The 63,480-nt window shown below is 35.0% G+C and overlaps 1 protein-coding gene across 2 annotated transcripts; it reads left to right on the top strand.

Moving 5' to 3' along the window:
* The first annotated feature begins 38,229 nt into the window (after positions 1 to 38,229).
* IFI44L (interferon induced protein 44 like) lies at positions 38,230 to 60,469 on the top strand. 2 transcript variants are annotated; one of them, XM_073007188.1, is made up of 9 exons: positions 38,230 to 38,361; positions 45,413 to 45,900; positions 46,470 to 46,518; positions 47,235 to 47,430; positions 52,910 to 53,062; positions 54,601 to 54,772; positions 58,700 to 58,800; positions 59,120 to 59,294; positions 59,459 to 60,469. In XM_073007188.1, exons 2-9 carry the CDS (start codon positions 45,423 to 45,425, stop codon positions 59,491 to 59,493), a joined length of 1,359 nt encoding a protein of 452 aa, XP_072863289.1. In that variant the 5' UTR covers positions 38,230 to 38,361; positions 45,413 to 45,422; the 3' UTR covers positions 59,494 to 60,469. The 2 variants fall into 2 exon arrangements, with proteins under 2 accessions (XP_072863289.1, XP_072863291.1); XM_073007190.1 differs by lacking the exon at positions 45,413 to 45,900 and having other exon boundaries at positions 38,259 to 38,361.
* Positions 60,470 to 63,480: the final 3,011 nt, after the last annotated feature.

Below are 63,480 nucleotides of genomic sequence, written 5' to 3'. Positions count from 1 at the left end.
ACTTCAAAATCTAGGGAAGCTCAAAAGAAGGAAATGAACCAATAAAACACCTAATTGGTTTTATTGTTTGATGACATAACCAATTACTGTCTTGTCTTCCTCTGTTTTCATTTTACATAACATCCAGCAGCTTGTAAATGTGACAGATTACATGCTACTTTGTTGACATGTAAGCCTCAGGAAAGGCCTGTGGTACATCTCAACAGGATTGAGAAATTTCTATGTTACATTTTATCCTCAGCCTTGCCATTTATATTAGTGAGTTAAAACAAAACATTCCCTTAGTGAAATGTTATCCTAACACGATTGTTACATCAAGATTAATAGATATGTTACATATACGATATATACTGCAAAGAATAGAAGGAAGCCAACTTTTTCTGCAGACACTTCATTCTTCAGGGATGTTTGTGCATTCCCTTTCTTAGCCACTTGAGAATAAAATTCCCCCGTTAAAAAAATGCAAAATGCAATTTGCCATCCTTTACAGCTTGAAACCAGAAAGAACATTTAGAAACATGCATACTGGATGTTTTATTAAAGCATACTTAAAGGGAATTTCACCTGTTGTGAAAATAGCTTTTGAAGTATTTATTTTGTTTAAAATCTTAAGCTCCAAAGACAAATACTAAACAACAAATATAAAGATATTTTAAGCTAAGCTTTGTACTGTAATATAATTTCACATCATTATAGACAGCAAAAATTTTGGAGACCAACGTAAAAAGTATATAAAAATGTAATTTTAGGAGTGACTTTACATGTTTCTTAATGTTAACTAATTCATAGGATAAGCTGTTCCAGACAAGAGATTAAATCTGTGTGAATGGACTTTGTTTCAAGTCAAATTGTGAATATTACTAAAAGAGTTAATATAAACTTTAATAATGAAAGAAAAAAGCTAAGGTTTACTTGGTTGGAAATTTTTTTTCAAAAAAAAAAGCCTTTTATATGATTTTGATGTCTGTCTCAAGAGAAGAATAGCAATGAAGAAAAATTCTACAGCATTGAGTTCTCAATTATGTTCAATTCTAACTTAAAATACTTTTCAGGTAAAATTGGATAATCTGTTATTAGAGTACTGGAAAATAAATGAATGTGAATCTTATAACTGTTAGTTTTATCTTTGCCTTTGTAAATAAAAATCTTAATATATCAGGCAAAAATTTATTTTTATTTAAAAAATAATGCCATGGCTGTTTGTGTTAAAATTACTCAAATAGTTATTAAACTTCAATAGTTTATTTTTATTATATATACTTAAGTTATACAACATGATGTTTATATATGTGTAAATGATTACTACAGTCAAACAAAAGAACATGTCTGTCATCACAGTTTCCATTTTTTTGTGTGGTAGAGACCTAAAATCACTCTTCTAGCAAATTTTCGTTATGCAATAAAATACTATTGACTATATCGTGCTGTATATTAGCTCTCTAGACTTATTCATTCTTCATCACTGCCACTTTGTACTGTTTTACCTATATTTCTTTATTCTCACCCTACCCTGCCCCTAGTAACTAATTCATGTTGCCGCAAATGGCAGGGTCTCCTTCTGCTTTAGAGTCGAATAATGTGTCTAACACACATAACACAATTTCTTTGTCCATTCATCTGTTTAGGGACAGTTGGGTTGTTTACGTATCTCAGGTACTGTGAATAATGCTGCACTGAGCACAGGAGTTCAGCTATCTCCACAAGGGGATGATTTCATCCCCTTTGGGTATATACCTAGAAGAGAGATTTCTGGGTCATATGGTAGTTCTATTTTTAATTTTTTTTGAGGAGTCTTCATACTGTTTTTCATCTAGTTGTACCAATTTACATTCTCACCAACAGTGTACAAGGATTCACTTTTTTCAACATGCTTGCCAATAGTTGTTATCTCTTGTCTTTTTGATAATAGCTATTCTAACAGGTATGAAGTATGGTTTTGATTTGCGTTTCCCTGATTATTAGTGATGTTGAACACCTTTTCATATACCTGTTGGCTATTTGTATGTCTTCTTCGGAAAATATTCTAGTGCCTTCCTACTTTTAAATTAGGCTGTGTAATTTTTTTTTTTTGCTATTGAGTTGAGCTCCTTATATATTTTGGTTATTAACCCTTTATTAGATATATGATTTTGCAATATTTTCTCCCAATCAATATGCTACTTTTTCATTTTCTTGGTTGTTTCCTTTACTGTTGAAAATCTTTTGAGTTTAAGGTAGTTTAACTTATTTATTTTGTATTTTGTTACTTGAGTTTTTGGTGTTGTATTAAAAAAATTGCCATGGCTTATGTCAATAACCTTTTCCCTATGTTTCCTTCTAGGGGTTTTATGATTTCAGGCCTTATGCTTAGGACTTTAATCCATTCTGAGTTGATTTATTATATGGTGAAAGAAAAGGGTCCAATTTTATTTTTTCGTATATGGATATAAGGTTTTCCCAACATCAGTTATGGAAGAGGCTGTCCTTTCCCTGTTAGGTCTTCTTGGTGTCCTTGTCAAATATTTGTTGACTGTATATGTCTGGGTTTATTTCTGGGCTATTTTGTTTACTCTGTAGATGTTTTATATGTTCATGGAAAATGCTTACATAATTCTGGAATATATATATTTTAAAATATTCCTAGAATTGAATTTCATAAACTTTTAAAAGTAATTTTAAAATTAAAAGTAATTTAAACCAATGTTTAAATTCCTTTAGTGTCAATAATTGCTTCCTTTTAACTAATGGAAATTGATTATGTGTGTATTAAGCTGTTTATCAGTCTCTATACATTAACTCTTCATCTAAAAATAGAGAATGTCTCCAGGAAGTCCAAACTGTCATATTCAATTACCTAGTCAACATTTCCACCTGAATGTCTAGCATTTTAATTATGTCCAGGCCTTAAGTAATGATTCCCCCTATGTCCCACAAACCTGCCCATCTCAGATTTCTGTATCTCAATTAATGATACCTTCAGATTTTTAGTTGTTCAGGTTAAATCATCTTTGATCTGTATTCTCCATTAAGTCCATCAGAAAATCCTGTTGGCTTTTCAAAATATATGCTTTAGAATGGTGAAAAATAAATGTTTTGTTGCATAAGCCACCCTTTCTATGGTAATTTGTTATAGCAATACAGACTGACTAAAACAAGCACTTATGAAAACAAGGAATTAGTACAGGTCTAAGATTGTGAAGGAAAGGTGGGTGATTCCCTGGGGAAGCAAGTGAAATGGAGAACTGAGGGTTTCTTGACAATTTAGGCTAAGAAAACCACTTCTATTTTAATTATATGAATAGTTCAATTGAAAGTGGCTTGTTGAGGAGGAAAGGTAATAATCTAGATAGTTTCCTCTTAAATTCTCTATAATTTATACCTGTAGTATAATCTAAGTAGAGTTTTTCCATTCTTGAATAAGTTAAGGAAGGCCAAGTCTAGAAAATATTGATAACCAATTACCTGGCGAATTGGGTCATATAGTCAACCTAGAAGAAATAGTCATATTTCTTGTATCATCAAATAAAATGATAATTAAACTGGACATCTGGATAACTGGATTTTTATAAGTTTACATTTTATTAACAAATGCAGAAAAATCCCAGACTATTCAGTTAGCATATACAACAGAAAGTCTCCATAGCAAATTATGGTGGATTATTACAAAGATACCTGGTTTCATCAAAGATTTTGGGGGATAATTTAAATGTCCAGTTGGAAATACAGCTTATAATTTTTAAAAATTTAATTAAACAAAAATGTGGATATAAGTGTAGGCACAAAGATTGAAAATTGCTGTCTAATATGTAAATATGCATGTCTAAAAGAGAGATGAATTGCTGCTGTATTGAATTGGAGGTAAGAACTAGATGGCAGGGATGTAGATATCTGTTTATTAAATTTGATTTACTTTAATATCATTGCTAATTTTCTTAAGAGGAACAAAATCACATGGATTACAATTCTGAATGACAGTACATTGGACAAAATCTCTACTTCAATAACGCTTGAAAAAATCACAGAGTTAGAGATCTGCAGAGGATAGTGAGGATATACTTGTAAGTAGAAAATAGGAAATGAAATAAAACTGTGTTTATTTTCAGATGACATGAATGTCTATGTAAAAAACCTTAAAATTCTACAGAAAATCTTAGAATTTATGAGTTTAGCAATGACACAAAATACAAGGTCTACACACAAAAATCAATTGTATTCCCATAGCCAACAACACACAATTAGAGTTTGAAATAAAAACATAGCATTACAGTGGCACCAACAAAAATGAAATCCTTATGTAGAAATCTAACAAAATATGGACAACATCTGTATGTTAAAAACTACAAAAATTAACGCAAGAAAATATAAGAACTCAAAATCAAAGGGGAGACAGCTTGTGTTTATGGGTTTTGAAGACTCAGGTAGTTAAGATGTCAGTTCTTTCCAATTTGATCTGTAAATTCAACATAATTCTGATCAAAATTCTAGCAAGCTGTTTTATAGATATTAACAAGTTGATTCTTAAATTGTATGAAATTATATGAATTGGAAACAGCAAAACAATTTTGAAGCCGAGCAAAGTTGAAGTACTCACATTATCTTATTTCAGGACTTACTTAATATGAAGCTGCAGTAATGAGCACAGGCAGGCCTGTGAGACCAGCTTCCTGGGTGTCTGATCTGTCCAGTCACACAGGGCCATGTGCTCAGAATCACTCCATACTTGGCTTAATGCTCTACTGTCACAGTCTTGGGATTCTTAAAAGTTTTGAACACGGAGCATTACATTTTTATTTTGAATTGGGTCCCACAAATAATCTAGGTGGTCTTGCATAAAGTAGACCATTATGAATATAATTAAATGATTTCTGACAAAGATATGAAGACAAAACTTTATACTTTTGGTAAATAATTGTGTTGGAAAAATTGGATGTCTACATACAAGAAAATGATCTTTGACAACATACCTCCAATCCTATATAAAACTTAACTCAAAATGGATGATAGACCTAAATGTGTAATGCAAACCTATAGGCTTTCTAGAAGAAAGCATAGGAGAAAATTGATGAGATCTTTGCTTGGGCAGTTAGTTTTAGATACAATACCAAAAACATGACTCATAAAAGAAAAAAAAAAGTGAAATTGGTCTTTTCAAAATTAAAGAAGACTGATAAGAAAATAAAAAGAAAACCCACAGATTGGGAGAAAATATTTATAAATCACAGATCTGATTAAAGACTAGTGTCCAGGATATACATGAGGAACTCTTCAAACTGAACATTAAGAAAACAAACAACCCAATTTTAAAATGGTGGTGTAGACACCTAGCATTCAATTCGTTTTTCAAGTATAGATCTTATTTCTCCTTTTTGATAAAACTTATTAGGCAAATGCTGCAGCCCAGCTCACTGTTTGTCTTACTTTATTGCAGTTTGTAAACTTTAGTTTTTTCTTCAATATATTTGCTTTCCACCTCTATCACTTTTACTCAATTAATTTAAATAATATTTATTTCTTCCTGTTGCAAGAGCAACATGAGTATATTAGTTTGCTAGGGGTGACATAAGAAAATACCACAGATTGGGTGATTTAAACAGAAAGGTATTTTCTCACGATTCTGAAGACTAGAAGCACAAGATCATGGTGCTGGTAGGGTTGATTTCTTCTGAGGCCTCTCTCTTTGGCTAGCAGGAGGCAGTCTTCTGCCTATGTCTTCACATGGTCTTCCCTCTGTGTTTGCCTGTGTTCAAATTTCTTCTTTTTAGAAGGACACCAGTCATGTTGGATTAGGGCCCACCATAATGACCTAATTTTAACTTAAATACCTCTTTCCAAATGCAGTCACATTCTGGAACCTCTTTCCAAATGCAGTCACATTCTGAGGTACTGTGAGGTAAGACTTCAACATAAGAATGGCGGGGCACAGTTCAGACATTAACTGTAAGCTTATTATGTCTTGAGATGGCACTTAGGAAATGACGGTGGCATTTTCCTCCATCCAGGTTTCCTCACAGTCGTGTCAAAATACAGATCATAACACCATATCTGTATAACAGGGGCCCTGGGAAGAGACAGTGGAGGAAACAGTGTGATACATTCCTTAAATTCATTTCATTTTGTGCTAGGCATGAAGAATACTACATTCTAAAACCTACTCCTAATACTACTAGTAATAGTACTCCTAAAACCTCATGCATGATTCGGTATGTCCTCTTTTCCTAAATGTTAGAGGGATGTCATTGCCCAGGGCAATCCCCGAAACCATGTGCTGAAGACAGTGGAGCCCTCTTCAACTTGAGTCTCTAAATGACTGTATGAAGCAGAGGCCTGCCCTCCTTCTAACCACCGGCCAGTTTGTGTCGTACTGTGTCATGAGCTAAGAATACACTTCTCTTGGTTTAACCATTGAGATACAAGGAGAGGTTTCTGTAGCAGTCATCTGCCAGGACTACTTAGATTAACTGAAGATTTTAATGAACAAATTGACAATGAATGAAACAACCTCAAGTCATTATCAAGGGAAGAAATCATTTCAAGGGTATACAACATTTAGATGATTTTATGAACTAGGAGTCCACATTTTTAAAATAGAAAAATTTCTGTAAAACTGAGCCCTGATATTCAAAAAATGACTTGGCAGCATAGGTTCTCATGGGGGACGACAGCGTGCACTATTATTATTTACATTTTAGAGACTAGGAGACTGAGGCATGGAGAGCCTCATACAACTTTACACTGCTGGTAAAAAGCTAGTGCAACTGCAGAGGCTGGGCCTGCAAATCCCACACTGCACGCTGCTTATTGCTACAAGGCACTGCCAGACACTTGGTGAAATCTTGGATCTACTGACAAATCAACAACTACACTCTCATGGTTATTAAGACACTCAGGCATCCTTGAAAGAAGAGCAAGTGATAATAACTTGAATTTTGTGATTAATAATTTTGTACAAGCCATTCCATCTTGAAATTGCTTTTCAATGATTCATTATCCATGAAGAACTGTGGTATATAGTTTGTTTCCACAGTTAAAGAAACTCTTCTCCAGATTCGTCTGGAGAAGCTGGGTCTTCTTTTCCTGCAAATTGCTTCAGTGCTGCTAGCTCAGCATCACTTTCTATCCTTACTGCACATTCAAAACAAATAAGAATTTTAGAATTGCCATACAAAGACAGATTAGCAAAACGTAGTAATTCAAATGCAGTGCAAAGTCCCAGAGATATGTCAATCATAAACATTTTTAAGTTATATTCAAATCTTGAATGAAGATTTATCTCTTACTAATTTGAATAAAATAATGAATCTAATATAATTCAGATAGAAACAATCCTTAGTAGCAAAGTACTCTGTCAACTTTCATATATTCATCAAAAATTTATTGCACACTCATTCTATGGTAGGCACTGCTCTGGGTAATTGCAATATATTCTTGGCAAAGGAAAGAGTCCAGATCTTATGGAACAAACTGCAAATGTTTTCCAGTGAATGATGCATTATAATGTCCCTGGAAGAATGTGGATTCCACTGGTCTTACTTTTTTTTGCAAGAATGCCATGCATAGGCTATGCACATCTAATGGCATGTCTAGGGAACATTACATTAGTGTAGGCCAATTTGGGCCAACCAGCAACACGCCTGGTAACCTGCATACTGTCTTCAGGAAGATAAATTACCTCTAAGGCACAAAATATATTTTCTTTCTGGGGAGTGGAAGTATCAAAGGTCTGTGCCTTCCTTGGAGATAATCAGAAAGTTAAACTCTTCAGAAAGTTGAAGCAGTGGTGTGGGTAAAAATGAGAACACTGGGAGGTTGTTCTGCTACCAACCAAACCTAGAAATAGATCTACTGGTTTCTAAGATCTGGACTGTATCAGAGGCAGTCTTTTATCTAGGAGGGAAAATGGAATAAGCTTGTGTGTTTCTCCAGATGGAAAAATCACGTAGTCTAACTGGTTTCTCTGGGACTCAAAAGAGAGATAGAGGCCAGGGACCACCCAAGGCTCAGATACCTGCACCAATTGATTTCTGTGGCTCTGGGATAGCAGGGACCTTGAAAGGCAGTATATGCCTGAAGGCCTTTGACATCAAGATTCAATCTTGGGCCCAACATAGGCCCTTTTACCTCCCTCTGAAGATCATGTACCGGATCACACTTCTTCAAAGGACCATGCCTGCCCATGCCAGAGCTGTTGAAGAAAACCTGTGAATTTGCAACAGGAGCCAGAATAACAGCTGATAATAGATACCAGCGGAGGGAAATAAGAGGAACTTTGTGTTTAGATTGTATGTGTCCCTCGGGTTCTTTAAAAAAGCAGGGGAGGAAGGGGTGGTATAGAGGGGTGGGAGATGTAGCTCAAAAAGCTATTGCTGAACTACCTATCAATCCATAAAAGGGAACTGAGCTGCTTTTAATTTATTTGGGGAATAATTTTTTTAAAAAGTAACATCTAGGAATCTCCAATATTGAGTACAATATTATTGAGTATTGTACTCAATTTTATCTCCATAAATTTTTATTGAATTGATAATTCTTGAGTGCCAATGTTTAATTTATTTTATATTTGCCCTCATTCATTTTAAGACCCTGAGCCAGTATTTATCTATTCATCCATCCATCCATCCATCCATCCATCCATCCATCCCTCCATCCATCCATCTTCCTGTCTGTCTACATATGTATTTTTGCTTTCTATTTGCTCAATAGAATTCTCATAATCCAAATCTTAAAGAAGATATTCATAGGGCCAAAAATATGTTAAAATGTTCTTCTAATTAATAAATAGTTACAGAAGGCTTTACTTTCCTAATATTATTTAAACTCTACAACAATCCTGAGAGTTAGGCCTTCCTAAAAAGCTAGGAAGTAATTTAGGTGACTTTGAACCCTATCCTGTATGGTTACAGTCATTACTGCCAGATAAGGACTTATGAAAGAGATGACATTAAATCTTAATTCTTTTAAAAAGGATAACTACATTCACAGACAAGGTCCTCTTGAGGTTCCTCCTGTATCTTTTGACCTTTGCTCACCATGCTGAGCTGCTCTGATTTTCTTTCTGTTTCTCAAATAAGCCAGTCTTGTTACCTCAAAGGCTCATTTATCTTCTGGGACTGTCCTTTCCTCAGATATTTAAGTAGTAGTTGGCCCAGTGTTTTCAACCAGATGTTCAATTAAATGCCCTCTTCTCAGAGAGGCCTTCCTTGAACACTGTCTTGGGCCATTCAGGCTGCTATAACATTATCATAGACAGAGTGGCTGATAAACAATGGTGAGAAATTTGTTTCTCACAGTTCTGGAAGCTGGGAAGTTCAAGATTTGATGTCTGGTAAGGGATTGGTTCATGGTTCATAGAGGGCTGCCTTCGTTCTGTGTCCTCACATGGTTGAGGGGTAAGGAGCTCTTTGGGGCTTTTTCATAAGGGCACTAATTCCATTCATGAGGTCTCTTCCTTCAAGACTAATCATCTCCCAAAAACCCCACCTCAAAATATCATCGCACTGGGGATTAGGTTCCAACATGTGAATTTTAGAGAGGCATAAAGGTTCAGTATATAGCAATCACTGTGACTAGAACGATGTATCCTCCCCAATCTCATGGCCCTACTCACAAAACACAGCATTCTGTAAATGTTTATTCATTAGCTTATTCAAAAAGATTGTGTTTGATATCATTTGAAAGCTAACATAAGCAACTTAGAAATACTCCATTCTGTAGCATTCAATGACCTTACTGATTCTGATTTTTCAACTAATCTCTGTTGGGTAATCGCTCCAGAACAGTCACTGTGTGTGTATGCATGTGTGTACATGCACACACATTTTCTGGTGTGAACTGAGGAGTATGGTGAGGGGTAGAGTGAGAGACAGGAATAAAATAGGTTATGATAAGATAAAATGCAAGGAAACTGATTTTCAGTTTTGCTTTAGAAGTACCAAATGAATATGTGGAATTATTATTGCCTAGAAGTTATGCAGCAGTTTGTTCTACTACCTGACATTCTTAAAACTTGTGAATCTGTATGATTTAGGGCACTTGACCGTTGGAAAACCAAAGTAAATATTCTGGGGATATGTTTACTTAGCTTTTGTATGTTTCATAAATAATATTGTGATAAAAGCCATTCAAACTTTAATATTCTGGTAAAATAAAATATATTAAACAGAGTCTTATTCTAAAAGCTCTTATAAATAATATTTATCTTAATGCTATAGTGACATGTATAAGTAGTTCCATTAAACTGGCCTAGACGTTATTTTATAAATGCCTATTAAAAACTAATGACTATCATGAAATATTAATATAGTATCTAGATACTTTTGAGTTATCAAGCCTTTTTCATATATTTGAGAAGAAATTAAACCTTAAAACCTACGTCTGGAGAAATATTTTGTTCTGTTTAAAATTATAGAAAGGTAATATAATAGCCCTCAATCATAACAGCTATTATTAGTAGCTGTGTACTTTGTGCTAAGGTACTTTAGTAAGCAATTTGCACCCATCATTTTTAATTTTCCTGTAACATTGATTCTTGGTGGAAAATAGAATTTCACTCAGATGGTTCTACAAAATAGACTTTGTTGATGGGGACAGGGTTAAGGAAACCAACAAATGATACTGAGGCCCCCAGAGCCTAGCAACAGTCGCAAACCACTATGATTTGAGGGTTCTTATAAAAGGAAATCTCGCCAGAATCCAGTGAAAGTGGGAGCCCTACTGGAGGGTGTGCCTGACAAGAGCTGAAGTCCTAGACATATTTAGCCACTGTCTGAACTTCATGGTACAAGAGCAGTGGTTTAGCAGGGAGGAGTAAAGGAGATAAATAACCCAGTTTCTCTCTTTTCCTACCTTCTGATCTTCTATCGCTGCCTCAAAATAGGCTATACTAGCAAGGGACTCTATGGATGCAGTCCATCGGTGTCAGCCTACTGGGAAACAGATTAGGGCAGAGAAAGTGGAAACTGATCAGTCATCTCAAGGAATAAAAACTATGTCATAAACATGAAGACACTGGGTTCAGAAAAGTTAAGAAGTCTGCCATAGATGGATTATAAATGGTAAGGTTAGGATCTGACCACATACCTCTATTCTTTCTATGATATCATTAGGATTAATTAACTCTGGATGAGGAAGAATAGATCTAGACTTTCATGCAATCAAGATGGACAATGGTGGATAGATTGAAAGAGGGGGTGAAGCTGAATTTCAGAAAAGAGACCAGTTAAAAGATTGAGAAAAAGTCAGATCGATGGTAACCCACTATGGCTCACTGAAAGAGTGGTAAATGTTATTAATAAGCAACTAACATTATGCAATAAATATGATGTTAAGTGAATGGAGAGAGGCTGAAGATAGCCTTTACTCAGCAGGCTTCAAGATAGCCTTTCATAAACTGTTTGTCTGTGTTCAGTACAATCTATCCTTTTCTTTCCATAAGTCTCTTCTCTGGCAGTGAGAAAATGGGTCTATCTATCCATAATGTATTTGCTTACATACTCAGTCTCCACTCTGTAACTCAACTCTCTGTCAAGCCAGGTAGAAACTTGGCTTAGGACTCCTTGCTGTGCCTTACCTCCTGTTGAACAGGCTGGCTGAGCCAATAGGAGGATTGAAGGAAGGAGACTGAAAGAGAAGTTTCAAGAATGCTTGGCTTGGGATATGCTATTCTGCTCCTTGAGAGTGGCAGTGCCATCAAAAAATTTTATCTGGAACAAAAACCCTGCTTCACCCTCATCCTGCCCCATGTGGAAAGGTTTAATCCACAATAATTTGATAGTGAGTGAAGGGTATGTTTCCAATTAGCTAGGACTGGTCCCTTGAAATCTATCAGGTATTGTACCAACTTCTCCTTCCCTTAATTATCTCAGACTTTTTGGTTGAAAATCTTTCAGTAACCAGCATTGCTGTTGCTGATTTAAACTAAATTTAGCTTTCGAAGCTATTAATGTGTGTTTGCAAAGCTGGTTTATCAATTGGGATTTAATACTGTAAATATTTAGGTATTAATTTAGGTTTAATACTGTAACCAAAAAAAACTCTAAAAGTAATAGTGGCTCATATAAGATGAAAATTATTTTACTTTCATATAAAAGAAAGCTGGAAATACATAAACTCATGGTAGTACTGCAGCACCACAGTATTAGCCAAATTCTCTTCCTTCTATTTTACCATCCAAGGGTGTGGTTTCCTTCCTCTGGGACGTCACGTGATCCATAACAACTGGTAGAACTTCGGTCATCATGTCATCTGCAGAAGAAGGAATGGCATAAGGGAAAATAATTGGCTTCAACTAACTGTGGTGACTGCTGTCAAGCAAATTTCCTCAAGTTCTGCAAAACTTCTACTGATATCCATTGACCAGAATGTAGTCATAGTTCCCCCACAGCTGCAAGGAATGTCAGGCAGTATCCTCTTTTATTTCAGGTGACAAGGTGCTCAGCTAAGAATCTATTGCTGAGGAAAAAAGGTTAGGACAGGACTTTTCTAGTTTCTGCAAAAACTAATACTGGTCAAGCAATGTTGGGGAGCTTGGAAGTCACTGAACGAAAATAAAGCACACTCAGTAGGTGAGAATATTAAATAAGGAGAATACAGTCACGTGTTGCACAATAACGTTTCAGCTAAAAACAGACAGCATGTATGACAGCAGTCCCATAAAAATATAATGGAGCTGCCCTTTCCAGTTGTACCATATTAAAATCTTTTATACCATATCTTTATTATACATTTTCTATATTTAGATACACAAATACCATTGTGTTACAGTTGCTTATCGTGTGCAGCACAGTAGCATGCTATACAGGTTTGTAGCCTAGGAGCAATAGGCTACACCACATAGCTCAGGTGTGTAGCAGGCTATACCATCTAGGTTTGTGTAAGTATGCTCCATAATGTTTGCACAATGATGAAATCGCCTAAAGATGCCATTTCTTAGAATGTATCCCTGTTGCTAAGCAGCTCATGACTGTAATACAAACTCCTAATTTGATAGACAACTCTATTAAATTTTGAAGTCTGTTCTTGGTGTCAACATGTATTAAAAAATACATACACTCTCCTCTTTGGTGGTTATGAGTTTATATGTAAATGGTCCTCCAGGAACTGACTGAGAAAGTAGTCTTCTCTCAAGAACAATAATACTCAGAGTAACAACTACAAATGTCTACTGAGTACCTATTAAGTAATAATCCAATTCACTATTAAAATAATTGTTATAAATTGGTTTTAGTAAGTGTTGCCCCACTGATTTCGGAGTAATTTAATTCATTCTTAATCAATCTGATAGCATATTACCCTATTGTACTTAGACTCTCTATAATATAACTAATGACAGGTTTCACATTCCATTTAACATGGAACTTTAACAGCAGAAGAGAGAAAAAGAGAATAAGGTAATCATAGAGCTGAATAAGGAGACCTATTTTAAATGTTTTAACACAATGCTGTTAAAAACCGTGTATGGGATTTGGCAATGAGCACTCTTAAAGGGTTGAAGTGCTGATATGTTCTCATTAAAAGCTGAATGGGATAGACAACATGATAAGGATATTCTTTTAGAGGGTCTGCTCACTCTGTCTTCATCAGTATTCCAAATGCCTCTCAGCTGAGTTACGTAGAGGTTTATAGGTAGATTGAAGAAGCAGTTCATGGATGTAAAAAAGTAAAGGTACAGTGGTCCCCCTTACTTTTGGGGTGGATACATTCCAAGACCCTCAGCATATTCTGTAATTTTCTCTCTATCTCTTTCTCTCTGTCTATTTCACTGTTTTCCTAAGATCCTTTCCAAAATAAACTGTCTGCTTTCAAGCCCTGCCTCAGGCTGTGATTTAAAGGAAACCAAACTAAGACATATATTTACAAGAAACTTTCTGCTTTTCTAAGTGTTATTAGACAATAACAATATCAAAATATCAGCAATAGCACAAAGACAATGTTCTTTGTCCCTTCTTACTGAGCCTTAGTTTTGGAATAAAACAAGGAGTAGTGGAGCTTAAAATGGAGAGATTAATTCCTACCTAAAGGAGGTAGTGCAACCTTACTGTCATCAGTTGTTAATTTGTGGGAACAGGCCAGATCTTCTAATTTTTCAAAAGAAGCTTGAAATAGTGACAATTAAAGTGTTTAAAATTAAAAACAATCAGAATACAGTACTTTGCTTTCAGCCTGGATTCAGCCTTTGGATTACCAGTTATGGTATAAAAGCACAATGTCATTAGCTGGCTTTGCTGTATGATAGCCAAATCACTTAATTACCAAGTACCTAGGAATAAATCTAACAAAAATGTGAAGGATCTAAATGAAAAACAAATCAAAACTCCAAAACCACAGCCAAAACTTTATTGAGGAACATAAAATAATATTTAAAAATTATAAAGATGTAAATTGTTCCTAAATTAATTGTTAAAATTAGCACAATAGTAATGAAAATTACATTGGTATATATTGGGGAACCTCAAAAATTATTCTAAAGTTAATCTGGAAAGACAGGTAAACAAAAATAGCCAATGTTTTCAAAGAAAATCAGAAGGGGACATTTGCCACAGCAGATGGTAAATTTATTACAATAATACCGTAATTAAAATCTTGTGGCACTGAGGCAGGAGAATAGGGCTTGGGGGCAGGGAACCTAAGACAAATTCACACTGACTTCCTCGAACTAAATCAAAGGAAAACCCAACTTTCCACTCCCAAGTAACAAAAGGATCAGAGTCTACTCCCTTTGCAACACTCTCCCTTCTGTCATGCAGAAGAAAATGGAAAGTACCTCTGATTGGCCCCCTCCTGCCACCAATCAGACTGGTCACAGGCCTAGTCTTCATTTGCATAGAGGTATAATTTTGTAACTTCACTCCAGCCACTTAGACTGGTCTCTGGTCACTACTTCATTTACATAGGGTGTAACCAAGTAACCAATGGGAAATCTCTAATGGGTATTTAAACCCTAATTTTGTAACCTGTGGTTTTGAGCCGCTTGCTCAAGCCCACTCCCACTCTGTGGAGTGTACTTTCATTTCAATAAATTTGTGCTTTTGTTGATTCATTATTTCGTTGCTTTGCTTGTGCATTGTGTCCAATTCTTTGTTTAAAATGCCAAGAACCAGGACAACTCATAATCAAGACTCTCCACTGGTAACAGAACCACAGTGAGATACCACTTCACACAAACTAGGTTGAAAATAATAATAATAGTAATAATAATAATAAAACAAAATAACGAGTGGTAGTGAGGATGTGAAGAAATTAGAGCCTTTGTACATTGCTGGTGAGAACGTAAAAATAACCATATAAAACTGAATCTACTTTGGGAAACTGTGTGGAAGTTCCTCAAAAGGTTAAACATGTAGTTAGCATATGATTCTGCAATTTCACCTTTAGGTATATACGAAAGGAATTGAAACAGGTATTCAGACAAAAACGTGTACACAAATGCTTATAGCAGCACTATTCACAGTCACCATAAGGCCGAAGCAACTCAAATGTTCATTAACTGATGAATAGATTAATAAATGTGGCATATCCATACAACGGAATATTATTCAGACATAAAACGAAATAAAGCACAGATACATGCTACAACATGGACAAACTTCAGAAACACACTGAGTGAATGAAGCCATACACAGAAAGTCACATATTGTTGAATCTGATTTATGTGACATATCCATAGATTAATAGTTGCCAGTGGCTGGGAGGTGTGAGGAGTGATTGCCTAATGGATACAGGGTTTCCCTCTGGGGTGATGAAAACTAGGTTGGTGTGATGGTTGGACTACATTGCTGATGCATTAAATGCCACTGAATTGTATCCTTGAAATGGTTAGTTTAATGTTATATAAAGTTAGTCTCAAGGTTAAAAAAAAGGCTCCATATACAGTGCAGGAATAACCAGGTAGAAGAATGGAATAAAATCAAATTTCCAGAAATTTATCATATATACATATAAATACTATTTGTTGGATTTAGTGCATCAAGTCAGTGAGGAAAATGATGGATATTTAAATAAATATATTGAGAACAATTTCATATGAAAAATAAAAATTAGGTTTTTACTTATCAAAATAGATTATAGGACAAGGTTATATGTAAGTAAGAAAACTGACCAAAAGAACCAGAAGAAAATACAATAAAAAATATAATGGAATACCTGCATCTAAGCAGAATAAAAAATGGGAAGAATTAGCAAGAAATAAGACTGATGGATTTAATGACATAAAAATAATTTTCAAGTATTTCCAAGCAATTTTAAAATTGTATTCACTTTTGTCCCCCAAGAAGGGGGGAGTATTTCAGTACTGTCAGCATACATTTTATCATCTTTTATTTTAAAATACTCAGTAGTTCTATTTTGCCTACAGGAAAAATTCTACATTCCTTTGAATGTTGTGAAAGTAATTTTATAATAAGATCACCCTTACCTCACAGGCACCCCCTCTTCCCACTCTGCCTCCTGCTCATGTTCACCATGGCAGTTCTGTTGCATAGGGCCAGGTGGCAAATACAACCTAATAATGAAAGTTACAAAGGAAATTTAATTCTTTTAAAATTGTGGGAGTCAAAATAAAATACAGAGACAAATCTCTAAATTTAACTTTTTATTTTGGGAAGCAAGAACTGAAATTCAGGGCATACGTAGAATGGGTGTTCTTTGATATGTCTGAAGAACAAAGAGAAGCTTGGGAATCTTATTAGAAAGAGAAATGTTACGTATTGTTTTGAAAGAGAGCTCATTAGCACTAGAGAAGTGTTTGGGAGCTGGCAAGCTGTGATGGTAGGCAAAACTAGTAAGCGTCATGGCAGGTTGTTTCGGCAGCTACTAGGTAAAACTGGTCTTAGGGTTAGAGTAGGCCATTAAATCTATCAGTCACTCTGCACTAATGACAGCCAGACAGGTTTGATTATTACATAAGATTCAGGACCCCAAATGAAAATGAAGGTACAATATAGCAACAGCATTAAAGTAAGGACAAGCATCACTGTGAAAAGTGTTTCACAGGCCAGGCATGGTGGCTCACACCTATAATCCCAGCACTTTGGGAGGCCGAGGTGGGCGGATCACTTGAGGTCAAGAGTTCAAGATCAGCCTGGCTAACATGGTGAAACCCTAACTCTACTAAAAATACAAAAATTAGCTGGACGTGGTAGTGTATGCCTGTGATTCCAGCTACTCAGGAGGTGGAGGCAGGAGAATTGCTTGAACTCCAGAGGTGGAGGTTGCAGTGAGCCGAGATAGGGCCACTGCACTCCAGCCTGGGCGACAGAGCAGAAGTGCCTCATTGCAAGATATGCAAGTATGTCTTTACAAATATGTAAATATTTCTTAATAAATGTAAGTATTATATTTGAAAGTGAGCAAAGATTTCTGTCTAAAGATTAGCCCTTCATCTGTGGGAGGAGATTTGACCAGGAGGTGGGGGAACAGTGAGGAAGGCTGAGGACAATTCAAGTTTCTTTCAGTTGACAAACACCAGTCTACCCAGGCTTAAGGAGAAGAGTTAGAAAACAAAACTGCATGTATCTATCTAAAAAAATTTGGGAATGAAAAAATACTATCATTCCAAAACCTCAGAGGCAGAGTCTACCTCTGGAAATTAGATATACCACCAAAAATATAGAAAACACTGGCATTCTGGAAATGATGAATTAATATAAAGTACAATGAAAGAAGAGGCTAAGACAAATAGAAGCTGAATAAAATAAACAAAAAAAATTGGAAATGGAATAGAAAGATTAAAATCCACATTAGGGGTAGTAAACAGCAAAACTTATATTGGGGACAATTTTATTAGAAATAATGGAGGTCAGATTTGATAAAATCTCCTAGAGTGAAAAGGAAAATGAATTAAGAGATTAAAGTGATGAAATAGATAGTAATAGAAATAGAAAAAAGAAAATAGGACTCCGACTGAAGAATTAATTGCAATCCTTAGGAAGTATTTTATAAAATAACAAAAGAAGTCCCTATGTAGTAAAATAAAAGGTCTCATTAAAAGAACTCATTATTTTCTAAGTAAAATTAATTTAAAATCCATAGAAAGATACTCTGAATTTTTTAAATTGTATGTGAAAAAGAAATAAGCTTGTATGATAAAGGAAACATGTTAAGCATCCAAACAGAGAGAAAGAAAGGAATAAGAAGGAAACCAGCTTATTTACCTAAAAAGAGTACACATTTATGCTGGAGTAAGCTTTTTTCTCCCTCTGAGGTGAAATTGCTAGGAGACCTTGGACCAATATTTTCAGAATTTTGAAAAGAAAGGATGTACTCAGATACACCATACTACAGAGAATATTCTCCCAAAACAGGCTTCTTGGGAAAGAAATACTTCAAGACATGCACAAGTCAATAGAGAAATAAATAAGTGTTTATAACCCAAGAACGAGGAATTTGTGGTACTAAAGGAGTGGGATAAGCATAGAAAACATTTTAATAAAAGTAAGATATAAGCAATTATTTTATCTTATTTAATTTTATTTATTTTTATTTTTTTGAGACAAGGTCTCACTCTGTCACCCAGCTTAAAGTGCAGTGGTGCAGTCACAGCTCACTGCAGCCTCTACATCCTGATCTCAAGTGATCCTCAAACTTCAGCCTCCTGGGTAGCTGGGACAACAGGTGTGTGCTACCACGCCTGGCTATTTTCATTTTTTATTTTTGTAGCAATGGGGGTCTCACCATATTGCCTGGGCTGGTCCCAAATTTCTTGGCTCAAGTAAATTTCAAAAGTAGTTCTTAAATGAAAACACATGTAATATTGGAAATAATAATTTGATGTTAATAACATATTGAACTGCTTAGATTATATTTACAAATGTAGAAGAGAGAGAACAAAAACTAAATAAATTTTCATTTTATAAGGAGTGAGGTGAGGCAAATCATCCTTTGATAATCAGATAAATTATAATCTTTTTGTTTTTTTAATCTTAATGTAATTAGCAGCATTTAAAAGCAGGATATATCTCTCCTAAATAACCGACTAGATAGTGCTAAGAATATATAGTCTGTAATAAAATGCAAAAAAGTTGGGAGCATTTTTTAACAAAAGGAAATTCTAAATAAGAGGAGTTACATCAGTTAAAAAAATAAACACAAATGGGTTAAATCCTCCCTAATGAATAATGATATTCTCATATTGATTTAAAAAGGATGTTTCCACAGTATGCTTCTTATAAAAGGCACACCTAATAAACTGACATGATTAACTGTGTCACTATACGTTGGTGCAAAAGTAATTGCGGTTTTTGACATTAAAAGTAACTGCAAAAACCACAATTATGTTTGCACCAAACTATAGTCACACAGCTGATTAAAATAAAGGAACAATGAAAGATTATAAGGCAAGTAGAAAAAAATCAAAGGGAGCAGTATTAGCTTTCAATGAAAGGATAATCCAAGGCAAATAATTAAGCAGGATAATACTGTATCACAAGTATGGTTTACAATGACAATGTTAGTCATTAATTATTTTAGTAGAATATATACACTTGAAATATTTTTTGTAAAAATGTGCTAGAAGTATACAGACAACTAGAGAGAAACAATATTTGTAGAACATTATAAAGCACTCAACTAATGAAACAAATTATATCTAAAGGACAGCTATTTCAACTAAGAAATTAATAATTTATATACATTTGAAAAATAAATTATTAAGTAAACTCACCTAAATAACTATTGGATAGAAAATAAAATGCAAACTCAATTTCACACTATTTAGAGAAAACTAACATGAGGCTATGCTGTAATAATATGTTTTCATATTATGAAAACATAATATGAGGCTATGCTCTTGAAAACAAGAGCACATTCACGGACTTAAATATTTCAATGGTTCAAACAGATAAAATTTAAAATGATTGATTTCAGCATTTAACTGCTGAAATTTGAAAACGAACAACAACAAAAGGTCTTGAAAATATATGGACTAATGGAAAAATTCTACAGGAAAGATAAAAGTAATCTCATTTCAAAAGGTCAGAGGAAAAGTATAATGACAAAAGCTATACACTCAGGAACCTGACAATAATTAATTGTTTGGTTTCCTATCACACATGAAGAATGACTTTTATGTCAAAAGAGTATAGGAAAAAAAAGAGTATAGGGCAAATAAAAAATTAAAAACCTAGAAAATAGATGAAACAAAAATATTGATAAATTTAAAAACTGACTGTTTTAGGGAAACCCAATAATCTAATGATATGGAAAAGCATGACAAACATAATTGGGATAAAAAGATGAAAATTAATAAAATAAGTAATGAGAAATCAAATATACAAACACATGTCTAACTTTGTTTTTAATTAAGAACATACTGCACACAATTCCATCCTGACAATATTACAAACTGGGCAAAATTGATTATTTTCCTTTATCTCAATTTCTCCTATCTTACCGTACATTGTATAAATAGAATTTAACTAGTCTTTTATAATGGCACAGGCTGAATTAGACTTCAGAATCTAGACTCTATTACTGTTTTACTGTCAAAACATTGTTTGTACTATCATTTAGTTGTTTTCATCTCCATTTCCTTTCTTTAATAATAATTTTATATTCTATCTGATTATCTACCAGTTATCTTTAACCTCGTCTTTCAAAGAATGTTATACACACAAGCATGCCAATATTTGTAAAGCTCTGTTAAGGTTCCTGGAAGTGGTTCACTAGCTCTTAAGGTAGAAATAACTTGGAGTTTCATTGTAAACACTCAAGTGTACACCTATTTTTGTAAGGTATCAAACCATCGGCATAAATGTATCTGGCCTTATAGTTTTCCTAAAATGCATTATGCTTCAGCCATCTCAGCTGGGTATCTGGGTTAAAATTTAGCTCCTCAGTGAGACACCCAAGCTTCATTTGAGCTCAGCTTTCCAAAGGCCATACATTATGAGAGGCAAATAATAACTTCTTAATATTTCCAAAGAAGTCATCAGGTACAAAAATATAGCGATGGAATAGGGCATAGGAAATGAGCAGACTCTTTGTACGTTAATAGAAACAACATCTGTTGGCTCCTGATCCCTGCACTCTGTGTTCCTCAAAACAGGTGCTTAATTTTCCTGCGCTAATCACCATGTGTAAATTGTAACACAATATCATCTCCATGAGAAATACTGATCCTTCCTTCCTTTTAACAAATATTTGCTAAACTCCTTTCAATATCTCCTAATTTTAGAAGCTACATACTAAAACTACACATTAATCATTAAACTCATGACAACAGGGTGGCCAATATTACTTTCATAAGAGTAGAAAACACAATGGAAATTTGAAGCCTATATGAGGTATTATCAATTTAATAACACCTGGCAGTTTTAAGCATACATTAATTTTTCCTCGTTCTTTTATAAAACTAAAAATCATTGATTAACACAATATGAATACATCTTTCTTTGATTTATTTTGGCTAAGGCGTATCATTTAGACTCTTTGGAACCATTTTGTCTCACATATAAAATGAGAACAACATTATTTACCTCCTGTACTGCTCAATATTTTAATAAATAATAATGATAAGTAATATATAAATATGTGACCATTATTTCCATTGGTGAATTCTGCACTGCTTCTTGTGGTGGTCTGACAGTTAGTCTAGGATAAGATCAGAATTGAAACAATAGGGGAATTCTTGGTCTGGGTGTAGGGAAGAGTCTATTCAAAGATGCATGTGTAAAAACATGGTGTGTTAGAAATACCATATCATTGGAGCCTAGGGTGGAATGTAGTCAAAGATTAGTCTGACGATTCTTGGAGAACCTGGGCCTTACTGAATTTATATCATTCTGAAAACTATGAAGAGTCACCAAACTATTTTAGAGAGGAAAATCATGTAAGATTTGCATTTTAGAAAGATGCCATGCCTCTCACAGTAGTGAGTAGAATGTATTGGAGGGACTGTTACCCTTGCCTAGTTGAGGACATTGGCCTGAGTCCTGATGAGTCCATCGATGATCACAACAGGGATCGTGTCAATCAGTACAGAGAGGGAAGGACAGAACAGAGAGCTAATTCTTAGGAGACAGATTGCCAGGACTTGGTGACAATTATATTTAAGGTGCAAGGAAGAGGGAGGAATAAAATTTAATTCCAATGACATTGATTTAGGTAAACTAGGTGGAAGCCTATACTACTCAAGCTAGAGAACAGGAAGATCAGGTTTAGGGAGGAAAATGGTGAGTTTTAAATGCTTGATGTCATTAGAGATAAAGTTCGTATTTCCAGTTGTCAGCTAAACACAACAGTCTGGAGTTTAGTTGAGAGGTCTGTACGAGTGTAACATAGCAGCTTTGAACATATAGGCTTCATATGGCTTCAGTTAAGCCATGGAAATGAATGGGGTTTCTTAAGTCCAAGGAACATGCTCTTTGGGACATTATTAGTACTAGTTAGGCAGAAGATAAAATACTGATGTCAATGATTCATTTTAAAATAATGGAGGTGTATAATTTTTCAAAGGTAGTACAGAGACATTAGGTGTCAGATGAATGCTGGATCTTATTATTTTATGGAGATGTTTCATTCTAGCAGTGTCAATTGGGAATTGTATTCTGCTGCATAAGGTAAACTAAATTACCAGTGATAAACTTAAAAAAGTCATAAAGTAGAATCAAACATTTATAAAACCATGCGAGAAAGACCTCTAAATTTAAGATAAATAATGAAATGGAAACTATTCCAAGAGTTAGTGAATTGGGCTACTTTTACCAAGGTTAATTACTTTATATAGAAGGAAAAAAAGTAATATTTCTATTTTGAGAAGCAATAGTAAGAACTGTGGAGTATAAAAAACTAATTTCTAGATACTTTGAAATTTGAAGCAAGGTATCAAGTATAGTCAAATGAATATTATATGACAAAAATATTAAGAAGTTGGAGAGTGTCAGTGCCAATAAAATGGAATTATAAAGGATCTTTAGCTTTCATAAATTGATCTTTTTTGTCGGGAAAAGAATAAACATTTTGACACAATGTTGTATACACGACCTATATGCAAAACTGAATTTTTCTGAATAAGTTCTATGTCAGACTATACTTCATCAATCCTAGCTATAGGATTGTATGATAAGCCAGAAATAATATTAGTGACTAGGATTTAAAGAATTTAGAGAATGACTGCAAAAGATACTTAGATGTAATATTTTTACTGCACGTATCTTTAAAGTTCCAGAGATTTTTGAGGATACCAAAAACTAGATTTTTGGCTCATATTTCAATGCTATTGGCTAGTATGTGATCTGAAATTACTACAATCCAATGGTTATAATGATATTGTTCCTCCCTTTCCTTTGTCAATATGTGTGATCTTATCCCAGTGTGTCTGAGCATGCATATTTTGCATACAACTGGATTCAATCATAGCTGGATGCAAACATTAAAAAAAAGTTGCATAATGAAAAACTCTCTAGAGATTTAAATACTTATGTCTATCTTCACACTTATCAGATTCTATAATTTAAAAATATTTGTATAAATGTATTTTCAAGATCTGTGTCTTGCATTAGATGGAAGCTCTGTGATTACAGGGACTATATATATATATATTCAGCACTCTCTCTTCAATGCTTAGCTCAGTCGTAACAAAGCACGTAACAGATGGTCCATAAAAACTTTGTAAATGAATAATAATGAAAAGATAGTTTTGAACTTTCTCTCTTCATCCCTGCCACTCATTATCATCTGCTACTTCTTTATTTCTTGACTTTCAAGGGTATAGCTTGGATTTACTGAGATCTAATGCCAGATATTGAGAACTATATGAATAAAACAGAGAGGTGCTGTAAAATGTGATTTTCTAAGAACACAGTAAGAAGTCATGCTTGATCAATATTATTCTCTTAATATTATATTTAATTTTTTAGAAGGTTTTGAAGAGATTTAAAAGCTAGAACTTCAATGATTTACTGCAGTGAACATGCAAGATGGGATTTACATTTGTTGATTAGAAGTAAATGGCACCGTATGGAACTAAAGAGTCTAATGTGAGTCCTACTGACCCTAAAGAATTATTTTCAACACACCTGGTGTTTCCTACAACATGCTATTTATCACTAAATTGAAAATCAGACTTCAAGTAATGGGAGAAACTTTTATTTTTATACATATGTCTTTATCATTCTATATCTTTCCATTTTTGTCCACTTATAGGGAATATTGTTTTCTGATCTGGTAGAATCTGAATTCTTTTCTTTAATTTCAAGAACTAAATGATTTCATGACCATTTTAAAGAAAGAAAAGAGAATTTTATTTATAATTCTTCTAAGGTTTGTTATTTAGTAGGGTTTATGTCCTCCCCAAATTTTTATGTTGAAATTCTCACCACTAAAATGATATAAGGAGGTGGGACTTTTGGGAGTTAACTAGGCCATGGAAGCAGAGCCCTTATGAATGAGATCAATTCCCCTATAAACAAGGCCCAAGAGAGACCCCTTGCCCCTTCTACCATGTGAGGTTAGAGTGAGAACACATCCGTCTATGAGGAAGTGGGCCCTCACCAAACATTGAATCTCCCAGCGCCTTGATCCTAGACTTCCCAGCCTCTAGAACTATGAGAAATAAATTTCTGTTGTTTATAGGCCACCCAGTCTATGGTATTTTGTTACAGCAGCCTGCAAGGACTGAAGGGACAAAGACCAACCTAAATGTAAACATGGCAACATATTTTTCTGAAATCTGTCTTTGTCTTCTTGTCTCTGTCTTTCTTTCTCTCTGTCTCTCTCTCTTCTCCCCTTCTCATTATTTCACATTCTGACTAAAATTAAAATGTGATATTATTTATTTATTTATTTATTTTTAGACAGTGTCTTGCTCTGTTGCTTAGGCTGCCATGCAGGGGTATGATGAAAGCTCACTGCAGCCTCAGTCTCCCAGGCTCAAACTATTCATCTGCCTCAGCCTCCTGAGTAGCTGGGATTACAGTCATGAGCCACCATGCCTAGCTGTTTTTATTTTTATTTTTATTTTTAGTAGAGATGAGCGCTTGATATGTTGCCTAGACTGGTCTCAAACTCCTGAGTTTAAGTGAATCTCCCACTTCAGCCTCCTGAAAGTGTTGGAATTACTGGTGTGAACCACTGTGTATGGCCTAAAATGTGGATTTTAAGACGTATTTTTCTTTAAATCAGAAAGTGAAGTTATCTGGTAAGAATGATATTTAAGTGGTCTCCAATTCCAGTTTAGAGAAATCTTCATTTATTTCACCAAACTGGTCTGTTACCAGGATTGACTTGCTTTATCAGATTAGTGGAGAAAACAAATCTAATTTGGGCAAACAACGAGTATCTGCCTCATTTAAAAAAAAAAAAAAATTCAAAGTTTTGGTATTTGAGCTGGCTTCAAAAGTGTTTTCAGGCGTGCTGGCCCACAGCTGTAATCCCAGCACTTTGGGAGGCTGAGGCAGGTGGATCACCAGACATCAGGAGTTCGTGACCAGCTTGGCCAACATGGTGAAACTCCGTCTTTACTAAAAAACTACAAAAATTAGCCAGTTGTGGTGGTGGTGGGCACCTGCAATCCCAGAGACTCAGGAGGCTGAGGCAGGAGAATTGCTGGAACCTGGGAGGCGGAGGTTGCAGTGAGCCGAGATCATGCCACTGCACTCCAGCCTGGGTGACTCTGTCAAAAAAAAAAAAAAAAAAAGAAAAAATTGATAACAGGCTGGGTGCAGTGGCTCATGCCCGTAATCCTAGCACTTTGGGAGGCCAAGGAGGCTGACAGATAACTCGAACCCAGGAGTTCAAGAACAGCCTGGGCAACATGGTGAGACCCCATCTCTACAAAATATAAAAAAATCTTAGCTGAGTGTGATAGTGAATGCCTGTAGTCCCAGATACTTAGGAGGTTAAGGTAGAAGAATCAATTAATCCCAGGAGGTAGAGGATGCAGTGAGCCAAGATCAGGCGACTGCACTCCAGCCTGGGCAACAGAGTGAGACCCTATCTTAAAAACAGATAAATAAGTAAAACAATTAAAACATAATCTCTTTTCAGGTAATCCGTTTTACATAAATATTAGCATTGGGTCAGGTAATCTAAAAACGGACAAAAAATAGTTTCTTATCCCTTACATCTTACTACTCTCTGGGGAGAGAAAAGAGACAAATATTCTGTCTACAAGGCAGAAGTTAAACTGGTTAAACTGTAATCTATTTTTTAAGCAATCGTTATTTCGGAGTATGTTAGGTTGTGGGGGTAGAGGAGTGACACACTGCACATTATCTAACTGCTGGAGTTCTCAAACAGCAGCTCAAGGGTAGAGAGAGGGAAGGAGAAGATAAATGGGATGAACAAATCATGCACTGAAAGGCACTCTTAAGGAACTCTTGAACTCTCCCGTGTCCAACAGCCAACTGAAAAATGTCACATGGTTGTTCAACATCTAACTTTGTATGTCCGAAATGGAACTTTCGGGTTCCTGTGCCAAATTGGATCTTTTCTGAGTTTCTCTTTGGTTCAGAAAATGACACCTCCATACAAATAGTTGCTTAAGTCAAATAGTTAGGAGTTGTTCTTTGTTTCTTTCTTTTTGCCAGTCCCATACATAAACAACCTGCATGTTTTCCTGGCTTTCCCTCCAAAACATTAATTTTACAATTATTTGGATTCAAATTTGTTTGTTCTTGAATATATTCTTTTACCAAATGAAATGAAATGAAATGAATATCACTGAGTTTCTACTATACGTTTACTTTATGAGGCATTCAGTACATTTGTGTATAACAAAAGATTTGTGGAATCTAGTTTAATAACAGTCAGATAAAAATATTGTGATTGATTAAAATGATTTTCTAAATTTAACAGAAAGTTAATAGGGATGAACGAAGACCTGCAATGCAGACCGTACAGACGGTTTAAATATAACATCCAGAAACAAATCATCTGTGTGTATTAACCAACTGCCAGTTTAAGCAAAGTCTGTGAGAGAATATAGCTGATAAAAACACCTTAGTTGACTTAATAGGAGTGTATACTCTGTACAAAACAAAGGAATTTGGTCCTGAGAGAGCAATAACAAAGGCTAGAAATTACAAAAGGTAGATTTAAATATTACGTTAGAATGTACTTTCTAGCAATCAGATAGAGTTTTTGGAGAAACATTCCAGTACTCACTGGATGACCATTTTCAGGATAATTGTAATGAAGCTTCATGCTTTATACTATATTCTATAAATTTATAGACAAAGATTTTCAGAAAAGTGTGCCTTGCTGAGCCTTTTAAAGATAAATTAGTAAAATGCATCAGCAGAACACCAACAAGAGAATCTAGAAAATAGTCATTGTAAATAAAGGAATGTAGCAAGAGAACCCCCTTGTGGCCAGAAGACATTTTTTTCAAATGACTTTAGAGTTTTAAAAATCTCAGACCCAGTACACTTGAATTGTGAGTTAATTATACCATATTCACTAATTTGATTTGATCATATTTGTTTGTTTTTGTTTGCTTTTCTCTCTTCTCTTTTTAAAAACAATTTATTAGTCACTTCCAAGATGGCCAAATAGGAAAAGCTCTGGTCTGCAGCTACCAGTGAGATCAACACAGAAGACTGGTGATTTCTGCATTTCCAACTGAGGTACCTGGTTCATCTCAATGGGACTGACTGAACAGTGGGTGCAGCCCACAGAGGGTGAGCTGAGAAGTGGGGAGGGGGGGCATCGCCTCACTAGGGAAGTTCAAGGTGTTGGGGAATTTCCCTTTCCTAGCTGAGGGAAGCCATGACAGACTGTACCTGGAGAAACAGGACACTCTGACCAAATACTGCACAAAGATCAAAAGAGAGAAACAAGGCCACTATATAAGTAAAGGCCACTACAAAATGGTAAAGGGTAAAAAAAAAAAATTCACCAAGAAGAGCTAACTATCCTAAATATATATGCACCCAATACTAGAGTACCCAGATTCATAAAGCAAATCCTTAGAGATTGACAGAGACTTACACTTCCACACAATAATAATGGGAGACTTTAACACCCCACTGTCAATATTAGACAGATCAACAAGACAGAGGTTAACAAAGATATCCAGGACTTGAACTCAGCTCTGGACCAAGCATACCTAATAGACATCTACAGAACTCTGCACCCCAAATCAACAGAATATACATTCTTCTTGGCACCACATTTCACTTACTCTAAAATTGACCAAATAATTGGTAGTAAAACACTCCTCAGCAAATATAAAAGAATAGAAATCATGATAAAGTGTCTCTCAGACCACAGTGCAATCAAATTAGAACTCAGGATTAATAAACTCACTCAAAATCACACAACTACATGGAAACTGTACAATGTGCTCCTGAATGACTACTGAGTAAAAAACGAAATGAAGGCAGAAATTAAGATGTTCTTTGAAACCAATGAGAACAAAGATACAACATACTAGAATCTCTGGGACACATTTAAAGCAGTGTGTAGAGGGAAATTTATAGCACTAAATGCCCACAAGAGAAAGCAGGAAAGATCTAAAATCGACACCCTCACATCACAATGAAAAGAACTGGAGAAGCAAAAGCAAACAAATTCAAAAGCTAGCAGAAGGCAAGAAATAACTAAGATCAGAGCAGAACTGAAGGAGATAGAGACACAAAAAACCCTTCAAGAAATCAATGAATCCAGAAGCAGGTTTTTCAAAAAGATCAACAAAATTGATTGACTGCTAGCAAGACGAATAAAGAAGAAAAGAGAGAAGAATCAAATAGACGCAATGAAAAATGATAAAGGGGATATCACCACCAATCCCACAGAAATACACACTATCATCAGAAAATACTATAAACACTTCTACACAAATAAACTAGAAAACCTAGAAGAAATGGATAAATTCCTGGACACATACACCCTCCCAAGACTAAACCAGGAAGAAACTGAATCTCTGAATAGACTGATAATAGGTTCTGAAATTGAGGCAATAATTAATAGCCTGCCAACCGAAAAAAGTCCAGGACCAGATGGATTCACAGCCAAATTCTACCACAGGTACAAAGAGGAACTGGTACCATTCCTTCTGAAACTATTCCAATCAATAGAAAAAGAGGGAATCCTCCCTAACTCATTTTATGAGGCCAACATCATCCTGATACCAAAGCCTGGTAAAGACACAACAAAAAAAGGAGAATTTTAGGCCAATATCCCTGATGAACATCAATGCAGAAGTCCTCAGTAAAGTACTGGCAAATCGAATCCAGCAGCACATCAAAAAGCTTATTCACCATGATCAGGTCAACTTCATCCCTGGGATGCAATCCTGGTTCCACATACGCAAATCAATAAATGTAATCCATCACATAAACAGAACCAATGACAAAACCACATGGTTATCTCAATAGATGCAGAAAAGGCCTTCAACAAAATTCAGCAGCCCTTCATGCTAAAAACTCTCAATAAACTAAGTATTGATAGAACTTATCTCAAAATAATAAGAGCTATTTATGACAAACCGACAACCAATATCTCATTGAATGGGCAAAAGCTGGAAGGATTCCCTTTGAAAACTGGCACAAGACAAGGATCCCTTCTCTCACCGCTCCTACTCAACATAGTGTTGGAAGTCCTGACTAGGGTAATCAGGAAGAGAAAGAAATAAACGGTATTCAATTAGGAAAAGCAGAAGACAAATTGTCTCTGTTTGCAGATGACATGATTGTACATTTAGAAAACCCCATTGTCTCAGCCCAAAATCTCCTTAAGCTGATAATCAACTTCGGCAAAGCCTCAAAATACAAAATCAATGTGCAAAAATCACAAGCATTCCTATACGCCAATAATAGACAAACGGAGAGCCAAATCATGAGTGAACTCCCATTCACAATTACTACAAAGAGAATAAAATACCTAGGAATCCAACTTACAGGGGATGTGAAGGATCTCTTCAAGGAGTACTACAAACCACTGCTCAGCGAAACAAAAGAGGACACAAACAAATGGAAGAACATTCCATGCTCATGCATAAGAAGAATTAATATTGTGAAAATAGTCATACTGCTCAAAGTAATTTATAGATTCAATGCTATCCCCATCAAGCTACCACAGACTTTCTTCACAAAATTGGAAAAAAAAAACTACTTTAAAGTTCATATGGAGCCAAAAAAGATCCTGCATAGCCAAGACAATCCTAAGCAAAAAGAACAAAACTGGCGGTATCGTGCTACCTGACTTCAAACTATACTACAAGGCTACAGTAACCAAAATCGCATGGTGCTGCTACCAAAAACAGATATATAGGCCAATGGAGCAGAACAGAGGCCTCAGAAATAACACCACATATCTACACCCATTTGATCTTTGACAAACCTGACAAAAGCCCGCAATGGGGAAAGGATTCCCTATTTAATAAATGGTGCTAGGAAAATTGGCTAGCCATATGTAGAAAGCTGAAACTGGAACCCTTCCTTACACCTTATACAAAAATTAATTCAAGATGGATTAAAGACTTAAACGTAAGACCTTACACCATAAAAACCCCAGAAGAAAACCAAGGTAATACCATACAGGACATAGCCATGGGCAAAGACTTCATGACTAAAACAGCAAAGCAATGGCAACAAAAGCCAAAATAGACATATGGGATCTAATTAAACTAAGGAGCTTCTGCACAGCAAAAGAAACTATCATCAGAGTGAACAGGCAACCTACAGAATGGGAGACAATCTTTGTAATCGACCCATCTGACAAAGGGCTAATATTCCAGAGTCTACAAAGAACTTAAACAGATTTACAAGAAAACAAACAAACAATCTCATCAAAAAGGGGACAAAGGATATGAACAGACACTTCTCAAAAGAAGACATTCATGTGACCAACATACATATGAAAAAGTGCTCATCATCACTGGCCATCAGAGAAATGCAAATCAAAACCACAATGAGATACCATCTCACGCCAGTTAGAATGGCGATCATTAAAAAGTCAGGAACCAACAGATGTTGGAGAGGATGTGGAGAAATAGGAACTCCTTTACAATGTTGGCGGGAGTGTAAATTAGTTCAACCATTGTGGAAGACAGTGTAGTGATTCCTCGAACTAGAAATACCATTTGACCCAGCGATCCCATTACTGGGTATACAGCCAAAGGATTATAAATGTGGTACTATAAAGACACATGCACATGTATGTTTATTGTAGCACTATTCACAATAGCAAAGACTTGGAACCAACCCAAATGTCCATCAGTGACAGACTGGATTAAGAAAATGTGGCACATATACACCATGGAATGTTATGCAGCCATAAAAAAGAATGAGTTCATGTCCTTTTGCAGGGACATGGATAAGCTGGAAACCATCATTCTAAGCAAACTATCACAAGGACATAAAACCAAACACTGTGTGTTCCCACTCATAGGTGGGAGTTGAACAATGAGAACACATGGACACAGAACGGGGACTATCACACACTGGGGCCTGTTGGGGAGTGGGGGCTGCGGGAGGGATAGCATTAGGAGAAATACCTAATGTAAATGATGAGTTGATGGGTGCAGCAAATCAACATGGCACATGTATACCTATGTAATGTGCATGTTGTGCACATATACCCTAGAGCTTAAAGTGTAATAAAAAAGAAAAAACCAATTTATTAAAATATAACACCTATACAGAAAGCAATACAAATCATAAGCCTACAGCTCCACAAATTACCACAAATTGAAACACCAGTGCAATCAGCACACAGATAAAGGATAAGAATATTATTAGCATTCAGAATGTTCTCCTTGTTTACATTTCTAGTCACTATCCCTGCAAAATAGCCACTATTCTAATTTTTAACACCATAAATAGGTTTTGAATATGCTTGAACTTTGATAAATGGGGTCATATGTTACGTATTCTTTTTTTCATCTGGTTTCTTTCACTTAACATTACGTTGGTGGGATTCATCTATACCGATTGTGTGTATATATGGTTCATTTATTCTCACTGCTCTACAAGTATTTCGGTTGTGAATATACCATATTTATTAGTTCCATTGTGCATTTGAGTAATTTTTACTATAAAAATGAGGCTGCTATGAACATTTTTGTATATATCCTATGATAAATTTGCATATGATTATGCATAAATGGAAGTAGAATTGCTGGATCATGAGGTACACAGATGTTCAGCTTTTGTTGATATTGTTTTCCAGTTTGTAAAGTAATTGTACCAACTTACATTTCTACAGCCAGAATTTGCACTGTGCCACATTCTAGCTAAAACTTGGTTGGCCTTTGTGAGTTTAGTCAATATTGTAGGTGAGTAGTGGTATCTCATTGCAGTTTTTATTGTCCTTTTCTTGATTACTGATGACGTTGAATACCTTTGTATATGTGTATCGACCATTTCTGAAGTACCTAATTTTTCTATTATTTGTTTATGTTGATTTGCAGTTGTACTTTAAGTAGTCTGAATATGAGTTCTATGTTGAATATAGGAATGGGAAGTATCTCTTTAACTTTGTAGGACATATTTTATTTTAAGTAGTGTGTCTTTGATAAGAAGTTCTTACTTTTCAAATTTTAATTTTATCATTTTAAGGGGTTAGCGCCTTTTTGCCTTTAAGAATGCTTTGCCTACTCCAAGGCCTGGAAATATTCTCATATTTTTTTCTTCTAAAAGTATGATTGTTTAACCTTTCACATACAAGTTTCCAATCCATTTGGAATTTATTTTTAGGTATGGTATGACGTATGGGTCAAAATTAATTTGTCTTCTGTGCCTATCAACTGACCTAGAACCATTTATTGAATGATTTCTCCATTTTCTCGATTGTATTCCCATGTCTTGTTTATTATTAATCAGGTGATAGTCTATGTGTGAGTCTGTCTCTGAGCTCTATTCTGTTCAATTGGTCAATTTGTCTCTCTTTGCATTAATAACATACCATCTTATTGTCTTAATCTCTCCAGGCTGCTATAACAGAATATCATAAACTAGCTAGCTTTTAAACAAAACAAACTTATTTCTCACAATTCTGTAGGCTGAGAAGTCCAAGATCGAGGAGCCAATAAGTTCAGTGTCTGATGAGGGCTGCTTTTTGGTTTACAGATAGTACTGTATTGCTGTGTCCTCACATAGAGTAAGAGGAAGGCAGCTCTCTGAGGCCTTTTCTATAAAAGCCCTAAGTCCATTTATAAAAGCCCTGCCCCCATGACCAAATCACCACCCAGAGGGCCCATGTCCTCATAGCATCACATTGGTGATTAGGTTTTAACACATGAATTTAGGGCATTGTTGGTGTATAGAAATGCAGCTGATTTTTGTGCATTAAATTTATTTCCCGAGACTTTACTGAATCCGTTTATCAGGTCTAGGAGTCTTTTGGAGGAATTTTTAGGGTTTTCTAGGTATAAGATTATGTTGTCAGCAAATGGAGATAATTTGACTTCCTCTTTTCCATTTTGGATGCCTTTTATTTCTTTCTCCTGCCTGATTGCTCTGGCTAGGTCTTCCAGTACTGTGTTGAATGGGAGTGGTGAGAGTAGGCATCCTTGTCTTTTTTCCAGTTCTTAGGGGGAATGCTTCCAAACTTTGTCCATTTTGTATGGTGTTGGCTGTGGGTTTGTCAGAGATGGCTCTTATTATTTTGAGGTATGTTCCTTTGAGGTCTAGTTTGTTGAGGGTTTTCTAAAAAAAAATCATAATGAGAGGTTGTATTTCCTCAAATGCTTTTTCTGTGTGCACACAAAAAATTACCTAGGAATACATTAAACTGAGGAAGTGAAAGATCTCTACAATAGGAATTATGAAACACTGAGGAAAGAAATCGTAGTTGACACAAACAAATGGAAAAACTTCTAATACTCATGAATAGGAAAAATAAATATCATTGAAATGACCACACTTCTCAAAGCAGTTTACAGATTCAATTACTGTAGTCATTTTTCACACAATTAGAAAAAACAATTCTAAAATTCATATGGAACCAAAAATGAGCCCAAACAGTCAAAATTGTCCTAAGCAAAAAAGAATAAAGCCAGAGGCATCACATTACCTGACTTTATACTATGTGACTGTAGTAACCAAAACAGCATGGTACTGGTACAAAAATGGATACATAGTTCAATGGAACAGAATAGAGAACTCAGAAATAAAGCCCCATACCTACAACAAACTGATATTTTACAAAGCTGACAAAAATAAACAATAAGGAAGGGATACCCTATTCAGTAAATGGTGCTGGGAAAACTGATTTGCCACGTAGAAGAATGAAACTGGACCCAATATATCACCATACACAAAAATTAACTAAAGATGGATTGAAACACTAAGTGTAAAGCCTGAGAGTATAAAAATAATAGAAGAAAATGTAGGAAAAAATTCTTCTGGACATTGGCCTAACCAAATAATTTATGACTAAGACTTCAAAAGCAAATGCAACAAAAATAAAAATAGAGAAATGGGACTCAATTAAACTAAAGAGCTTTTGCATAGGAAAAGAAACAACAGAGTTAACAACCTACAAAATGAGAGAAAATATTTGCAAACTATGCATCTGACAAAGAACTAATATCCAGAATCTATAAGGAATACAAACAAATCAACAGAAAAATAACCCCTTTAAAAAGTGGGCAAAGGACATGAACAGACATTACTCAAAAGAAGACATAAAAGAGGCCAACAAACATATGAAAACATGTTCAACATCACTAATTGTCAGGGAAATGCAAATTAAAACTACAGTGAGATATCATCTCATACCAGTCAGAATGGCTATTACTAAAAAGTCAAGAAATAACAGATGTTGGTGAGGATGTGCAGAAAAGAGAATGTCATACACTTCTGGTGCGAATGTAAATTAGTACAACTCCTATGGAAAACAGTATGGAGATTTCTCAAAGAACTAAAAATAGAACTACTCTTTGACCCAGCAATCCCACTATCAGAACCTACTCAAAGGAAAGGAAATCATTTGACCAAAAAGACACCTACACTTTTATGTTTATCACAGCATTATTTACAGTCGCAAAGTCATGGAATCAATCTAAGTGTTCATCAATAGTTGACTGGATAAAGAAAATGTAGTACATATTCCATATGATGGAATACTATGTAGCCACAAAAAGAAAAAATATTCATGTCCTTTGTAGCAACATGGGTGGAGCTGGAGGCCATTTTTCTATGTGAAATAACTCTGAATCAAAAAATCAAATATCAGATATTCCCACTTACAGTGGGAGCTAAACAATGGGTACACATGGATATAAATATGGAAACAGTAGATGTTGAGGACTCCAAAAGAGAGGTGGGTGGAAGGGGGTCAAGAGTTCAAAAACTACCTATTGGGTACCATGTTCGCTATTTGAGTAATGCTTTCACTAGAAGCCCAAACTTCAGCATTACATGATATACCTATGTAACAACCCTGCACCAGTAACCCTGAATGTAATGTTTTAAAAAAAATGAATTTGGAGGGCTGATGCAAACATCCAGACCATTGCACATGTTTATGATGGTTTCATAATACTTTTATAATATTATGTCTTCTAGTTTCATTTTCTTTTGTTCCAGTTATCAATTTATTCCCTCCGCTCCAAACTCATGCATTGCCCAGTCTCTGAAAACGTAAACAGTCTCTTTAAATGTTTATTTTCTTTTGTCAGCCGGCATAAACTTAACTTTGTCAGTAGAGGGCGCTGAAGAGACATTGCAAGAGAAAGTTCTGCTCTGGGGTTCCGCAGATTTTGAAGCACGTGTTACTTCTCAGGGCCCAGCTTCTGCAGCAGGCACAGCTATTCCAGTGCCAAGCTCCTGCAGTGAGTCCATGGTGGCCAGCAGCACCTAGCAGCTTTCAGCTTTCCTCAGTATCCCCCTAAGGTGGTTTTGAAGCATGGTGACTCGGGTGAGACATTTCCCTGCCACCAGCTTTCCCCAGTAGCACAGAGTGTGAATTTCCAGCAGTTGTTACCAGTGCAGCGCCATAAGCACTTTTCTGGCGTTTTGCGAGCCACAGTCACGCCCATGGTCTGGCTATCAGCCTGCCAGGACCTCTTCATTGTCTAATATTTAAAAGATTTCACTAGCAAAGTCTTGGGGGTTGGGGATTTTCTTTGTAGGAAAGTTGTCCTTTAATTTTTGTGGTTTTTTTTTTTTTTTTTTTTTTTTGCAATAATTTCACACGTACAGAAAAGTTGAAATATAGTACAGAAAGTTTTCATATACCCTTGATTCAGCTTTCCTTAAAATTAACATTCCTCGTAACCAGAGTAAAATTATCAACACCAAGAAATTAACATTGGTATGATATTATTAACTAAATCACAGACCTCATTCAAATTTCATTAGTTTTTCTATTAGTGGCCTTTGTCCCAAGATCCATTTAAGATCTCACAATGTATTTAGCTGTCTCTTTAGTCTCCTCCAGTCTGTGACAGTTCCTTAGTCTTTCCTTGTCTTTCAGGATCTTGACACTTCAAGAATTCTGGGAAGGTATTTTATAATATGTCCTTCAGTTTGAGTCTGTCTGATGTTTTCTCATGATTAGATGAAAGTTATGCAAAAATACCACACAAACGATGCACTCTTCTCTGTGAATGATAACTGGCGTGCCTGGCATCAACAGGCCCATCCTGGCAATGTTATCCTTGATCATTTAGTTAAGGTGGTATCTGCAGGATTTATCCACTTTAAAGTGACTATTTTTTTCTTTTGAAATTAATAAATATACCAGGGGAGAGTCTTTGAGGCTATAGAAATATTCTATTTCTCTCTAAATTTATACTCATTAATTTTAGCATACATTGCTGGATCATCCTGTAAAAATTTATTACTATAGAATTTACCTAATACTGATTTTCTACTTCCCTCATTTTTCCTGCATTAATTGGAATTTAGAGTTGTGATTTCTCACTCATTTATTTACTTACTCAGTTATTTGTTTATTTATATCAGTATAGATATTTATTTTATTCTATGGGTGATAATCCAATACTCTTATTTTTTTTTCTCTCAAATTGTTCCCCTTTTGGTCATTTCTCTGCCTTCTGACATGTCCCATTTGTTTTTGAGCATCTTCTTACTTTCTGGCATGAGAAGATATTCTACGTTCATTTTGTAGTTTTGTGATCCCAGACCTGTAGTCAAACATTTCTCCAAGTAGCCTTGATTCCTTTTATTGGAGATTGATATGACAAGATAGCTGGCTAACACCTTGAGTGACAGACCCTGAGCAGAGTATCTAGCTGAGTCATGCTAGTCTCCTAATCCATGGAAGCTGTGCAATAATATATTTGAATTGTTTTAAAGCCTGTGGATGGTAATAACTTGTTACAAAGCAAGAGAAAACTGATACACCCTTTTTTTCCCGAAGACATTCAATTTTGATATGCCATTCCTCTGCTTTTAGAGCTTTAATAACTTCTCATTGTCTTAATGATAAAATCCAACTTAATTAAAAACTTGCAAGGCCCTCTTCAGCCCTAGTCACCTCCCTAGCCCCATTGCTTATGAATCCAATGCTCTCACTCCATTCCAGACAGACTGAAATACTTGGATGGCCCTGATGATACCATGTTCTCCTGCCTTCCTTGCTTTCACTTCATGTCTCAGTTTAAACTTTAATTTGCTAGGAAGTCTTTTACAAGTGCCCCAAGACTGGATGAGGCTACTGTTCTCCTGGCTTTCAGAGAATCTTGTTTAGTACTTCGCACGGTAATTCAGATGTCTGTGCCTGACTGTCTTCCTGAGTATACAGCACTCTCTTTGAGGGCATGTTTTTTATTTTAATTTTTATTTTTTAAATCTTACCCACCATTATCCTTCCCCAGGGTCTATGCCAGTGTGGACTGAGTGAAGGGGTAAATGAGAAAATGAACAGCGTAATGCCTTATGAATTCAGGAAAAGCTGAATCTTCATCTGTTTGTTCCAGTGCAGACAGGCTTGGCTTTGAATACCATCCAGCTCCATGATTCTCTCAGCTGAATTATCATTTTTTTGTACTTTAACAAATAGGGATAGTCATAGTGTTTATGGTATGCAGTTGTTCTGAGGAGAAATTAGGAGAAGGTATGCAGTTACACAGTGCCACGCACAACTCTAAATTCCAATTAAAAAATGTAGGAAAAATGAGGGAAGTAGAAAAATGCACATGAAATGTTCACTATTAGCTTTACTGCAGTTTTTTCTTGGTAGTGATCATTTCATGCATGCCTACATGTGGGCTACAAGGGGACCAGTTATCGTTTTTATGTGCTCAGCAGGATTTGTTTTTTCTTTCGCTCTCTTCCTAGTGAGGAAAAAGAAACTTAGTGGCAGTTGGCATGCTGCCAGCTGAGCATTTGCTGCTTTGAGTTTCAGTTTCTTTTCTTTCCTAGAGTCTCTGAAGTCAGGGATCTTTTAAGAAACTTCTGTCTCCAAACCGTGGCTGCTTGATAAATCAGACAGAACAGTTAATCCTCAATTTAAGCCTGATCCAACTCTTAGAAACAGGTAAGCGATTTTTAATTGAAACATTTGTACATATTTATGGGGTATGTGTGATATTTTGATACAAGCATACAATGTGTAATGATCAAATCAGGATCATTGGGAAATCCATCGCCTCAATAATTTATCATTTCTTTGTGTTGGGAACATTCCAAATGTTCTCTTCTAGCTGTTTCAAAATAGACAATAAATTATTGTTAACTATAGTTACCCTATTGTACTATGAACACGAGAACTTATTCCTTCTATGTAGCTGTATTTTTGTACCTATTAACCAACCTCTTTTCATCATCCCCTTCCTCTGACTTTCCCAACCTCTGGTAACCTCCAGTCTACTCTCTGCCTCCATGAAATCAACTTTTTTTTAAAGCTTCCATGTATAAGTGAGAATATCACAGGTAAGTGACTTCTTGCCATCCAGTGTTTCCTAGCTGTGTGTGAAGAAAAAGCTTGCTTTCTTTTTTTCTAAAAACGAGCTTCAGAGTGGAATTGCTGCTAATGATCATACTTTGCTCTTTCATTTGTCTTTTATTTTAATGAAAATTTCACACACAGATAACTCAGAGTATAAATGATCCATCCTGTAATCTGATATAGTTTTACCCGATTTTAAAAATGATTTGCTTTTTAAATTAGAATAGTTTTCTTTTACTTAAAAACAAAAACATTACAAATAAAGTTGAAGAAATCTATGACTCTCTACTATACATTGTTTTCTTTTGAGACAGAGTCTCACTCTGTTGCCCAGGCTGCAGAGCAGTGTTGCGATGTCGGCTCACTGCAACCTCAGCCTCCCGGGTCCAAGGGATTCTTGTGCCTCAGCCTGCCAAGTACCTGGGATTACAGGTGTGAACCACCATGCCTGGCTAATTTTTGTATATTTAGTAGAGACGGGGTTTCACCATGTTAGCCAGGCTGGTCTTGAACTCCTGTCCTCAAGTGATCTGCCATCCTCGGGCTCCCAAAGTGCTGGGATTACAGGTGTGAGTCACCGCACCCAGCCTCTCCTATATTTTTTACTCTTCTTTTTATTTCCAGAGGGCAACATTATCTAGACTTTGGTATAAATTATTGTCATAATTGTTTTTATGGTTTTCTGTATGTATGTGTATATGTATCTAAATATGATCTCTAGTATTACTGTGTTAAAATTACTTCTGTTTTTCCATCCTGGCTAACCCGGTGAAACCCCGTCTCTACTAAAAAAATACAAAAAACTAGCCGGGCGAGGTGGCGGGCGCCTGTAGTCCCAGCTACTCGGGAGGCTGAGGCAGGAGAATGGCGTGAACCCGGGAGGTGGAGCTTGCAGTGAGCTGAGATCCGGCCACTGCACTCCAGCCTGGGCGACAGAGCCAGACTCCGTCTCAAAAAAAAAAAAAAAAAAAAAAACTACTTCTGTTTTTATATACCAGCAAAAATGGTTTTATACAATAATTTAAAAAATTAATAGACATATTAATTTTATTTTTCTTGATACATGATACATTACATATTTATGGGGTACAGGTATTATTTGGTGATGCACTTAGAATGTGTAATGATCAAGTCAGGGTATTTGTGGTTTCCATCACTTTGAGTATTTATTATTGCCACGTTGGGAACAAGCCAAGTCCTCTAGCTACTGAAATACACAATACATTGTTTTTGACTATAGTCACTCTGTTGTCGACTAATAGAACTTCTACCTTTTATTTAACTGTATATTTGTACTCATTAACCAACATCTCTTCATCTGTTCTTCCTAGACACCCACCCACCCTTCCTAGCCTCCAGTATTTATCATTATACTCTCCACATTTATAATATCAACATTTTTAGCTTCCGCATATGAGTGAGAACGTGTGATATTTCCTGTGCCTAGGTTATTTCACTTAATATTCTCCAGTTCCACCCATGTTGCTGCAAATGACATGATTTTACTGTTTTTATAGCTAAATAGTATTCCATTGTGTAATATACCACATTTTCTTTATCCATCGACTTATGGACAATTAGGTTGATTCCATATCTTTTCTATCATTAATAGAAATTCACAACAGAAAAGTTGCTGTGATAAACCCGAAAGATACTAGAAGGAATTTTAACATATTGACCATATTAAACAATATTTAACATATTGATTGTATTCAGCTATCTTTTACAATGTGGTGTACAGACCCTAAAATAGCTCCTAATTGTCCCTGTTCTATTTTTTTTTTAATACTCATGTCCATGTATAATCCCCCCTTGCCTGTGGATGGAACCTGTGACTTAACTGTAACATATAGAATTTGGCAAATGTGATATGTTAAGATTATAATGTCCGCTATGCCGGGAGATTCTCTCCCTTGCTAGTTTCAATGAAGTAAGTGGTCACGTTGGGGAGGCCCATTTGGCAAGGAATTAAGGGTGACTTCAGGCCAATAACCAACTGAGAACTGAGGACAGCCTCTGATCATCGGCTAGCAAGAAATAGAGTTCTCATATCTACAACTATAAGGAACTGAATTCTGCTAACAACCATAGGATCTTGGAAGCATGGCCTTCTCCCATTAAACATAAACATTCTGCAGCTGTGGCTAGCACTTTGCTACAGTTTCGTGGAAGACTCTGAAGCAGAGAACCAAACTAAGTAATGGCTGGATTTCTGACCCAGAGAAACTGTGAGACTATAAATGTGTTTGGTTTTAAGCCTCTAAATGAATGGGAAATTGCTATGCAGTAATCGATAAATAGCACAATAAATTAGTCAATACTATTACTTTATCTGTAGATGCTTTAGGGTTTTCCACATATAAGGTAATATCATCTGTGAGTAGAGATGATTTTACTTCCTTTATCATTCAGGTATCTTTTTCACTTTTTTTTTTTTTTTTTTTGGCCTACTTGTTCTGGCTAGGACATTCAGTATTATGTTGAATAGAAGTAGTAAAAGTGGATGATCTTGTCTTGTACCTGATCTTAGAGGCAAAGCTGTCAGTTTTTCACTGCTGAATAGGATGTTAACTGTGGACTATTTATACATGGATTTACTATGTTGAGGTAATTTCCTTCTGCTCCTGGTTTTTTAAGTGGTTTTTTTTGTTGTTGTTGTTGTTGTTTTTTTTTTTTAGTCATGGAAGGGTTTGAGTTTTGTCAAATGTCTTTTCTGTATCTATTGTGATGACCCATTTGTATTAGTCAACGTTCTTCAGAGAAACTGAACCAACATTAAAAAAAAAAAAAGACTAAGGAAATTTGTTATGGGAGTTGGATCACATGACTTTGGAGGTGGAGCAGTCTCACTATCTGCCACCCCCGGATGTAAAACCAGGAAAGCTGGTGGTGTAATTCAGTCTGAATCCAAATGTCTGAGAACTAGTGGAGCCAGTGGTGGAACTCCCAATCTGAACCCAAAGTCCTGGGAACTGGGAAAGCTGGTGGTGTAAGTCCCAGAATCCGAATGTCTGAGAACCGTGGTGGCCTCAAGATATTTTTAAATTCCTGTTCGGATTACTTTTTGATCCACTGCTTATTCCAGAGGGTGTAGTTTAATTCTCACATCCTTGTTAATTTTCTAGATTTTCTGCTATTGATTTCTAGTTTCATTACATGGTTATGAGGAAAGATACTTGATATGGTTTCAATCTTCTTAGATTTGTTAAGACTTGTTTTTTGACCTAACATGTAATCTATCCTGGAGAACTCTCCTACAATACATATGAGAAGAATGTGTATTTTGTTGTTGCTGGGTGGAATGCCCTGTATATGCCTTATTAGGTCCATTGGGACTATGGTGTTCAAGTTCTCTGTTTTCCTATTGATCTTCTATTTGGATATTTTATAATGGATAAATTATTGTAACTGGGCTATTGAAATCTCCTTCTCTTATTGTGTTGCTGTTTCTCCCTTCAATTCTTTCAGTGTTTGCTTCATTTATTTAGGTGCTCTGATGTTGGATGAACATATATTTATAACTGTTGTATCTTTCTGGCGAATTGACCTTTTTATTATTATATGACGTCCTTCATAGCCTCTTATGACAGGTTTTGATTTACTGTCTATTTTGTGTGGGATAAGGACACACACCCGTTGCGGGTTACTTTGCAGTTCTTGCAGTTACTATTTGCAAAGATGCCCTTGTTATCACTTGATTTTCATCCTATGTGTGTTCTTAAGTCTAAGTGAGTTCTTGGAGACAGCATATTGTTGTATTTTGTCATGACGTGCTTTGACTCAGTATTACCCTTCTTTCTTTCTTTCCTTTTTTTTTTTTTTTTGGTTTGCTAATATTTTGCTGAGGATCATTCCATCTATATTTATAAAAGAGTGGCCTGTAATTCTTATTGCTTATAACACCATTAACAGGTTTTGGTATGTAAGTTATTCTCTGGAAGAACATGTGTAAGATTGTGTATTATATATTCTTCAAAATTTGGTGGAATTCAGCAGCTAGACTCTGATCCTTGAGTTTTCTTGGGGAAGTCTTAAATTAATTATGAATTTAGTTTTATAAAATAGCTATGAGACAGTCAAATTTTGTATTTACTTTTATGTCAGCTTTGGTAGGTTGTATTTTTCTAGAAATTTGTCCACTTAATTAATTCATTCTTAAGTTTATTTTTACAAAGTTGTTTATCTTCAGACCATTTTATAGTTTATCATTTATTGCATCTGTACTGATATTTTCTCTTATGTTTTTGATTTTAGGACATTCCTTCCCTTTTTTCCCTTTGTCAATGTCAGCAGTGTTTTACAAATTTTGTTAATCCTTTTGAAAACTGGGTTTTGGTTTTGTTAATCTTCTCTATTGTATACTTGATTTGTCCATTAATATTTCTGTCCATTATTTTTGCTTTTATTTTTATTATTTCTTTCTACTTACTTTGAGTTTAATTGGAATTTTTTCTGATTTTTTGAAGTGAAGGTTTATTTAATTAATTTTCAGCCTTTCTTCATTTCTAATATACATGTTTAAGCTTATGTGATGTTTGTAATATTTTGTCTTCATTCTATAAGTTTTAACAAGAATATTTTATCATTTAATTAAATTTCATTATAATTTCTTATTTGAATAATGGATTATTTCAAAATATGTTTTTTATTTTCCAACGTATGAGGGGATCTACTCGTTATCTTCTTGTTAAAAAAATGCTGGCTTATACTGTTTGTTCAATATTATAGTACTTTGAAATGTTTTGAGACTTGTTTACTTTTTAAGGTTTGTAGAATATCTCTTCTATACTCTTTTTCTTTTATTCTTGTTTTCTGGTTTCATATATCTCAACTAATTTTACTATATCCTTTAATCCCTTTTGCCCTTTTCTCTTTTGATTCTCTTTTTGTCTCAATACTTCAGTTGGTAAGTTTTCTTCTAATTCTTTATGCCTACTTGCAGTTAAATGTTTTCACTTAATTATTAATTTCAGATATATATTTTTACATATAGAATCTCTTTTTGACTTTTTATTGTATTCATTTTACTGTAAATCATTCAATCTTACCTTTTAGCTGTTTGAACATATTAAACATAGTAATTTAAACATCTCTATGGGTAACTCCAGTATAAGTAAGGGTTTGTTTCTCGTGTGTGCTCTTTCCTCTTGGTTTTCTATCATGTTGTTTCATTTACTTCGAAACATGAATGTGTTTATGATGAATGAGAGTCACTGAATAGTTAAAAAATCATAGAGATATTTTGAAGCTGGAAGAATGTTCTTTTCATCCAGACAAGATTTATTTTGTTTCTGCCGTGCAGCTGTGGACACTAGCAACTCTCATTTACTTTAATTCAATTCAGGATTGAGAATACTGAAGTATGAAATTAACTCTGTCTGCCTCCAGTTCATACTTACTTCTTCTCTGTAGCTCTTTTCTTAAATTTTTTTAAAAAATTTATTTCAATAGCACTTGGAGTATAAATGGTTTTTTGTTACATGGATGAATTATATAGTGGTGAATTCTGAGATTTTAGCGCGTCCATTATGCAAGTAGTGTACATTGTATCTAATATGTAGTTTTTTAAATCCCTAGCTCCTCTTCCTCTCCTTTCTGAGTCTCTAAAGTCTATTATATCAGTTGTATGCCTTTGTGTACTCATAGCTTAGCTCCCACTTATAAGTGAGTGCATATGGTTTTTGGTTTTCCCTGTAGCTCTTTAGAATCCCAAACTGTAGCCTAAGGGAAAGGTTTCCCAGGTACTCTCCTTATTGCACTCCAAAGTATGATTTTTATCTCCCTAACTCTATGAGTCTAGCAAATGCTTTGCTTAACTTTACAGCACCACAAATGCCTTTTCTGCATCTGACAGATGCACGTCAGAAATGTGCTCCCAAATGCCTAGCTTATCTCCCTTTATATAACTTCTCCAAATCTTTGCCAATAGCTATATATCTTAACTGCCTTGTTTGCTCTTTAGAGCTTTGTGACACATATTTTTTTATAGTTTATCTTGCTTTTCCAGTTTTTTTTATTGAAATAATTGCTGTGATGACCAATAGTCTATTATGCTGCTGTAAGACTTCTATAGCTGTTATCTTCTTTCATATTTCAGTTTCTTTATGTGCTTTTTTTTTGCATGAATTCCTAGGCTCCATTTTCTAATTCATACATTGGCACATGATGAATGTGATATGATGATGATGGCCTCTGTTCCAGCCATATGCTTTTTTAAAGAAAATTTTATTGGAACATAATCATGCTTTCTTGTTTACATATTATCTATGACTTCTTTTGTATTACAGTGGCAAAGTTGAGTAATTGTGGAAGAGACCTTATGGCCTACAAAGGCTAAAATATTTACTATCTTGTTCAGTATGAAAAAGTTTGCTGACATTTATTCAGTTTTATTTTTTCTTTATTCTTTAACTTTCTGAAGTTTGTCAATTGATTTAAAAATTTTAATGACTTTTCCTTTCTAAATTATATATTTTTATATCTAACATTATTGTGCCATTTCTGTATTTTTTGCCTTAACCAAATAATATGTTTTAATTGAGTCAGTGAAAAAAGAACTCACTGAAAGTAGAAGTGGAAAGCTAAGCTATAAGCTACTATATTATATAAGCTTCTCAGCCTATAATTGTTTTTCCATTAGATCTAGAACAATGGAAGTGACAACAAGATTGACATGGAATGATGAAAATCATCTGCGCAAGCTGCTTGGAAATGTTTCTTTGAGTCTTCTCTATAAGTCTAGTGTTCATGGAGGTAGCATTGAAGATATGGTTCAAAGATGCAGCCATCAGGGATATACTATAACAATGACTTACATTAATGAAAATATGATTGTAGCTTTTGTGCTTGGAAATTATATTAATTTACGTGAAAGTTCGACAGAGCCAAATGATTCCCTGTGGTTTTCACTTCAAAAGAAAAATGACACCACTGAAATAGAAACATTATTCTTAAATACAGCACCAAAAATTATTGATAAACAACTGGTGTGTCGTTTATCAAAAAATGATATTTTCATTATACATCCAGATAATAAAATTTATCTAGATAGAATGATGATGAAAAACTTGAAACTAAAGTTTTATGGCCACCTTCAATTTTTGGAGTGCGAAGTTTTTCGAGTTGAAGGTACGTAAAATTAGAGAGTCCTACATCTCACATTATGATTCTAATCTTTGTGTTTGGTAGATAATAATTGATCTACAAGAGCAAGGAAAGTGAGAGGAACAGTTAGATTCATGCCAATTTATACTCTTTGATAAATTCTGAAATTAAATGTGAGGAACATAAAGATTATGAGGTTTTTATCCAGAACGTATACGCTGCTTTGAGAAGAGCAAGTTGAGAAATATATGTGCAGAGACAGAGATGACAAAGGAGTTGGAGATGTGGAGAGAGAGAGATCTTATCATCAGAGCTGGTCTGTTTTGATGTATGACCCAAAAATCAGACCCTTATAACATATGACCCTTAGAACTTCTAGGTATAATTATGTGAGAGCTTCCAGAGCAAGTTAATGTGCAGAGAGGATAATTTTTCTCCTCTTCCTCTCATTATGTTGCCAACCCTGACTCCTAATTGAGCAGCTCAGCCCTGGGTTATACAAGCAAACTCAATGTCTTATTTCAAAAGTAGACTTGGCCATATTTAACCAGACAAGTTTTAAAAACTTATTATGCTATGTTTATTTCCTATAGGAACTAAGTATAACCTAGACTACACAAAGAGGATAATGAAAGCCAGAGAGTAAGTTGGATTCTTGGGCTATCTATTAATGATTTTATTTAGACCAATTGTATAAAGAATGCTGACAAATTAGTAGTAAAGATAAAACTCATGCCACTGGAATGATTAAAAAAAAAAGTTATAATGTTATTGGCATAAAATAACAAAACCACTACCAACTATGAAACTTTAAATATCCGCCTGATGACATTGACCAATTTGACTTCATTTCCACTTCAGACCAAAATTTTTCAAATAGAGTCTGGATAACCATTTTAGATAATTTTTCTGAATCCTTTCCTTGAGAAACAGCTTTTGAGAATCCTCAGTAAATGTCAAAAGCAAACTCTCTTTTTAAATTTATAGATAGCTACATTGCATATATTTTATTTTGATTTCTCCTTAATGTATTTTTAGTGAAAATAATAATTTATCTTCAATGTTACTGATATTTCTTATTACATTCATGTGATCTAAGACTAATAGTTGAAAAATTGTTTGGTTGCTGGTTACTATTTAACTTTAGTCAGACATAAAATAATGCATTTTCTTTAAGCACAAAATGTATAACTTTAGATATTTCCAATCATAGAAGATCCCATTATCAATATAATAATTAAGTATTGAAAAAATACCCTTCTCAGGAAGAGAAGGAAGCTCTAGATGACTTGTAGTGTTCTTTATGGTATTCTTTATTGGCTGTTCTTATGCTGTATTTAACCACTATATTTTAACAGGCACAGAAATAGGCTTCTAGCAGACATCAGAGCCTACAAGCCCTATGCAGACTTGGTTTCAGAAATTCATATTCTTCTGGTGGGTCCAGTTGGGTCTGGAAAGTCCAGTTTTTTCAATTCAGTCAAGTCTGTTTTTCATGGCCATGTGACCGGCCAAGCCATAGTGGGGTCTGATACCACCAGCATTACTGAACGGGTAAGTTATTTCCCTGAGGATTTTATTTTATAGATTACAATTAATATATTGTTTATGTCTTTGCCTTTTTCTCTCAGGGCAATCCTAATATACAATTAAATGCTAAATCAAATGGAAAATAGAAGTAAAATTTTAATCAGAATCACCTCCATTGTGCTATATTATAGAGAGAAGCTTTCAAATTTTATGAAAGGAAGAAGCAGTTACATAAAGAATACTTTTTAGTATTTGTGTAAAAAACAACACAAATTAAAAAACCCTATGGAAATATTTGGCCATTATATTTGATGTTCATTTTACTCATGTACCACATGATTTTACCTGGTTTAAAATGTTTTTCTTTTTTGTAGTAAAATAATGAGAATTATGCAAGATAATTTTTTTTTTTTTTATTACATAAGACCATTTTCTAAGACATGGTCATGAAAAGCAAAATAGGATTTCACTTTGGTGGGTCAACTTTGAAGGAGAACTTGAAGTGTAAATCTATGCTCTTACAAAAACTATCTTATTTACAGAAAGATATACATAAGGAAATAAATAGTAATATAGATTTCTTACTTGTCGCTCTAAAGAACTACAAATTATGATGCAACACTTGTCTAGAAAATTCTTTCTGGTTTATGCTTTTCAATGTTATCATGCACATGCTATCAAACAAAAAAATAAGAAAGGGAAAGAATAGAAAATTTTAGAATCAGGCTTTTTAAATGATTACTACAAATTAATATTGTCACTTGTTAGGCGACAATATTATGCTGTGTATTATCAATATGCTGTGTATTATCAATGCAAAATTTAGCATAATATGAGACTGCATAATAAGACAGTAATGGTTCATTTTAGCTTTTGTGTTACATCAATAACTGAAAGAATTTTCTAGGACTTTCAAGAATTACATCTTATTTCTTGATGTTGGCCAGATACTATGCTCTGGAATGGCTTTATTTTAATCTATCAGTGTAGTCTCAGAAGCCATGGCAAAGTACAGCAACACAAATTAAATTAATTAAGCATTGATTGAAATGTCTCTGCTAAATATTTACTCAGAAATAGAGACCTAAATACAAATAATGCTTGGTCCTGTTGCCCAGAGATCTCAGAGACCAATGCAGATAATAAATATGTATCATTCATTGTGATATATGCTATAATAGAGGTACTACTCAAGACAAAATTTCTCTTTCTTCCTTTTAAGTTTTAAATTCCAAAGGTCTTATTTTAAGAGAAGCTGTAGACACTGAATTCCAATGAAATGCAAATGTTATTAAAATTGAAGAAATATAGGGCAGACTTTTATGAGGGAAATAGAATATTTTATTGCCTAAAGACCCTTTCCTTTGAATAATTGAAGTTATAAAGGAAGCAAATCAATGGGTAAGGAAACTATGAAGATGCATATTGGTGCTCCTGAAATTTTACCATGTACTTTAACTCTAGTGCTTAGTGTAATTTCTTTCATGTTGAGACACTGGTAAGTCCTATTCTCCTAGATAAAAATCTTCAGTGGGATTACGCCTATGTGTTTCATGGCCCAATGAGAGCTTTTGACTTTATTACAGACCACAATAGGTCATAGAGGGTTCTCTCCCTTCTGGTTTGAGTGATACTACACCCTTGCCAGAACCACAGATGGAAAAATTGTAATTAAAGTGTCTCTGAGAAATCCTTTCCTTTGCAATTCTTCCTAAATCTTCCATATTTTCTTGTGTATGTTGAAAGTATATCTGACCAACAAATAAAATACTTTCAGAATTCTTCTAAAAAATATCCTTGCCATAAGATTGAATGTGTTTATCTAGGAAAGAAAGTTCTGCTGTGCTTCTCAAAGTGAGATTTGTGGACCCCTTGGGTTCCCAGATACATTTTAAGGGTATCTCTGAGTTCAAAACTGTTTTTAGAATTATTCTAAGTTTTTTTTTTTTTGTCTTTCCTCGTGTCTTGACACTTGAATTAATTATACAACATAGTTTTACCTATTAGCACATTAATATGAATCAAACGGTGGCACCAAACACTACTACTAGTCACTGTATTTCTCCCAATTACTGCACTTACAGGAAAAGAATGCCAGTTTTACTCCTTGATGAATAGTAACAGTTACTGGTTTTATTTAAACTCTACTTTGGAATACACATCATTTTGATATTCAGTATGATAACATGGGAAGTGCTCATAAAGTACTTCTAATGCATATTGAAATTTAGCAGTTGTCTTTAGAAAAAGCACTGGAGCAACTGAGTTGTTAACTGAACTTTTTTTTTTTTTATGTGACGTCACTTTTACTGGACAGAACAGACTTACTTATTCATACTCAGATATTTGGCAGATATCTTAATGAAAATGGTCAAAGCGACCCTGCTAATCAAAGACAAAAACAAAAACTGACAGTGTCTGTTGCCAATACCAAAATTTGAGCTTTTGAGAAAAATCAAAGTTAGAGAAACTTATATCCAGTATTCTGAGCCTGACAGATTTTCAACACTTAAGACTTATCCAGTGAGATTAATGGTGGTATTAACAAATGTGATATTTTAATATTGTATGATGAAATGTGTCAACGTTAGGAAGATCTGGATAACCCAGTGAACCAATGTTTTAAAATGTTCAATAAATTAGGTTAAAAAATCATGCATGAGTAAAAGATATGTTCAAAGTATAAGACGAACCAATGGATTTAATGTGGCGACATATAAAAATGTCACAGATTCCACTTGCAACTAACCTTTAAGAAGTTATTACTTGTTGAGCTTTGCTATATTATGTTGAGGAATATTCACAATTACCTGAAAGCTATACAGTGAAATATTACCTCCTTTTCATAGTATACATACGTGTGAGAGGCTGTATTTTCTTCACATACATCAATTGAAACATATCAAGAGACTGAATCGGAGCCACATATGAGATTACAGTTACATTCTTTAATCCAGACTTTAAAGGGAATTATAATAATAAACCAATGACACTGTTTTATGTAAATTTTTAAAAATGCTTTTTAAGTAAAAAATGTTATTTGATAAACATGTGACAGGTTTATAATTGAATTTTTAATGATTAAAACAACATTTAAGAGGAGGAGGGACAGAGCAAGATGGTCACATAGGTCTCTCCAGCAATCATTCCTCCACTGAAACATCAATTTGAATAACTATTAACACAAAAAAATCACCTCAGGAAACCAGGTGAAAGATTACAGTATCTAATTCTAGCACAATAATAACAAAAGATACATTGAAGAGGGTAGGAAAAACAGTTTTACATCATCTGCATCACCCCCCTCAATCCCAGACAGCATAGTGTGGAGAGAACTGTCATCTGCTTAGGGGAAAAGAGGGAGTTGAGCACAGGACTTTGCCTGGACTCCAATATCAGGCCTACTATAGTAATATCGAGCACTGGATAGAACCTCATGGCCCCAGACTTTAGGCTGTTATTTGACAGTTGAGCCTCTAGCCCCATGCTGGTGCCAAAGTAAGACCATGTGGCCCTAGGCTTCAAGCTTGCATGGTGGACTCAGTCCCTGGACCCCACCATGGATGGATTATTAGTGGCCCAACCTCTGAACAGCACTTAATGACAGGGATGCCGCAGTGGCCCTGAGCTTTAGGCGTGCCTCGGTGCTGCAGCAGTCACAGTGGTCCCAGGCTTTGGGACTATGCAAGGCAGCGTGCCCAGAATTTTTGGATAGGCTGATTGTTGAAGGACTTTTCCAGACAAAGGCAACCTGCAAAGATTGGAATAAGTACCTACTTCCAGAGATGTTTATACATTGACACATGGTCACAAGAGTCAAGAACAATCAGGGTAATATGACATCATTAAAGAGAGAAAATAATGTACCAGTGACCAATTCTAAAGAAATGGAGATATATGAACCTCCTGAAGAATTCAAAATAATTATTTTAACGAAGCACAGCAAACTTCAAGAAAATACAGAGAAACAATTTAACAAAATGAGAAAAATGATGAGCGAACAGAATAAGAAATTTAATAGAAAGGTTGTAATAATTATAAAAAATTAAACAATTTTCAGAGATAAAAAATACAGTGGGTGAAATGAGAAATGAAATAGAGACCATCCACAGCAGAACTGATCAAGTAAGAGTCTGTGAACTTAAAGGTAGGTTATTTGAAAATATAGATAGAGGAGAAAAAAACAAAATGAAAAGGAATGAAGAAAGCTTATGAGATTTATGGAACAGCATCAAAAGAACAAATATTCAAGTTATAGGAGCTAAAGGAGACAAGAAATTAAAAGTAATAGATATCTTAAGTAAATAAATAGTAGCAAAAAAACTTTTCAAACCTGGAGGATGATGTAAATATCCAGGTAAAGCTGAGAGAAAAGTCCCCAGTCAGATTTAATCCAAAGAAGATTAACCCAAGACATATTAAAATCGAACTGTAAAATATCAAAGACAAAGAGAGGATTCTGAGAACAGGAAGATAAAGAAAGCAAATAACATATTAGAGAGTTTTAATATGACTAGCAGCAGACTTGTCAGCAGAAACTGTACAGGCCAAGAGAGAGTGGGATGAAATATTCAAAGTGCTGAAAGAAAAAACAAACAAACAAACAAACACATCCATTGAGAATATTATACCCAGTAAAGCTATCCTTCAGAAATAAAGGATATATAAAAATTTTCCTGGATGAACAAAAGCTGAGGGAGTTCATTACAATTAGACCTGTCTACTAAACTCTTGCTAAAGCGAGTTTTTCAAGCTGAAAGAAAAGGATGCTTATAAGTAATATAAAAATATCTGAAAGTATAAAACTCACTGGTAAAACTACATGGTAAAATTCAGAATACTCATACTATAATGATGGTGTGTAAATCACTTATATCTTCAATATGAAGTTTAAAAGACAAAACTACTAAAATAATAATAGCTATAATATTTTGTTAAAGGACATGCAACATGGAAAGATGTAAATTGTGGCATCAAAGATGCAAACTGTGGGGAGGAGTGGAGTAAAAATCTGGAGTGTTTTTTTTTTTTTCTATCTAAGTGGAGCTGTTATTAACTTAATATAACCAGTTATAATTTTTTTTGTAAGCATCATGATTAACCACAAAACAAATACTAATAGCAGATACATAAAATATAAAAAGCAAGGAGTCAAAACATACCATTATATATATATATGTGTGTGTATATATAGATATATATATACACACATGCATGTTTTACACGATAAATTACATATAATTTTCCTTTTTAATTAAAAAAGAAACATTAAAATTTTTTCAGTTTTAATTTCCAACATTTTAAATATCCATAGATATAACCCACATAAATAACAGATCTTTGGGATTCTCAATAACTTTTAAGAGTCTAAAGGGGTCCTGAGACCAAACTGTTCGTGGACCATGATGTTCAAATATTAACCAATCTCTTGTCTTCTTATTGTCCTGTCTTGAATGCTGGGTGATGAATGAAACTTTACACTTAATATATATATTTTTAACAGTATAGGATCTATTCTGTTAAAGATGGAAAAAATGGAAAATCTCTGCCATTTATGTTGTGTGACACCATGGGACTAGATGGGGCAGAGGGAGTAGGACTGTGCATGGATGACATTCCCTACATCTTAAAAGGCTGTATACCAGACAGATATCAGGTAAGATTTCTTCAATATCCAAAACATTTCAGATCAGTTTCTTCAGTATTTGTCATTGAATTTTTAACCTCATAAGGCAATTTCAACTACCATAATGTGGTTTCAACATCAATCAACACTATTCTACTTTAAATGAATAAGAATTCATATAAAAAAAAGTAGACTGACTACTGTTCTTTTCTGTAACATTGAAAAATAAAGCCAAAAGGCAGGATTCTATTTATTCACATTCTAGTAAAAGATCAAGGAGATAGTGTGCTTTTATTACTCTTTACAATAATGTAAACTAATAATAGTCACTTAATCCCTTGCACTTTTTGGGTTACATAGACAAAATATTGGAACAAGTAACCACTTTGTGTTGAAATGTGATTTTATACTGTAAATGCTTAGATTTCACTACTAAATACCTAGATTCAAAATTTGGCTCTGCTACTAGCAGATGTGTACCCATAAGTAAGTTACATACTTCTCTCTCTTAGCTTCTTTTTTAGGTGTGCGATGTTGGTATTAATGGTGTCCATCTCATAGGGTGGCTAAGAAGATTAAATGAGATGATATAGTCTAAGTTCTCAAAAAAGCCAACAATGATTGTTATCTTTCTTTTAGGTATTGGGTATCAGCCTCAATTTCTGAAGAAGACTTTCTTTTGCCTCCCAATTTTGCTGAATTGAAAACCTTACCTATGTATTCATTTATTCATTCAAAAACCATTTATTATAAACCATATTTGTGCCAAACTCTAAGCCAGTTACTGAAAACACATAGTTCAATAACAACACAATCCTTATCCTCCAGGAGTTCATAATGCAGTCAGGGAAAAGGAGACACACAGATAAAGAGAGCGGGGATACAGCGAAGACATTGGAGAAATCAGGAGCATACTAGCACCTTAATTTTTCACAGCAGGGAACCAGTCAATTCAGTCCAACATTGAAATATATAGCTTAATAACTACATGTTTCCAAACTCTTGTTTCATAATCTATTTCCTTAATCTTAGAAAGATTATTGTCTTGTGGTAAGAAGACATTAACTTCAAAGTTGGTATTTCTTTTATTTTACTTTAGTTTGTTTTTCTTCCATAAAATCAAAATAAATTACAGACTTTTAATTTAAATGGCATTTGCAACATATTTTTCTTTCTTTTATTCTCTCTATCCAGTTCATTTAAGCATGCAAAATGCTTAGAGAGGAGTTTTAAGTTGTATTTAACAAATGTTAATGGTGTTTATTTCAGCATAGGATTTGATGTTAGCTTTCCCAAAATATTCTTTATACTTTCCTGCAATACTTACAATGGATGATTATCATTTTTACCACAGCAATAAAGTGTTTTTTATTTTCCTGCGAGAGAGATATAATGGCATTATGCTCACAGTGGGAAGGGAGTAAAGAGGAGGGTGCTACTAATTTGGGGAAAGAATTGCTGGGGAGGAGAGAGATAAGTAGTTACAGTATTAGAAGCATTAATTGTCTCTTTAAGGATTAAACAGAAACTCTCTGAATTCTGAATGTTACCTTATGTTTTTATAACAGTTTAATCCCCGTAAACCAATTACACCTGAGCATTCTACTTTTATCACCTCTCCATCTCTGAAGGACAGGATTCACTGTGTGGCTTATGTCTTAGACATCACCTCTATTGACAATCTCTCCTCTAAAATGTTGGCAAAATTCAAGCAAGTTCACAAAGAAGTATTAAACTGTGGTGAGTCTCACTCATCGTACTTATCCAAAAAAATTTACTTTGATATAATTATAGATTTGCCAGAAGTTGCAAAGAGATTACAGAGATTTCCCATGTACCTTTCATCCAATTTCCCTGTCACAGGTAGAGCTCATTCACAGGCATGACTGAAGAAAGACCCCAAATCCTAATTTTCAGTCTTTAAAGAATAGACTAACCATCCTTTTTTTCTTTTTTCGTGTGTGATTTTCCTGAGGCATTAGATAGGGAAGTCACCTCTTCACACTATGTGGCTACACCAGGAAGACTGAATCCAGGAAACTGATTGCTAACAATGTGTGTTTATAGTTCTATGTCATCTTATCACATGTGTAAGTTTATGTACCCATCTCTGCAACCAACTATTACATCACTTCATAGATTTCCCCCATGGCACCCACTATTCCTCCACCATCCTTAACTCTTGGCAACCACTAATATTTTCTTCATTTCCATAATTTTGTCATTTAGTGAATGTTATACAAATGGAATCATACAGTATGTCACCTTTTGAGACTGGATTTTTTGACTCAGCCTAATATCCTTTGACATCCATCCAAGATTTTGTATGTATTTATTGTTCATTAAAAAAAATTGTATAGTATTCCATGGTATTGATATCCCACAGTTTAACCATGCTCTATCAAAAAAATATTCCAGTTTTTAGCTACTGCAAATAAAACTCCTATGAATATTAGTGTTCAGGTTTTTTGTGGACATGTTTTTATTCCTCTGGGATAAGTCTCCAGAAATGTAATGCTGGGTCATATAGTAACCGTATGTTTAACTTTGAAAGAGATCACCAAGCTACATTCTAGAGGGACTGTACCATTTTACAATCCCACCAGCAATACATGAGAGATCTGATTTTTCTGCATTCTTGGTAGTATTTGCTATTGTTGCTATTAGAAAATTGTTAACTCTTCTGATAGATGTATACTGATATTTCATCAGGTTCTTAATTTGCATTGCTTAATGACTAATGACATGTGCTTATTTGCCTTCTGTATAGCTTGTTCAGTGAAATGTCTCTTCATGTCTTTTGACTATTTTCTGATCAGATTATTTGTGTTTTTTAGAACTTGAATTTTGAAAGATCTGTAAATCCTAAATATGAGCCAATTGTAAGATATATCATTTGCAAATAGTTTGTCTCAGTCTGCAGTTGTCTTACTATTATGACGATTTCTAGCCCTGCCATATCTCATCTCTCCTTTTGGAACTCTGGGACATGAATTCTAGATATTTTGTTATAGTCTCACTGTTTATTTATTTATTTATTTTTATATCTATTTGCTCTTTATTTTTCAGAGTGGGTAATTTCTATTGTTATATCTTTAAATTCATTTGTTCATTACTTTGTCCTCTCCATTCTGCTTTTGAGCATATCTATTATTTTTCCTATCTTGGGTATAATATTCTTTTAGTTCTAAAATTTCTATTTGATTCTTTTTCGTATCTTCTATTTCTTTGCTGAGACATTCTACTTCCTGCATTTGCTTCAAGCATGTTCCTACTTGGTTCTTAAGCATTTTTATGATGGTTGCTTTAGAATCCTTGCCAAATAATTCTAACATCTTTGTCATCTAATTAGGGTCAGGATCTTCTGATTAGCTTTTCTCATTCAAGTTGAGAATTTCCTGGGTTTTGATGTGACAAATGATCTTTAATTGTGTCTTTGATATTTTATTCTGTGACTCTGGATCTTACATCTTGTGTTTTTGCAGGCATATTCTGATACTGGTAGGACGGAAAGTACAGGTTTCCCATGAGGCCTTGTTTGACATCCCTAGAGAAAGGGCACTTTCTTACTGTGCCCCACATAGGATCCCCTGACATCACAGGGCTAGAAGGCTCCTTGCATCTAAGGTTAATGAAGGCTAGAGTTCTAGCTTCTCATTTGTTCTCCTCTGACACTGCCAGAGAGGGAGAAGAACACCTCATTGCCGCTGATTTGGTGGAAGTCTAGGATCCCCAAGTAGCCTCCCTTGACGCCATCAGGACAGACCTTGTTAGTATAGTGCAGGTATAAATGTGCTGGCTCCCCACATTTTTTTTTCTTCTCTGATACTACCTTGGCTAAGGACGAAGGTTGCGAAAGGGAAGGACATATCCATGGATCGGGATTGTGGTGTTTGGCTCAGGTAGTGTGGCTATTTTCTGAAAGTTCTCTGTCTTGCTACACTGCCCTTTTTCTTATGCTTTGACTAGATGGAACAGGTTTTACTTTACTTTTTTTTTCTTGTTGCTGGCTCTAATTGGCATTTTTCAGTTGTGAGTGTCTCTAAAAGCCAATCTGGGACATGTGAAGTAAAAAGAAAACCCAGAGAACTCATCTGTATATTGTTTCTTGGATCTCAAGGTTTCTAGCCAAATTGCATCCTCTTCATTTTTCAATCTTTATGTTTGATTTATGTATAATGTCCAGAGATTTTAGCCATATTTAGTGTAAAGAAGAGGGAAAAGTGTGTCTACTCCATTTGATTCAGAACTGGAAGTACTCTCACTGAAGTTTGAAAATATTTTCATATAAAGAATTGTTGGGGCATTTATACTCCAAAGCCTCATCACTTACTTTATCAGTATAAATATCACATATTTAGGTTCCGAAAAGTGCTATGCAGTTTAATGTATAGAGCATGGTCTTGGTTAAGTGAACCACATTTTTAAATAGTAGTAAACTTTGACCTTGAGGAAGGTAACTGAATTTCACTGAACTTTAGTCTTCTGTTCTTATAAAATGGGGATAAGTTTTGCATCTGAACTTAACAAACCATCTAACAAATGTCTGAGTAGTGAACATTAGATATACACAATGTAAATATATAAGCTTATATAATCACTTAACAGCTTTAAAATTATGGAGGGTTTGGGGTAAAAGAGAAATGCTAAGTTTTAAAATGAGTTTTCAAGGACGTATGGCAACACATTATGCTTGGCATGCTGGATGGCAATGCTTAATGCAACTAACTGTGCTGACTTAGGACCTCTAAAAGGACATTGTATTAATTTTGAAAGAGAAGAATTACATTGTAACAGAGGTTGAAAAAAATTATAGGTATCAATTGAGAACTGCCCTCTACCAGAACCTAGGTATTAATTGGCCAACTTTGCTAGTTATTCCTCTGAAACCTGAATGATGAGAAGGTAGCAAAAGAAATCATTTAGATTTCGGTAGGAAGAAGGTACTAAAATCTCTGTTAAAAGAGTTCTATACCTGATGTAAATGACAAGTTGATGGGTGCAGCACACCAACATGGCACAAGTATATATATGTAACAAACTTGCACGTTATGCACATGTACCCTACAACTTAATGTATAATAATAATAAATAAATTTAAAAAAAAAAGAGTTCTGGGAGTTTTCTTGACAGGCATTTGAAATTAATCTTATATTTTCCTCATAAGCAGTTGTTAGCATAGTAGAATTTTGATTCGTTTAGAAGTCAAGTGTGATTTACTAATTCAATCCCTGTGGTTTGAGGGAGAAAGGCATAGGTCCTTATTAGAATTGTGAAATCAGTACAGTTTGCTCTCATAAATGCTCATACACAACCCTCCTCACTCCCTCTTTTTCTTGTGGTTCTTTTTAGTCCCCAAAGTCCAGCAACCCCCTTTTTTCCCCTTGGCCAATTTAAAACAAATTAGTTGAATGGAATAGTAGATAATTGCAATTTAGTATGAATTTAGTTGCATTGAAAAATGCTGTCTCATGTTGGAAAAAAAGACCAAAGATCATTTCTCCGCTAGAAAAGCTTCAGGCTCCATATTGAGATGTGTTGGGGATATTTCATTCTTCAGCTCTCAAAATCACATCACCCTATAGAGTTGCTTTCACACGTATTTAATAACTTGTTGATATATTGCTATTTATGATATAAAATAACTGATTTATCTATTTGATATAGGTGTAGCACATGTAGCCTTGCTTACTAAAGTGGATGATTGCAGTGAGATTCTTCAAGACAACTTTTTAAACCTGAGTAGATCTATGACTTCTCAAAGGCAGGTAAAGAACGCTGATCATAACCAGATATTATTGTAATAGTACCACAATCATACTTGTGTGTGGGGGTGTGTGTGTGTGTCTGTATGTGTATATATGCTCACACAATGTATTTGCAGGGAAATGAAGAATGGAATCAATTGCTTGATTAATTCAAATTTATATCACACTTAAAACTGCAATGATCTGAATTATTAGTATGTTCCCAAGATAACTTATTAAGCCATTGCTCTTTGGGTTTCTTTCTTAAATTGTATTTAAAATTGGTCAAATTTCAAATATTAAATACAAGACTTACATTTCTTAAATATACTTTCCACAGGTCATGAATGTCCATAAAATGCTAGGCATTCCTATTTCCAGTATTTTGATGGTTGGAAATTTTGCTTCAGATTTGGAACTGGACCCCATGAATGATATTCTGATCCTCTCTGCACTGAGGCAGATGCTGCGGGCTGCAGATGATTTCTTAGAAGATTTGCCTCTTGAGGAAACTGGTAATCTGGTCGTTTTCTCCCCCTCTCATAAATCACTGGTGCCTTTGAAAAATCTTAAGTTATACATCAGTTATTAGATGACTGGGGCCCATCTACATGCCCTAGTCCTGAAAGTTGCATTAGGATATGTGCTTAATTTCCACTCTTGTTTGTTTGATTTTCAGGTGCAGTTGAGAGAGTGTTACAGCCCTGCATTTGATATAAGTTGCCTTGATTCTGACATTTGGCCCAGCCTGTATTGGTGTGCCTCAATGAGAGTCAATCTCTATTGATAACTTCCTTCAGATTTTGCTTTTGTTCATTTTGCCTTCTGTCCTTGGAACAGTCGTATTTCAAGTTCAAAGGCCAAACCTGAGAAGCAGTGGGCTAAGATAGGTCCTACCACAAACTACCCCTCCATATTTCTGTACCATCTACAATTCAGTTTTCGGTGACACCTTTTTAAACCACTCCAGGAAAAATGAGATATTCTTTTATTTATTCTTCTATAACACTCTATATAGAGCTATGTGAGTACTAATCACATTGAATAATAGTTATAAAATTATTGTGTAGACATCTGCTTTCTTAAATAGATTGTGAGTTCTTTGAGAAACAGTGTGGATTTTACTTATCTATGTATTCACAGAACTTAGCACAGTGCCTGGTAATGAGCAAGCATACTTACCATTACTTTTCCCTCCCACCCTCTCCAACATCACATTCACTTTAAATTTTTCTCTATATAGAAAGGAAAACTAGCCTGGGCAATATGATGAAACCCCATCTCCAGTACACACACACACAAAAAGAACAAAACAAAACCCACAAAAATTAGCTGGGTATGATGGCACGTGCCTGTAGTCCCAGTTACTCAAGATGATTGATTGAGCCTTGGAGGTGGAGCCTACAGTGAGCTGAGATTGTGCCACTGCACTCTAGCCTGGGAGAAAGAGTAAGATCCTGATTAAAAAAAACAAAAGAAAACAGAACAAACAAACAAAAAACAGAAAGGAAGACTGAAAGAGAATGAAAAGCTGGGGAGAGGAACTAAAAATAAAGAAGGAAGAGTGTTTCATTTATATCTGAATGAAAATATGAATTACTGTAAGTAATAGAATTAATAAAAATGAGCCAACTTTTTTAACAATTTACATTTTATTTCTATGAAAAAAAATTATTCCTCTTCTAACAAACCCATGCCTTATTTTCATTAATTGAATTCCAAATCATCCTAGCCATGTGTCCTTCAATTTAGGTTACTGGTGCAAATCAGTAAGAAGGTTCTTATACTCATGCTCCAAATAATTCCAAAGTCCTCTTAGTAGCTGTGAAAGCTAGTACTATTAAAAAAGAAAAACAAAATTCCCAAAAGATAGCTTTCGTGTTTTTTTCTTCCTTGAAGACTTCTTAATTCTCTTCTCCAAATTCTTAGTCTTCTTCAAAATAATATGCTTTGGTTCAATAGTTATCCACATTCTGACAGTCTAATTTAGTTTTAATAAGAATTATACTCATCTTTGGGGTAGTCATAGATATTAAGAAAGCAAGAGTTTCTTATGTCCAGTTATGGAATATTTTCTAAAGCCAAGCTGCAAGTGAAGTTGTGCTCAAGTGAATGAATGTTCAGGAGACACAATTCAGTGGAAGAAATTAACTCTTTAAAAAAGACCTAGGAATAGGAGAACCATGGAAATTGAGAAGTAGGCCTACAAGTAGATACTGGGAACAAAATTAGAGAGGCAACCAGAAAAAGTCATTTTAGGCTTATCAGTGTTGTGCCTGTTGCAGAGTAACATACCAATACACCAAAACAGCAGGTGTTGCAGTAGAGAAAGAGTTTAATAATTGAATGGCAGCAAATTGAGGAAGGTTGAGGAAACCTCAAATCCACCTCCCTGCTTGGTCTCAGTTTAGGGTTTTTAAGAGAAAGGCAGGTAAGGGGGTGAAGGTCTGGAGTTGCTGATTGGCTGGGGTATAGGGAATGAAATGAAACATACAGAGATGAAAACTGGATTTCTTTTTTTTTTTTTTTGCTGAGGCAGTTCCGTGGAGAGGGTCATCAGACTGACTGGTGTCAGCAGACCCATGGGATTCCAGGATCTGGAAAAAGTTTTAGAAAGAAACTTGATGTTTCTTAATGTTACATATGTTATCTTATAGAAATAACTAAGGGAAGTTAGTGCCTTGTGACCACGTCTATGTGACTTTTAGGCAGAAAGAAACTATAAGGAAAGGAGCTAACAGTCATGCTATAAGTAGCAGTAAGGAATTGGCTTAAAGGGCAAGCTGGTTAGTACTTAACTGTGCTTTTATTCAAAGTCTACATTTTATTTAGTGGTTAATGTTTGCTGTTCATTAGGATGGTTTCACAGTTACCATACAAATGTGGAAGCAACGGGTCCAAAAAGTAGGGCATGATTTTCTCCATGTAATCCAGGGAAAAACCAAGCCTTGGCCATTGTTGGTTGGGAGACTGAAGGTGATTGAAGGCTCACCATCATCCTCACCAACTTTTGGACCATAATTCACCCATTCCTTTGGTGGAGCCTGAAAAAAATCTGGGCAGAATGTAAGACTTTTTATTTTGTTTAAAGGGGTAACAGAGTGTGCCCTTATGAAGGAGATGGAGACCCTGCAAGGAAGAGAAGGAGTAAAGGAGAGATCAAGAGAGAGAAACAATGAGGAACATTTAATTTGACCCAACATCCTTTAGGAGCATAAATGTTGACACTAAGTTCTCCGTTTTGTGCTAAAATGGACAGTATTAGCAAAATGACTGTCAGTCCTCTGAGCCAAAGCTAAGCCATCATATCCCCTGTGACCTGCATGTACACATCCAGATGGCTGGTTCCTGACTTAACTGATGACATTCCACCACAAAAGAAGTGAAAATGGCCTGTTCCTGCCTTAACTGATGACATCACCTTGTGAAATTCCTTTTCCTGGTTCATCCTGGCTCAAAAGCTCCCCCACTGAGCACCTTGTGACCCCTCCCACCTCTGCCTGCCAGAGAACAACCCCCTTTGACTGTAATTTTCCTTTGCCTATCCAAATCCTATAAAACGGCCCCACCCCTATCTCCCTTCACTAACTCTCTTTTTGGACTCAGCCTCCCTGTACCCAGGTGATTAAAAAGATTTATTGCTCACACAAAGCCTGTTTGGTGGTCTCTTCACACAGACGCGCATAACAATGATACCACAGCTTCTTATCCTCTGGCTCTATATTGCTTTGGAAACACTTAAACATCAAATGGAGTTAAATACATATTTGAAATTTAGGTTAGGAAATATTGGTGAGGAGGCCTCAAAAAGGGGGAAACATCTTTTGTCTGGGAGGATATTTTCCATTTTGTGGATTTCCCTGATCTTTCTCTACCAACCTGAGTGGTAGTGGGGATTATCGTTTTGCTACATTTTAGAGGTCATCCAGGATTTTTGAAACTTTACATACTTTACAGTTAAGCAAGCTGCACAGCTCAGTCAAAGACAGTGCTAAGGAGTATAGCAGATGAACTATAAGTGTGTTGGGAGGTAGAATATCATCCTAAAATGAGAGTGATGTTGTGGAGACAGTTGAAATGTCAGTGCTAGAGCCTTTGTGGTGTGCATGGGTAGGTTAGGTTGTTGCATTAGAAAGTGACTCTTTCCATTAGGAATTTGTAGCTTTGTGCAAATTCACCCACTATCTACCTCAATAAAATATTGAGAAAAGAAAAATAGAGCAGTTTGAGTTCTGTGAGATATGCAGGCCCAGAGAGACATAAGTATGGTCCTTTAGTCTTGCTTCCTGTGTGCAATAGTGCCCCTCCAAACCATAGCTGGGGGCAATTGTTTAATGCCATTTTGTTCCTGACTAACTGCCTTGCCCATTATCTTCATGTTCTTGGAATTTGATTCAGAGAGCAATTTATAGCCAATTGATAGCTTATGCTGTTTTAATATAAATTCATGGTAAATAACTTAGGAACTGCCTCTTCTTTTTCTTTGAAAACCTACTTGTAACTGTTGCTAATAAGAATGCATATTGTTCAGGGCAACTTGACTCCATGCAGTTGGGTTGTAACTCTCATGCTTGGCCCAAGTAACCTCTCTACTTATATCAGTTTTTCCTGCACTTCTTCCTTTTAGGTCAAGAATATCAAGAGGAGTTACTGTGCTGGGTAATGTGTAAACCTGTATTTTGTTTAGAAAGATAAATTTGA

This window comes from Chlorocebus sabaeus, chromosome 20 (assembly GCF_047675955.1).
Source record: "Chlorocebus sabaeus isolate Y175 chromosome 20, mChlSab1.0.hap1, whole genome shotgun sequence".
In the NCBI taxonomy this organism is placed as follows: domain Eukaryota; kingdom Metazoa; phylum Chordata; class Mammalia; order Primates; family Cercopithecidae; genus Chlorocebus; species Chlorocebus sabaeus.
Note: the sequence above shows the minus strand (reverse complement) of the source record. Positions and strands in the feature narration are given on the sequence as shown.

Excerpts from the sequence above, each read along its gene's own strand:
- IFI44L (XM_073007188.1), top strand. The coding sequence starts at position 45,423 with ATGGAAGTGACAACAAGATTGACATGGAATGATGAAAATCATCTGCGC. Across the intron at positions 54,773-58,699 it reads CAAAGAAGTATTAAACTGTG|GTGTAGCACATGTAGCCTTG; the intron begins GTGAGTCTCACT and ends TATTTGATATAG. Across the intron at positions 58,801-59,119 it reads CTATGACTTCTCAAAGGCAG|GTCATGAATGTCCATAAAAT; the intron begins GTAAAGAACGCT and ends TACTTTCCACAG.